We start from the raw sequence: 72,089 nt of genomic DNA, 5'->3' as shown, positions 1-72,089 counted from the left end.
TAGGTAGAATTGTTGTACGTTGTTCCCTCTGTGCTCTCTTTACTCCTTGTAATACAATGTGAGCACTTACATGTGAATGTAGTTACTGTAACACAACATTCTTAAAGCTACATGATTCAATCCAGAATGTGATGGATAAGCAGTCTATTTCTGGGTTCACACTGCAGCAAATGAACCATCACCATTAACACAAACTACATGTTTTAGCAAGGTGGGTGGAAAGCCCGTGCACACTTGAGGAGAATGTGCTCTGTATTCAAGGCAGCAGCGCTAACACCCATGGAGTCACTGTCACTCCTATTTAGCTAGTCCCCAAACCCAAGTTCAGTCCAATTATTTATAGGTTTCAGCAATTAGTCACTTTTGCTGTAAAAGCAATGACAACACTTGCCTACACTAATACAGACTGCTGGCTGTGAATAAAATTTCTAAATTATGCAACACAGCCTTGTATTAGTTTTGTTATAAACTGTACTTGACCAGTGAAGCTACTTTTCACAGTACTTGTTTGACTTTTTATGCATATAGTGGATTCATAAAGTATACAGACGCCATCACCTTCTACACACTTTATTGTATTGTAGATTATAAGTTTGCCATTTTTGTCCATCACACTCAAAAACCCATAATGACAAAATGAAAACAGGTTCCCAGAAAGGTTTTCATATTTATTAAAAATCAAAGACTGACATCTCTCATTCATATACGTTTTCTGATCCTTAATTCAGTACTTTGTAGAAGCCCCTTTGTCAGCAGTTACTGCTTCAAGTCTTCTTGGGTAAGTCTCTACAAGCTTTGTACACCTGGACTTGGCAGTTTATCACATTCTTTCTGGCAGATTCTCTCAAACTCTGTTAGATTAAATGATGTGTCTGTAAACATCCATCATCTTTACCTCAATTCTGACCAGTCTTCCTTTCCCTACTGCTGAGTAGCACTCTCACAGTATGATGCTGCCACCACAACGCTTCATCATATTCATCATTTATTTACATATTTATAAACTGCTGTGTCAAGGTACATTGGTTAATACGTTTATATTAAATTAACAGTGACTGATTAATGGAACGGGTGTACCCCGTGTTATGTTGCATATTACTAAAACGTTATGCCTCCTGCAACAGGTTCTGATTCGCCACTGAGACACCTGCACTGGTCCCGTGCATTACAAGGCAGAGACACTCACAGGACCTACCTACCTAGTTTAAAGCGGCACCACAAAGTATTGTGCGTACAATTCCAGTTTCATACAAAATATCCAAAAAAAGAAACAAGAGTATGACTTCCTTTACCTGCTCGAGGAGCGCCGGCTACAAAAACCTGCGAGATGCTCACAAGAAGCCTCATTTAGAAGTCCGCGCCACGCTCTGGCCCAGTTACGAGGCTTCATTGCACGCGCATTTTCACTCATGTCACGTGTCAGGAGACGATAGAAACCTGTGGAAAAAAGGTGGGGTTTGTCACTCTGGAGTCAGACGGCGCGTCTTCCAGGATGAGATGTGTTTGTGGTATTTTTTTTAAATAAAGCCTTTATTTGAGATATAAAAAAATGTGAAAAATGAAGAAAAAATTAAAATAATAATATTCATCATAACTCATTGCAATATATAGTGTCTTAGGTTTTCACAGTGTTTTACAAATATCAGTTGTCACTTTTACGTTTCCATTTTTTCTTCTTATTTCTGGAATTGTAAAACTGGGGTTCAGTTTCAAAAACTCTGAAACCTGAGTGAATGTTGGAGTATTATGAATATTCTGTATCCGTAATAAGATTAGATGAAGCACTAACAATCTTTTTCATCTGACCAGGAGTGTTGCATAAAATCAAGCAGCAAATAATCGCATTAGAGGTAGCCAGTTAGTCAGTCACTTGCTAACCCGCTTAGTCCTGAACAGGGTCGTGGGGGTCTGCTGGAGCCTATTTGAGGTAGCGCTTTCACAAAATAGACACTTTCTTCATGAATAAATTAGAATCAAATTTACATGGTTACGTTTTGCTTATAATTTTGAACGTAATTTCTTTCACATTCAAAACCTTTTAGGGCCTGGAAATAATTTTCCCATTCACGATGTAGAATTTTACATTTCAAAAACGATCGCAGTGATGGCTGTAGCAGGGCTATTAAAACTATGTGTTATTGGTTTCATAATCTGTCTGGAATTCAATGCATTCCAAAATTAAATCGCCCGAAAGTAACAAAGAAGGGTCAAACGGAACACTTTTAAATTATTGCTGATTATACTGCCGGTTTGTCAGGAAGGGCAAAGATCGATGACGAAAGCTTCACATCATTTAATATTACGGAGGGTATCTTTCGAAATAATTTTAATATTTCATTTATAGAGATATTTCATATGAACGCTTGTGTAAATGTTGTAAACGCTTGTGATAATAATATGTTTTTTTAATTATGGCGGCTGGAATCCATTGTGCTTCCACACGACGGTGTAAAATACGGCGTTAAGTGGGACAAACACGATTTAGTGGAAACACTACCGCAATGGTCCTGCGGGTGGCGCCGACACATCAAGCAATGCAAAGAATTCTTTGACAAATCGAAACTTCAGTTCAAAGTTTAGAAAATTATTTTAGTAATTATTTTGGACGTCGTCTTTCAGTGACAAAAATAAAAGAAATTATCCTCCCAAAGCATCTGCCTTTTCTTCCATCAGTCTGAAATCCGTTTCGGTTAATAGTTTCATTCGTTGTTTGTGGGTATGTAACAGATCAGGTCATTCTTATGAGAGACATACTGACCAAACTTAGGGCTGAAGTCGGCGTAAGCAAACTCACAGTCTCCTAAAATCAAAATGATCAACAACGTTTAAAACGAACAGTGCGAGTACAGGGCAATGGCAACATGAGAGCTAAGAATGAATCACTTGAGAAGCGTTTCGAAATCCTGCCACTGAAGAGCCAGTGGTCCACCATTGAATTGCAGTACCTCTAACTCTAGTTGATACTGTGATTTCCAGATGATCGCTGTTGGCTGAATGGATGAAGCCGCCAGGGAGATCCACCTCCTTCGATCAGTTTCTGCAGCCCTAAAATCCAAAGCCGCCTTTAGTACCAAAGTAAAGACTTCGTCTGACAGTTACTGTAGAATTTCATTTATGTTCGAGATACAAATAAAAAATCCAGTGCACGATCCCTTTCGGTAGTCGTTTGCTCATTTCTGCTTTTCCAAAAGTGTTTGTCTCAATGTGGAGCGCAAATGCCAAATAAATGCAGCTGACGCCCAGGAGAGATTTCTGCGCCCTGGCCTTCGTCCCCAGCTTTGAGGTGTTGGTGGTCAGGGCCGCAGCTCTGGATATACACGCACCACCCACTAATCCTGTGTGTGCGTCTAACCTCCAGGCTTCCGTAATGCCAAACACAAGTGAACTGGCCTCAGAGAAACCCGCGATTACACCCAGTCCAAATTTAACAACGAGTAAACTGCTGCACATACAGGGCGGACATGGAAGCACTTGTGGACTGGAGCAGCATGTGGTGTTACACTGGTAGAGGTCCTGGGCACTGATCTCTGCATGCCAATCTAAATATGTGGTGTGTGTTTGTCTGCCCCTCATTGTGAAATGTGTATGTGATATCGTCACAGTTCATATTTGAATACGTGTAGGCTTACATTTTAAAGTCAGGGTTGGTTTCACGTGCACATTTTCGTATGAGAATGTATACAGACAAGTGAATCGGTGTGGGCAGGGTTCTTGAATATTCCATTAGGTTGGGAGGGATTGTCTCCTGTGATTTTATTTGGCCATACTGGTGTCATTTTTCATTGTAAAATAGTAGTGTGGATATGCCCAGGTGTATTGCTATCTTGGTCTGAAATTTCTAACACTTTGTGCTTTCTGTGTAGATTTTGCGTGCTCTTCTGTGGTCCTGTAGGTTTAATCCTTCATTCCAACAAGTATAGCTTAATTCACTAACAGCTTTCAGAATGGTTTATGAAACTTGCAGTGAAGTAGCTTCCCATCTAGGGCTGGTTCCTGCCAGCTACTTGTAGGTGCTACCTCCACTGCTACCAGGACTTTATCTGGAAGAAACAGAAATTTCTGGAAGTTGGTTTGTGCATGTTGTACTTTTTTATGTATCATTGTTCCAGCCTGGGCAATACTTGCAGGGGAGACCATCGAGAGTAATGGGGCACTGTCCTGTAAAAACTGGCACCATCTTTCGGATGAGACATAAAATTGACGTCCCGACTCTCTGTGGTCATTAAAGATCCCTGGGCATCCTTCGTAAAAAGAACAGGGTGCATCCTGATGTCCCACCCTGGCCTAGTCATTCTGGCCCCTTAATCATCCCCTGTTTCTAATTGGCTAACCACCTCACCACTTCACCACCTAACAGCTAATGTGTGGTTAGCTCAGTGGCACAAAAATGGCTGGCATCGCATCATTGAGGTGGATTCCACACACTAGTGATGCTTGAAGTGGCACCCGACTCACTATGTGAAGTGCTTTGAGTAGTGAGGAAAGCGTAAAGATTATTCATTACTGTTATAATCGCTTTGTTCTAAGTAGTATTGTTCTAAAATTGTTTTGTTCCTAGTAGTTTATCAGTATACAGGACATCTGATATTACTGTTGTCTCTATTATTATTATTCAATTATTTATTACTATCTAATTCAATGTATTACTGCCTTTTCTTTTACCTATTATTTATTAGTATAGTGTAATGTGGGTTAGTTTAGCACAGATTTGTTTTAACTTGTCTTGCACTGGCCCAGTGCTAGATTGTATAGGTACTATTTATGTGTTGATTGCACTAAAGTCCATTACAGAAACATTATTTTATGGCACTCTGTATGAGTGGTAAGACAGTGAAGCCACTTGACTTGGCCTGACTTGTGTTTTAATTCCACTGTCAAGCTGGCCTGTGTGTCCTTTTGTGGAGAATGGCATGGTTGTGTTTTTGTGTGCCCAGCAGAAGGGTCATTCCATGTCAAAGCAACCCATTTTCCAGAAATCCCACGCACTTCGTTCTCAGAAAATTCTGAAAAATACACCAGGAGACACCCTGTAAAGTTATTTTGATGTAAGACCAATGCTTTCCAAGATACAGCCAATTTTGTGAGAGGAAAAGGTTGTCAACATTTGACACATCTTTATTTTCTCATAACTAAACCACCTTTCTAGGTATAGAACATAACAAAAATCAAAATGTTTGGTCCAGATGACACCACTTGGTAAGAGCAGACATTTAAAAGTGGAAAAAACTTGGTGTCTTTGGCTTTGCCAGGTTTAGGCTTTTGGAAAGAATACTTGTAACTGATACAGTCTGTAAAATATTTTCCCATGTTTAGATACCTACACAGGGCTTTTCAAAAGGTTATAAACAAACAAGCAACTGCATCAGGGTTTGACACACAGACCTCTGAAATGTGAAAAACTCATTTGACCAGCTTAATGCGTTGTGGGAATGTCCAGACAGTTTAAAAATGATTTTTCCTACATCCTACATGGTCCCTTCTTTCTCAAAGAAGAGAATGTAAATCTTTCATTTTTATTTTTCATTCTAAATGTGTTAAATTCATCATTTGTCAGTAATGATAGTCATCACGGCAAAGGCACATTAAGCAGAACACGTGAACAACAGCTGCTTGATTTATCATGAAATACAACACTAGTTATAATGAAATGTTAACATCTTGATATTACATCATCAGGAATTTGACCCATTTTGTTTCTGTTTCAATCGAAGTGCAGAGTGTAGGGCATCTTTGTCTTGGAGATCAATATGGTACTGCCTCCCACTGACAGTTGTAGGTGCATTAAGCAATGTAATGACACACTATAATGGCACCCAACAAATATCATCTCTAGGTGGCCAATGGAAAGATTGCGCAGGATAGTTTGGATGCATGAAACACATCAGGATGTCTGATTCTACTTCACTCTTGTCATGAATCACACTAATGTAACATTTTTCCTCATTCATGCACCCAACATAGTTACCAATGGGACACTGATCTAATGTGAGGGATGCATGTGATCCATCAGGAGTGTGTGGTCATGAGAGGACAGCATGTCAGCTGCTGCTTCAGTAGTGAATATTTGAATAGTCAATTAACCATCTTCAGCAGACAGCCGGCTGACTTTGAGTTTGCCATCTTCTGTAGGGATGCAACAGTAGTATTCGAGTAGGAAGTAAAAATGTTAGGTTTGAATACACAATGGGCAGTCGGAAAATCGAGAGTACCTCTTATGAGAAGGATTTAGGAATCATAGTGGACTCTAAGCTATCGACTTCCAGACAGTGTTCAGAAGCCATTAAGAAGGCTAACAGAATGTCAGGTTATATAGCACGGTGTGTGGATTACAAGTCCAAGGAGGTTATGGTGAAGCTTTATAACACACTAGTGAGGCCTCATCTGGAGTACTGTGTGCAGTTTTGGTCTCCAGGCTACAAAAAGGACATAGCAGCACTAGAAAAGGTCCAGAGAAGAGCGACTAGGCTGATTCCAGGGCTACAGGGGTTGAATTATGAGGAAAGATTAAAAGAGCTGAGCCTATACAGTTTAAACAAAAGATTAAGAGGTGACACGATTGAAGTCTTTAAAATTATGAAGGGAATTAGTAGAGTGGATCGAGACTGTTATTTTAAAATGAGTTCATCAAGAACACGGGGACACAGTTGGAAACTTGTTAAGAATAAATGTCGCACAAACATTAGGAACTTTTTCTTTACACAAAGAACGCTAGACACTTGGAATAAGCTACCAAGTAGCGTGGTAGACAGTAAGACGTTGGGGACTTTCAAAACTCGACTTGATGTTTTTTTGGAAGAATTAATTGGCTAGGACTGGCGAGCTTTGCTGGGCTGAATGGCCTTTTCTCGTCTAGAGTGTTCTAATGTTCTAATCAGGCACTCTTTTGGCCATGGAGAATTGCATTCTCTGTTCAGCAACATGAGGCAGGACATCGTCATTCGATATGAAAAAATGTTTTGATATTTTTAATTACTTTTTTATTGAAAAAATTCAATGATTAGCATTACTGACATATGGCACATTCAGCCTACGCTTAGGTTGGAAAATAAACATGAGAGATTTGCATAAGAAAAGTAAGGTTTGTGTTTTGAGAAAGAAGGGACAATGTAGAATAAATGAAAAAATAGTTTTAAAAATGATTTGCACATTCCCACATGTGGTTAGGGTGCTCTGAAAATGAAATCCAAAATAATTTTTGGATTTGAGGGGTCTGCTGTTCAAACCCGGAATACAGTTACGTTTCTGTTTATTGCTTTTTCAGAAAGCCTACATAGTTATCTGAAGAAAAAAAAGTCTGTGTTGGTTACAAATAAGTGTTTCTGAGGCCTAAACATAGCTAAGCCAAAAACTCCAATTCAATTTTGGTCAGTTTCAAGGGGCTGCTTTGACCATACAGGGTTATCTGGACCAAATGTTTTAATTTCGTCACATACTACAGTACACCAATTAATTTACCAGCGTGCAAAGTCTGAGCCTACTCGGTGGTTTAGTTCTTGAAATATGGACTTGTGCAATTTGATGAAAAAACAAGCCCGGATAAAATTGACACCCACCTCCCCTCGGTAAACTGGCTGTATCTTGGAAAGTATTGATCTTACATCAAAAAAAATTTATAGGGTGTCTCCTGACTATAGGGGCTGAGCGGTGGCTCTGAGGCTAGGGGTCTGCACTGGTAATCGGAAGGTTCAAAGTGATTTGACTTCGTTGGGCCCTTGAGCAAGGCCCTTAACCTGCCATTGCTCCGTCCTGGGTATGACATTAATCTGCAAGTAGGCCCTCCAACCTGCAGGGAAAACTTTGGGGTTGGGTGCCAGAATTGGCACTCCGGCCACCATAAAAAACCTCACACTGTTCCACTCCATCTGAACTAGTGTGGTGCTGAGGTGTCACCCGTCGAGTGGCTGCACTCGGGTCCTAATCTGGGGTCCTGAGTTGGTTTGTCGTGTGGTGGCGATGCGCTGTCTCAGCGTCTGCTCCTAACCTCTCCTCTCCTGACTAAGCGAGGGGCCATTCGCTGATTTGACATGGAGTAACATTTTGTTTTGTGTCTGCATATTTCTGTGTGTTTCTTTATTTCACCTTTTGTAACGCTTCTTGTGAGTTGTGTCAGAGAATCACTGCACTTTTCTTGATTGTTGTAGTTTGTGTAGCTAAGTGCACCCGCTAAGGCCTGTGTCTGAGTTTGTATATTACGACTTTTTTACACATACTGTATGTGAGAGGGTGCAGTTAGGTTAGGGTGTCTTTCTGTGAATACCTCATTTATATGCTGTCGTGTCCTTTATGAGTTTTAATAATAATAATAATAATAATTCTTTGCATTTATATAGCGCTTTTCTCACTACCCAAAGCGCTCAGCAATTGTAGGTTAAGGGCCTTGCTCAAGGGCCCAACAGAGCAGAGTCTCTTTTGGCATTTACGGGATTCAAACCGGCAACCTTCTGATTGCCAGTGCAGATCCCTAGCCTCAGAGCCACCACTCCGTTTTTTGTCTAAGAGTTTTGTCTAATGTCTGTTTTACATCGACTTGTTTCTCTTTGTTTCTCTTTGCTTTTGTTATTTTTACTTTCCTTGTACACTCTTATAAATGATAGATAGTTCTTTGATGGCCCTTTATTGTTCTTTATTGGGTTGTGTGGTTCCTCGTAGCTCCATTGCTTGACCAAGCACCATTTCATTCTGGGAAAGGTTCTCTGCATATGAAGTTGGTTCTTTGTGCCTTGAAAAACTGCCTGAAATTTTTAAGAAACCTGAAATCTTAAATGTATGGTAGGCTACCTAGCAGGACACTAATAGACTTAAGAAAATCTGGGCTTAGCCTGTGTTATTGTGTGCAGCAAGAGTCCTTTTAATATCAGGAACCCACCGATCTGGGACCATCAAGTCATGGCTATTTACTGTATGAAGCCTGTGACAGATCGAAATAACTAAAGGTTCTTTCTGGAGCCATCATGTGGATGGGTCTTTATGAAACCAACAATGGTTCCCCAGTGCCACCATTCTGAAGATCCACTCTGGCACCTTCATTTGTAAGAGTGTATGTTGTGTCTAATTATAACGGTGTGATTACATGCATGTTTCTTTCTTCCTTGTGTGTTGGGAGTTTGGTATATCTATAGGCACACGAATCCACATATAATCAATTGTGCACATGCCAGTTTGTGTGTGTGTGTGTGCTTGAGTAGAGAGATGAGTTTTCATTTTGTTCCTGTGTGAGTTTCAAGAGGCTACATTCAGGACAATTCTGCCACTCTTTTGGTTTACATCAAGATAGATAGATGTGAAAGACAGTTTAAAATAGATAGATAGATAGATAGATAGATAGATAGATAGATAGATAGATAGATAGATAGATAGATAGATAGATAGATACATACTTTATTAATCCCAAGGGGAAATGCACATACTCCAGCAGCATACTGATAAAGAACAATATTAAATTAAATAAACAATATTAAATTAAAGAGTGATCCACATAAAAGAAAGTGGTAGGAGTGATCAGTTAAATAGATAAAACAGATTAAAAGGTAGAAAGGTAAAGTCGTACACGGAGCTGCTGGGATGTCTGATACTGTGAGTTTAAGCTCCTGTGTGTGAGAGAGACTGAGCAAACCTGAATGGATTTAAAAGTGTGGATCTGTGTGTGTTTGCAATGGCAAGTGGCATCCAGCTGAAAGAGAAGCTTACGTGTCAAAGCACCTTAACGTTTTTTGGTTATTTTTCCAGTGGTTTCAGCTTGAAACTATCTGTGCATGACAAAGTGTTTGCATTTTTCTTGATGGTTTTCCATTCCATAAAAGTGCTACTCATTTATCCATTTTCATGCCCATGTGATAATGCATGGCATGTTGCTAGGCAACTGTCTTCCACAGAAAATCAGTCGGAATCCAAGTGAATTCCCTGCACACCTCGGCCCTGCTTAAACGTCACATGTGACAGGACCTAAAGAGCGCAGTGCCACCTAGAACTGATGCCAAGCAAGCAGAGAAGTGAAATGCCCACCTGAGTCCATCTCTGTGTGTGTGTGAAAACGAGTGTATGGCTATCTGTTGGTCCACCTAATGGAGCGAAGCTTTAGACCCCACGGGTATGGCGGGAAGCCATTTTAGCGCAGGCTTGCTTAATGGCTCCTTTTATAGCTCCTTTCATGCTGAACACCAGCTTAAAAGTCTTCTCTGGTTATTTCACCCGTTATGTTTCAGAGACACAGATTTTCTTACTGTCCAGGCACTTGACTGGGGTCTTGGCTGAGGGGGCTGCCAGCTCTGGAGATAAATCCAGTCGCCTGCAGGTGAGCCCATTAGACCCACAATGGGTCGGGGGTGGGGGTGGGGGAGAACGACGACTCACTAGTGCATTGTGTGGCTGTGCTGCCCTTCCAGGATCTTCCATTGTGTGCAGAGGAAAGGGAAATGGTGCTGCTGTTGCTGCTGCCTCTGGCAAACACAGGAAGGAAAGCCCAGAAGGTGGGGGCCTTCCTGTCCGCATGGCCCCAGGCTCGCTTTCGATTCATGTGCACTCCACTTATCACACTTGGTGCAGGGAGGGGGTTGCTTGAGCAATGAGCGCCTCCCCCTGCTCCCCATGGTAAAAGTGTATGCACCCATACTGTATATGTGTGTGTCTCTAACTAACCAAGTGCACTCATCTCATGGAGCGCGTACACCTCAGTCTGGGTTTGTCTTTATTTACGCGTCTCAGTGCGCGCCTTTGTACGTGAGGAAGACGCTGTCTGGAAATAGGTGCATGTAAAGCCGCTGTCTTTGACGAGTTCCATCATGCACTGTGGCTGGAGGTAAGAGAAGACTCTGCAAAGCTGCATGTAGAAAAAAAAAATCCATTTATTGATTGACAATCTGAAGAAGGGCCTGCAGAACCCAAGTACAGGACAGAGAGAGACAGAGAGAATGGGGTTGTGGGCGGCCGTCTCTCTCTCTCTATATAGTGACTGTTTGGTAGGTTTAGTTAGGAAGCTCATACACATTCCACATGTGTCCATTTGGTCCAATATCTGCTATTCATATAATTGTTATTTACACATTTACAAAATGTCATCTCATTGTTCTCAGTGTTTATCTTGGCCATACTGATCTGCAGCTAACTGATCGTTGTATCATTTGGATAAACAAGGCCATTTCTATCTTACTTAAGTCTTTGGTCATCATTTACTGTATATCTCCAACAGTGTGCAAGGATACATTAAGCTTCCACAGTCAAGACCCCAAGGCCCGGGATCAGCCTCTGCACAGGCATCCATTTCACATTCGGTTCTGGCCCCATGACAGAGCAGCAGTAAAAATCCTTTAGAGCAGATCAAAATTAGGCTCCAACCCTGAAGAGCAGCCAACTGGCACACAGAGGCTCTCACCCCTTGCTACTGTCTGACTGCTGTTTGTCTGATGCTCCTTGCCCACAGTGTCCACATTTGACATTGCCATTTATCACCTCTTGGGATATTTAGAGGCCCTGCTCAGATACAATGGTTGCAGTTCCAATACTGTCACATTATGATTTTTAAGGGGCCCACACTGTTAGGCTGTCACTTACCAGTACGTGGAGGGTCCACCCCCCATACTTCATCCCGAGTGAGCACCCCCTCGATATTTAGTGAGCCAGCCCTACTGATACTCAATAGAAGCAGCCCCCAATACTGTCCCACTGCAATACTTGGTGGCCCCACTCATGATAAAGTCACTTACCAGTAGGCAGAGGCTCTGCGTCCATTACATACTGAATGGCCACGGCCAAACTGTGCTGGTCACGACTTTGACACTGTCACACTAAGATATTTAGCAGAACTACCTAGGAGGCTGTCACTTACCGGCATTCAGGCGCCCTGCCCTCAGTTATTCAGCCAACTGACATCCTGCCATTAAACCATTGCACTAACACTGAAGCCTTTTTTTGTCTTTGAGGATCCCTCACAATAAACTGCCTGTCGGGAAGCTCCTAATTCACTGGATAAACTTCTGCTTCTCCGCCATTCTAAGTGACCTGCTTCAGAATCTTATCAGCACTAGTTTACTCTGTTTGATGCACTTCTGCCTCGAGCTCCCGTCCAAGCTATCCAGTTGTGAGTGAACAGAAGAGCTCAAAGCGCGTGAGCCACAATGAAGGATTAGTAAGATTAGAAACAGTTGAGTTTGGACTCCAGGATGTTCCGTTCTACTTCAAGGTTAGTAAGCATCCACCAGCTCAGACACTAGAGCAGCCTTGCAGCCATCGTCCTAACATGGATTCAGTCTACAATGTTTCTGTGGAGCTTCCACAGCTGCATGTGTGCTTATTGTGGCTTTGGAATTATATTCTCTGGATATTTTTTTGGACTGCCATCTGATGGATGCAGTTACCCAGGAGCTTGCTCAAGAGCAGTGGGCGCCACCTTTCATGCTATTATTTAGCCACAAAGTTAGGGCAGAGTGCCTGCTGTGGTATCAAAACTGGAGGTTCTAGTGCTGCAATGAATATCTTGCTCCACCAAGGTGGTTTAGAATTGAGGATGGGAGCCATCTTGTTAGGTGCTAGAGTAGCTTTGGGGCTCTTTTATTTGGGCAGGAGATACAGTGCATGCGCCTCATGGAGTAACTTTTCTTTAGTTGCCCATCCCTACCAATCTATCTTAAAGTGGCACTGCCCAGCTCCACCCAGGAATGGCCTGCTAAAGAGGCTGCGACTCAGGCGCATCGCTGCAGTGTGACTGAAGAGCCAAGATGTACATGCAGTTATGGGAAAGCATGTGAGTGCGTCCCGTGTTAATAGGTGCCCCCTAGCAGCACGTGTTATTGATGGAGTACAAACAGGTGCAAGGGGGTGTGGGGCGAGGGGTGGGTGGGTGGAGGGAGAGGGTGTGTTATGGACAAGATATCAACTGAAATCAAACAATGAGCTCCATCGAGATATGAGTGGCGGCGGCTCCGATTGCTGTGCGACTGCGGGGGGGGGGGCGGGGAGGGGGGAGCGGGCTGCGGCCAGGTCTCCCCCACCAACCCGCCCCTCCCCGAGCCCAAGCAGATGGCGGCAGCGGAATGAGGCCGAGTGTTGTGATTGGTGGAGAAAAAGACAACAGAAGACAGGTGATGCTGTAATGAACATTTATAATGACTTTAAAAAAAAATGAGTTAATATATATATTTATATATTAGCACTAAAATGCCGACTTCACTGGGAATTCACAGGTCAAAAACACAAGTTACTTTACAAACACAGGCTACAGAAACATTGAAATATTCAAGTTAATGAAGTGGGTCCAAAAACAAGAATTCACCTTTCCAGTCATTCCCTTTTTTTCTTTATTAATATTATATAATGTTAAAATAAATAGGTCACGGAGTGGGGCCAGGCGCATAAAAAGAAGTGGCTCTTCAGGCACCTGCCATCCCACCCAGTGGCTCTCCTTTTGGCACGGCAGCTCTGAGCTGCAGGTGAAGAGGCGCAATTCAGGCTTATGCACCTTAAACCCCATACCCCCCTCCCCACCACCACCAACCCTCCTCCTCCTCCCACCTCCCTACTGCCAGCGCTCACCAGTCTGGGTGCCACAGCTCAGGAGGTACCAGCAACTGCAGACCTGAGCCCGGGGTGGAGGGGATATCTTAGGAGTTAGGTGGGTCAAGGAATGCAGGGCCTTCCCTTTTATGCTGCTGGCCCCTTTCTTTTTAACACCGTCTTCTTACAGTTCAACAAAAACAGAAAATATTTACAGTGGAGATAATGAAAGGGTGGCAGGAGCTGTCGGCCGTTTGGTGGGCTCTTTATCTCTTTTTTTTTAAATAGATATCTGTCTCTCTCTCTCTGTCTGAATTGTCCCAATGTAAAATAAAAGTAAATTAAAATTGCACAGTCTCAAAGAAGCTTTGATATGGAATGGAGGTTAAAATCCAAACAGGGTTTGATGGACACAGAAGTGGAAAGGCTGAGAAAAGTTCATGAGGGGGTGAAAAGTTCAAAAGTTCAGAAGACAAGCTGGCTGGACTGGCTGCCTGGCGGGCGCCCGATCTCCTCCCAGCCTGCTTTTGGCTAAACGACACATTCCATGGAAAGAAAATGGAGAAGATTGGGGTGCAGCCTGAGATGCACCTGACATTTTACAGCTCACAATCAATGGAGGTCCTGAAGGTTGAAGAAATGAAAAGACACCGAAAAGAAAAAGCGGTGGTGGGAGAGGACGGCACCCCCCCCCTGCCCCCCAGCTGGGAGTCTCAGTCAGAGTGATGGAGAACATGCTGACTTCATGGGTGCTTCCAATGGATGTCCGACACACACTAGAACTCAAAAAGTCTGAAATGGTACTGCTTAGTTTGGCACTTGGGAGGAAGAGGAGAAAGGAAGGTTGTGCGGGGAGGGGGTGGGGGGGTGGTGGTGAGGCAGGGTGGCGTCACAAGGAGAGTAAACAAGATACACATGAATGGCGGCTTGTTATATCACTCAGGGTTAGGAAGAGCAGCCAAAAGAAACGTGACATGACAGATGCAGCCTGACTTTGCTGGTGCTGGATGGGAACCTGCGCAGTGCTGAGCCGCCTGGCCTCCTACGGAGATGCATCTGAACTCCTTTGCGCACTTGCCGATACACTCTCAGACTTTCTCGGCAGCACCTGACTCACAGGCTACACACACCGGGATCAAGCAGATGCCTCAAAGAGCCACATGAAACCCTGCTCAAGCGTCCCTGAGTGGATGGGAAGGGAGGAATGGGGGAGTGGTGGTGCGTGTGGTGGTGGTGGTGGGGAGAGGGGATTAATGTGTACCTCAGCCAAAGCTCTACCACCCCTTCCCCCATCACCCAAATTCTAAGAGAGACACTAGCGCAGGTGCGGCGGGCGACACCTTGGACTTCGAAAGCTCGTTTTGGCCTTGAAGGAAATGATGCAGGGTGGGGGGGAAGAGGGCACAAAAAGTCATTAAAAGTGCTCTGCCTTCGTTGTCATGCAAAGATAACGAGACACTTGCAGGTTGTCACCCACTCGACATGCAATACAGACGTGCAAAAAGAGAACAGCGAGCTGCACAAGACACACGTTCCAAAGTCTAAAAGTGCGTCGCCCTACGCATGCCAGGCTACATCAGAGGGACGGAGCCGAGCAGCCCAGGCTCTCGCTTTTTCCGTCTCTCCAGCTTCCTGCATTCTTCTGTAGTTTACAAAGTCTTTTTTGTCCAATAGCTGCAGAGTTTAATTATAAATATTGTTCATTTGGCACTTTCACATTATTTTACAACGCAGGTATGTCTTTAGAAGCTGCAGAAATCTGTTTTGGCACAACTTTATTATTATTATTGTTATTATTAAATATATTTTCTTTTCCAACTTGCTGGTTTGCAAGACCGATATGTCTCATAAGAGTAGCAGCATTTCGGTAAACCTTCTCTGAGGCATCAGAGACACACAGTGCAACGTGCCGCCATATTGCTTCCAGTGTTTCACATTTCTTTTTGTATTATTATTTATTTATTTTTTGTCTCTAATAAGCAACACAAAGCAGCGTGGCGGCCATCACAGCGCCCAGCTTCTTCTGCCTGCAGGACCTCCTTTATATGCCTCCCCCCAATCCTTGTTCTGCTCATTTCTCTGTTATCCACCTGGGAGCAGGGGCTCATCGATCGTGAATGTGAACATGGACTGCGTCCAGGCTCACAAGCGAGGGGAACTGGCATGGGTGCCTTCTTACTTTAAATAAGAGTGGTGGCGTCCGAGATGCTAGCCAGAGATAAAACAGCTAGCTAAACCTGACTTTGAAGATTACAGCTTTCCCTGGGCACTCGAACTAAGCTCATCTTGACTTGGACCAGATATTCCAGGGATGCCATTGCTAATTGCTATGTCCCTCTCAAATACTTGTGACTTTGGCCGGGAGACCTTTACATAGCCAGACCAATATTTGCTACACTGTTCTACTACACACATCCTTTGCCCTGATGCGTTTGTTTAAGTCAGGGTACCCTGCTAAATCTAGCCTTTTAAATTTCATGTCCAAATTTAGCTTAGTTAGAACACTTCCTCCAAGCGACTCCTTGGCCAAATGTGGTTGTCACAGGTCTTTCAGCAAATGCCACTAAGGGTCTGAAGCTGAATTTACAAATTAGTGAGATATGCACTTAAAATTTAGAAACAATTCTCTTTGATAAAATTAAATAAAGTATCTTTTGTTCATAAGATCTCCTAATATGTTTTTGGGTAACTGGGCTAAAGCTGAAGACCCAGATTGCTTAGTCAAGATGAGGACTAATTTTAGGCAACGCCAGGTTGACTGTCGATTCAGCATTGCTACAAAGTGCCTGTAAACCCATCATATTTAGGGTTACGCCAGTGTGTTCCAATTTATGAAGGACCTCAAGACAGGACATGGCCAGTTAAACCCGTATTGCACAGGTTATATAAACCCGTATCTAGATTTACTACAGAACGGCCAGTCAGACTTTCAGGTTATAAGTTCCTTAGAGTTAGTTTAGTCCTTAGAACGTTTAGTCACATACAGGCCTGTAAAATACCAGCTAAACCAGACTTGGCTAGCTTGACCCAGTTAACCTTTAAAGGTGCTATTTGGACATTATGTAGTCAGGATGAGACCAGTTACACCCAGTTTGGCCAAAGCAAGGTCCATCACATCCTCCTTAGGTAGAATAAGTCCTGATGGACTCATCTTAGCAAGGATGACCATGGATAGTCCTCCTTTAACCAGAATGAGGTTGTATGTATAAGACTTGTTTCATCGATGTAGTTTAACTTGCACAATACTGACTTTTGCTTGTTTGTTTTTTTCCCCCAGTGAGCTATTACAGTGTTGTATAAATGGCACTATAGACTGGGATACTGTACATTTCTGTTTTGTTTAATTCTAAATATGACTGTCCTGTCTTTATTGGGATTTTAGTATTCCTGGTTCTGCTCAAGATCAAATTAGGACCTAACCTCTGCCACGCAGATTCGGCCTACAACTGGATATACCAGATGTGACCAGTTCAGACAGGCAGAAGTGTATGAATTCAGCCCACAACTGCCTCCCCATCTCTTGCTACATTTCAAAGCTGATTACACTGCTGCTGCTGCACTTGGCTCCTGGATCACTGCCACAGGAGAAGCATGAAGCCATTTGAGACGCTGAAATGGGGTCAGAACAAAGCAGCTAATCGGAATACATAATATGGACGGATGAGTGAGATACCCTGTGACCCCAGCATTTTCAAGGGGGCTATACATGCCTAGTAAGCACAGCACTCACCATGGCTCAGGTGACCCACTATACAAAGAGTCTAGGCTCTCCTACTCTTGTCAATACAAAGACAGCACTTCGTCCAAAATACCATGGCCCACTGTCATGAGCTAGGACAGCCAAACAGGGACATAGGAACTGGGACTTTTTTTGGAAAGAACGCTCTGAGCTTACGTATGTGCAACGTGAAGAAGTAGGCAGAACATGATGCCTCTTCAAGCACAGAGGGAGGGACAGGTGGTTCACAACATTGTGCCCTAACAATGGTTATGTGTTAGAATTGACTCTGTTATAGAACCTCATGCTGGGGTCAACACAGGGTTCTTTTTTGGACGTGTGGCTCAGTGCAAGCAGCTTTGAACATGTATGGTGCAAGCAGTGGAGAGAAGGACCAACCTTTGGTGGTAGCGCATGACGGCCACCACACCCCTCTCCTGGGGCTGAATGTCACCTGTAATAGCAGAAAGTGAAAGTGACTTACAGAAAACTATTTCCATAAACCAGTAGGGAGTCGCACAAAAGAGCAGGCACAAGTGCTGAATCCAGGGCCCCTTGGCACCCAGCAGTGGGAGGGGGCACCACATCCTGCAAGCTACAGAAGAGAGGAGGGGTGGGGCAACGTCCAAAAGAAGAGGGCCCAGTCAGTCCTTGGGACATGAGGGCGAGCTTGGAGGCGGAGCTCGGGGTGGGGGCCTGTGGAGTAAAAATCCTATGTACATATAGACATTTGCTGCCTGCCTTGGTTGTTGAGGGGATCGTCCGCTCATTAAAATACTAAAGTGTGAGGCTAACCGCCCGCTGGTCAGCCTCCATTTCTTATTTATTCCCCACCCCAGCACTGCTGGCTTTAGCCTACTTTTTGCGGGTTTGTGGCCCGCACACCCTGCTCATATGTGATCCTCTGGCTGATGAGATACTGGGCAGCTTGGGTGGCAGCAGGTGAACCGGTGATGGTTACTTTACGGTTCCGGGTGCCAGGAATAAACTCGCCCTTTTTGGAGATCTGAATGCGGGCTCCTGTTAACTCCTGATATTCCACCAATGTCTTCCCACCTTTGCCCAGAATGGCACCCACCAGGTTTTCTGGAACAGCAATTTCTACCACATCTTTTGCCCCTTCTGCCAACTTCTCTGTAGCGAGGAGGGAGCTGGTCATCAAGGGGGAGGTGGCGCTGAGGTAGCCATTGGTCGCTCCAGTGGCAGCTGCCAAAGAGCCCAGGGTGAATCCGCCCAAAGCACCTGCATGTGGTCCAGCACTGGCAGAGGCATCGCTGGCGTAAGATGCCAAAAGATTGGCAGCAGCAGCCGCTGCAGGGTTGGCACTTGCTGCCACCGCAGCCAGAACTCCAGAGGCAGCAGCCGGGTTGAGGCCTAGGCCCAGAGAGTTGGTATTGTATCCGTAGCTTGCCAAAGTGTTGAGAGCTGAGGTGATAGCCAGAAGATCATTCCCTGAAAAGCTGGACATGGCTGTAGGGAAGGCACCCACACCAGCGAGACTAGCCTGCCCTAGGAGGCTAGAAGCAGTAGCGGCAGCGGCAGCAGCAGCAGGCAGCACTTCAGCAGAGTTGGCATAGGGGGAACCGGTGGGATTGGAATTGGCCACGGGGCCGGAAATGTTGGAGTAGCTGATATTCAGACAACTGCTGCTCTGAGGGTCCTCCTGGATCTTCTGTACAATGATCTCTACAGCTTTTCGGTTCTGTTCAGGCTCTCCACTGATGGTGACTACTCTCTCCTGCAGATTGATGCCCTCAGGCTTCTGGGATAGCTGCACCCATGCACCAGACTGCTCCATGATGGCCTTGACTGTGGCACCGCCCTTGCCGATAATCAGACCTGCAGTGCTGTTAGGAACGATGAGTTTAGCCTGCAGGAAGAAGAAAACATGGGTCAGATCTGGTAGCTGGATGCCCAAGTTTATCACTGTGAGGATAACGAGAAGGAGAACATGAGAAAGGAGCAAGAAAGGAAAATTAATTCATTTTTTCTTTCACATCCAAACTGCTCACTAGCAGATATAACTCTCAAAATTGGTTACAGATGTCAACTGCTACACCCAGGAAGAAACTCAGAAAGCTGGACAAGCTAGATGGCACTTCTTTGAAAAGCCGTTTTGTAAAAACAGCGCCCACCATGGTTCTGGTGACTAACCAGAGGACATTAGGTTTGGCTAAAATATGTCCCATGCTGCTGAGCAATTGGAATTTTGGAAGAAATATGTAATATGAAGGCAACTCTTTGATATTATTAGCAAGTCCACTTGGAGAAGGTTGTGCATTCGACTGCCTGAGACTCTAGTACTGAATACAAGAGTTAATATGTCCCAGTCACGAGTGATCTGTCTGGTGAGAAGGGTGGATGTTTTATTTTAGGCACTGTCTACTGCTTGAAGCCCTCATCCAAGTGAGGCCTTGTCTTCATGTCTCAACTGCCATTCCTCAAAAAAAAGGCAGCTGCACATCTAGTGATCTTCTCCGAAGGAAGCGGACCGTCCCCACTGTTCAAGCCACACTTCCTCCAGAGACCCCAAGCAGACGGCTGCATCTGGTGCCATCTGAAAGGAGGGCAGGAGCGGAGCGCCTCATGGCAGGTGCGATACAGGGTTTAAGCGCCAGAAAAGAAGCAGCGGCAGCCGCGTCTGTGCACTCTGAATCACTGGATACAAAAGAGTCGTCCATAAAAGCACCCGCTCCCGGGGGTCCGCGTTACCATGGAAATGCAGCCTCAGCATTCAAAAGAGACTCAAAGCGACAACACATCCCCCACTAAAGAAAGAAGGGGGAAGGGAAAGAAATGAGTGCACAAGAGACTGGGAAGTGAGAGAAATGAGGAGAAGGAAGATAGATGGGATGAAATGAAAGAGAGGGGAAGAGGGAGAAAATGCAGGAGATGAGCAAATATAAAGAACGAGCCCAGCAGTCAACTGCTAAGGTAAGAAAAATATTGAGACAGTTTTTAGTGAGCAGCACAGAGCACATTTACAGTAATAAAGCTCATCACACATGCTGTTCAATTCAATTCAGTTTCATTCAATCTCTTTCTGCTTGATGCAGTACAAAGTAATGGAGCCTATCAACTATGGACGAGATGTACTTCTATTACGAACCCCAGTGCTGGACAGATTTAGACAGATTTAAGACTGCTGGACACATATTTACAAAGGTCACACTTGCATCATTCTTCTTCACATCAGCTATGCAACCCGCTTATTATTTACTTATTATTATTTGGCTGACGCTTTTATCCAAGGCGACTTACAATATTTGAGACACCATTTCTTTTGTTTTTCCAGGTGAAGTGACTTCAGGGTCACACAGCGTCAGTAGCAGGATTTTAACCTACAACCTCTGGGTCTGAAGTCCAAACCCTTAATCACTACATTGCACTACCTGGCTACAGAAGGGACTTGTTTTAAAGTACTGCCACTCATTCCACTCCAGCTTATACTGAACATCTCTGCCATGTTTGCACGTAACAGTCGTGATCACTTAAGATTTAAGAGTTCATTAAGAGTTCATTCAGACCAACGCAGCCCATCAATTCTTATTCATCTAGTGAGTCCGTGTTAATGTTATGCCAGGATTTCAAGGTCCCCAAGATGTTAATTTGAAACACATTGCTATGCACCTTGTTCCACTTGATAACAATTCTCTGCGGGAGGAAACATTTTTTTAATATTTGTGTGAATTCTACTGCTAAGCAACGGATGTCCTTGTGGAAGAATTTATTTTAAAAAAACTGCTGATATCAATTTATTTTATTCTTATCATAGTTATGAACACTTTAGGCTGAAATGATTCAACCCTTTTACTCTTTTGTTGTCAGTCACACCTCAATAAGTCAGGGAGATGTTCTTTGGATCTTCTCTAGAAATATGTATGATGCCAATCCTGCAATATGTAGATCAAGATGGCGCCCTAGAGGAAATCAGCATAGCCCTTCTAGGGTTCTTCTACATACACCAGAATCTATAGTATAACTTGACTTCTTATACCATACCATGCCATTTTCTAAACCTGGTTAATCCTGAGCAGGGTTGTGGAGTGAATTCCAGCAAGCATAGGGCGCAAAGCAGGAACAATCCCTGGAGAGGGCACCAGTCCATGGCAGGGCCCAGCTTCTTGTTTGCTTTCATTTTTAGTCATAAACAATGACAGATCAGAACAGTGTCATAATTATAAGTTAGATCTGATTTAAAAGAGGGTTGGAGTATATAAATACACACAGCTCTCTTGTTAGTTTCAGAAAAGTAAAAAGAAGAACAATCGTATCTCCATGGGCCTGTACTTCTCCACCTACAATTTTGATCGATAAAAGTTATCCATCCATTCTTTTTCTATATTTATTTTGTGTGAAACAAAAGTAGGTGTGCTAGAGCCTTTCAACTGAGCAATCATCACCAGGCTAACTCACACCGTGGATGGGATACCAGGCCATTTTGCACATATCCATACCAGGTCTAGCAGCAAATAAAGGTGGCGCTCAAGAAGACCCTCCAGTTGGAGGCAGTCAACAGCATACTCCTCATGAAAGTCGGTCAAGTAATGTGACATACCCAGTGACTTTCTCAAACTAGTCCATGACTTGACCAGATAAAATTAAATTCAGTCTTTATTTATAGGACTGGGTCCTGTGTCCATGACAGCTGACAACCAAGGCATAGAATGCACCAATGAGGAATAATGTATGCAGGTGTTTTGGACCACAGAAACAGAAATCTGTCTGTCTGATATCTCATAGTTTATATACCATGACAAAATGGAAAAAAAGGTCAAAGATTGTGACTGGAAGTGCCATAGCTGTTAACCCTTTGTACAGCTTTGGCTCCCATCAGGCAACACATTATTGACATTCAGAAAAAGAGACGAGCACGACTATACTGGAAGGTTAGCATGTAGTTGTTAAATTTGACAAGCTCAGTGATTTCCACTAATTTAAACTGACAAGGTTGAGCAATGAGATCAGCAACTGCAGTTGGCAAGCCTGACATACCCCACAAATAGAAGTCCCCTAATGTGATATCGGCTTTAGTTGTCAGCAAAACAAACGGGCTTGAGGGACTAAATGGTCTTCTTTTGTTTGTTAAATTTCTTGTAGCAATTATATTGGAATGAAGATGTACTGCCTTGCGTCCTATGCTTGCTGGGATAGGCTCCAGCCCCCCATGACCCTGCTCAGGATTAAGCGTGCCTAGAAAATGGTATAACATGGATAAAAACATCCTTAACTGGTAATACTCAAAAGAAATAAATGTACACACAGTGGTGTTAAACAAGAATGCATGGCCATTAAGATTTATTGACCTTCACTTGGTCATCATTACATCCTAATAGTACATATCATCAGATAATTGTATCATAATGACTTCATTAAACAAATATACCCAATTCTCAAAGACTGTGTGAAAAAGTAAGTGCACCCTCATTTCGATCACTTCACTTAAAAGAAGAGTTAGAATCAGGTAAACCATAACCTGTGCAAATGATCTGCCGGTTTTCAGGGACAGATGCCAAAAGTTTGGTCTTGGAAGTGATAAACCATCACATCCAGATCAAAAAAATCTAAAATGTTGCTGAAGAGTCTGGAAAGGATTACAAAGTCCTCACTAACGTACAGAAATACGCATTTTTCCATATGAAGGATTGTAATCTAGAAATGGAGAAACAAAGAAAAGTTGGCTGATTTCCTTTTTAATCATAAGAGAAAGAACAATGACTGTTGTTATAAAGTTGATCAACAGAGGTTACATTTGTCAACTGTAAGGACTTGGTGAGCTAAAATAATATGTAGAAATATATCGACCCATAAAATCTCGAAGCAGTGACCTGCTTTTTATCTGAATGCCTTAAACAAACGCATAGCTTTAGGCTGTCTCTCATTTCTTGTTATGCTGATAAGTACTCTTGCCACTACCCTTCTGGTCACCTTTTTTATTCTGTTTCTCTTTCATTCTCATTCTCACCTACTTCTTATCCTACAGACCAGCTGACTTCTATGGCCTTGTCATTCCCCACCCACACACTACGGACTGAGGCAGACAGCGTGACATAGAAGTTAAGGAGCTGGACTGTATGTATGTCTACTAGGACTAGGTGTTTTAATCCCTTTGTAATCAGGACAGCATTGATTTCTTAGGTAGGACTGGAGGTGTCCTCATGGGTTTTCATCTGGCAGTGTTACTGCCTCTAGTACAACACATCATCAGTTGTATACCCCGGGGTCATTGGGTGTTTCGGCCTTTATCACAATACACCCCTCGCCCGAGGACAGCCCACCACAGGCTGATCAGACCTGGGTGTGTGCCGCACTGGAGGCTCCATGAGCAGCCCATATTGTCTCATTCCGCTTCAGCCACAACCAATGGCTGCTTCTTATGGCGGGGTATCTGCCAGCTCCTTTATGATCTTCTGCTGAGCTTGCCCACTGATTCCTACTTCTTCAGTAGCCTCGTGGTGGAACTAGCTACGAAACCCCTGAAGCCCACCTCCACTGGATGCACAGACACTTTCCAGCCACGGTCCTCCGCTTCATCTGCCAAGTTTGTATATCGCAGCTTTTTTCTTTCAAATGCCTTATCGATGGATTCCTCCCATGGGACTGTCAGCAGGTCTGGTCGCAGGTTTGTTATTGCGATTTCAGGTGGGAATGTGAGTCTTTGATTTAGATCCACTTGCATTTCCCAGTCTCGGGCTGCATTCAGTGGACATGAGACTAGAGACGCTCTTTTGGCCGGCTGCTTCTCCCCCTCACGGACAAAAGATGTTTGTTGCGGAGAGCCAGTCTCAGCCTCCAAGGGTATGGCGTTATTGGTTACCCCTCTTAATCTCCAGTGCAGCTGCCAAGCTTCTCAACACTTGGTTGTGGCACCAGGTGTATCTACCTTGGGTAACGCTCATCTTGCAACCCACCAAAATGTGTTTAAGAGTTGCTGGGCAGCACACTGGAGACAGGCCGGATCCTCTCCAAACCAAAGATGCAAGTTTGTTGGAGAGGGCAGGACATCATATGTGGCTCTGATGGTAAAACTCAGCATATTGGACTCCATGTTCCACAGCTCACTCCATGTGATCTTTCTCTTCTCCACACCATCCCACTTCATCCAGCGGCCTTGCTTGGCTTGGGACACAGCCCTAGCACACCTGCCCACTTCCTCCTGGTGGCGCACCTCCTCTATCACCAGGCGTTGCCGTTCTAACGGGTTAGCCTTCTGCCATTTGGGTGTTGTACGCATGCCTAGGCCCCCCTCTGCTGGTTTGGACTTGTCCCACTATGTCCCGATGTCTCAGGGCAGCCTTTGCCTGTGCCACTGCTGCTCCTGGCCTCCACCTCCTCCCTGTTACCAAGGTGGGAGCAGCACCTCTGACCAAGGGATCCCTGGATTCCGTGAGGGTTATTTCAAGCCTTGCTTTGTAGCATTTGTACTCTTCTACCAGGCTTGATATTGGAAGAGAGAGCGCTCCATTGCCATATAGGCCTATGCTACTGAGGCATCTGGGTAATCCAAGCCACTTCCACACCTGCACATTCACCAGTCTCTCCAGCTGCTTGGCATGAGATAGGGTGACCTCATAAGGTCACACGTTTACTTACCGACTCTCACTTTTCAAAACTTCCAATGTTTGAAATGTAAGAGCACGTTAACAACTGACGTGTCAGAGTACATGCAAAAATGTTAGTGACTGTTTATCAGGAAATGCATTACACGATATGCAAAATTGTGATATGTTCTATTTGGCGTATTACTGTATATTCCTGGGCCTAGACACCATGAAGAATACTATTAAATATAATATGTTGCTTGTGGTGGTTCCACGTGCATCACAGCATAATAAAAGAACAAGGCACATTTCTCCATGTTTGTCAGATAGCCTCCACCAAGAGCAATAATCTTTTAGTCCCAGATGCACTCATACTGACTTCTAAGGAGCACACACAAAACTTAATGGTGGAAGATGGTTTGCCTGCCACTAAGCCTCCAACACTTTGAAAACCCTCTCTAAAATCATCTCCTGACCACTGCTGAGTTCTACTGCATGCCTGAACTGGTGTTCTCAACATTTCCCTGGTTGGAGCAAAATTTAAAACCTGTATGTCATTCTTTCAGCCAACATGTATAATGGTGAGCCAAGCGGCTACCTGAGGATAACAGCCACAGTCCTTCCTATTATCACACATGCAAGTCTCTGGCGTCTCTTTAAATATGGGGAAGGATTTTGATGTTACAGCAGTTTGCTTTACAGAGATGGACAACTGTCTGGAAGGCTGCTGACATCACTTCCTCATCAAACAACTTAAGTCCCATCACTTCCACTTTCTCTGTTAGTTAAACACCATGACATCTCCAGTCTTTGTCATTCAAGAATTAGCTTCTGACCAGAACAGAAGTCCTCAGAAGAGCTTTACTGTCTAAGGAAGAGCCTTACCACATTATCGCTGACATATTTTCATTTGAAAACCATTTATTTTTCCAACTTGTTTGTGACTTTAAACAGGGTCACCCCTGGTGCCCCAATCCTTCTTTCCGTGTTGTTCTATTTCACATCATCCAAGTCTCTACCTGCACTGTGGCTTTTAGAACAGAAATTAGTTTGATATTTATAATTTATTTTCAATATTATCTAAATCCCATTCTGGATTAACAGCCCAAGAGGAAGAGGCACAAGGCAGAGGTGCACTTGAAATGGGATGCTACTATTTTTAAGGTGTGTATACACTGATTACTATAAATATCCTAAAAGGGTGAGGCAACTTTACTAATGAAACGTCATCCTGAAGGACTGTTTACACAGGAGGGTCCAGCTTCCCCACTGATGATTTCCATTACAGGAAATAAGAGACAGAGGTTTTCCAACAGTGACCTGCTTTTGCACAACTGAAATAATCCATAAAAAAGCCCCCACGCGGCCAACCCCACCCTCTCACTAGGCCCTAACAGAGCTTACCATACCCCTCGATGGAAGACTGATTTATCTTTTGTGTTTTCCTCTTTCTCACAGGAAATAAATCCTCCCAGATAAACAGCTACAGGCCTGACTTCCTTCCAGCTGCAGACAGACCTCCACTTGACAACAGCTCTTTGTGATCGGCTACATTCTTTTCCTGCACACCTCAGGATATCACTGTGCTCTGCACACAGCTCGATCCTTGCACAGATGGATGCTATGATACCCATTTCTTCTAGTTAATACCACATTTATACTTCAATTCTCAGAACCATTCTAGTCCAAGCCATGCTAAAGTGAAAGAAAACCAAGCCTTCCAAGGAAGATCCAAATAGACAAGACAAGGAACCATTGAAAAGAAAAAGATACCAAACGATGCCAAGGATGATGAAAAATGTTTCAAATGACAACACTATCAGCGGATGCAAAATTCCCAAGTCTTAGGAACAACAAAAATGTCCAGATATAGCAGGAAGTAGAGGTCACTGGAAAATGTAAAGATAAGCAACACTGCAGAGTCTGATGAAGACATCTGGGGTCAATAGTAGTAGCTGACATCATAAAATACAGTGAGTGTCCCAGAGCTACCAGACTCTAAAAGCTGTAAGGCCAACATCAGTTGCAGTAGACTGCAAGGATCTTACAAAAGATTTTTGAATCCAAATTTCAGAGTTAGGGTGGCACAGTGAGTAGTGCTGCTGCCACCTAGATCTGGCATACTGGCTGCTTGCAAATTTCTATCAAATCTGCATAGATTTTTCACCCAGGTATTCGATTTTCTACCCCCGTCCCACAGACATGGTCCTTAGGTTAAATGGAAACTCTAAATTGACCTTAACACTACCCTAAACTCTATTGATAACTCTATTATTTTTTCAATGTTTCAATGGATACTTGAATGGGACCACCTAGTTATTGCCAATATTTCCATCAGGCTGGGTAGAAGAGCATTTCTTTTCTTCCTACCTAGACTTTGCAGCAGACCAGTAAAAAAGATATATTGATGATTGTGTTAGTGGCTTGCCTCTGTTTTCCATGAGCCAGCTACAGGATTTTTATTAATGATTTTACTAGTTTCCATGCATCTCTCAGGTCAATGTTTCATACCATAAATTCTATGATTTTTAGATATTAGTCTTCTATCAGTTTTCCACCGTCTCTACAGCTCGTCCATCCTAGCATACTAAAAGACTATCTACCTCTTTCATAGTTCCTTAGACTCCACTGCCTCTGCTTCTTCGATAATGAAGCCTCCAGAGTGAGAGGAGTTTTCCTCATTGATAGAGGGAAACACTTCTCATAAAGTTGGACAAGGCCCTCAATCAAGCCAGGGTAGACCTCGTAACATCAACTCTAGGGGAATGGTCTGCCCATTACACCCCTACCAAACCTTATCTCTTCCCACGGTCATTAAACAGCATTTCTAAATTTTGCAGAATGATCTTTCTACAGAAGCCTTTTTTTCCTAACCCTCCTTTGATCTTCTTCTTCCATCTACCACCTAGACCCATTCATTGACAGAGCTTCATGTTATATCTCACCCCTTTACCAAACAGTCATTCTAGCGACTCAAAGTTCACTCTGCCAACCCCATCCTTGCCCTCACATTTGGTTGCAGCTATCCACAATTCTCCCTCTAATGAGCACAGCATCCATGCTACTACCAGTCTGCAGGCATGCCCTTTGTCACTGAACTCAGACTGTTGCACTCACCTTCTGCCACCTCTTGTTGGTACCCGCAGAACGATTCGAAGTCCGTAGTGCCTCCCCCACCCCTAGCTGCAGCGGGATGTGATCGACTCTGTTCTCTATGAGGACTCTCTTCTTCACATTCACAGCACAGCTACTTTCCTTTCTGTGTCTCCCTTCCCTATATTTCATTTCTCCATTCAGCTAGCTTTAGTAGTTCTTAATCACGATAACCTTCACTAGTTCTTCCAGTCTCTTCTCCTGGTCTAACCACCTCAGGCTCCTTCTAAACTATTGCAGGTGCAAATTTCTTAATTATGCCCCAAGTAGTGTCAATGGGGAAACTGGCCAAACCGATCACATCTTCATGTGAATGTGAATATGCCAATTTAAATACCCAAGTGACACACAGCTAAGCTGCTGCACGTACCCACACCCACCTGAGCCTGAGCACACTGTTTATTTAAAAATGGACCCTTATGAGCCTCATCACACTGGGTTTACATATTTCTCAAGGTCTTAATGACTGACTGATTTTTTAATCTCTCCCTTCATCTTCTTTAATGGCAGCTTTTTCATACCTGCTCTCACCTTTTCTCCTTTTCTCTTTTAATCTGCCTTTACTTTATTCCTTTCCTTCCCCTCCTATACATTTTACCTCTTTTTTAACGGCTTTACAGCTAAAAAGTTGTGGTCATTTATCTACTTTTCTTTTAGAGCATAACTAACAACCTTTAACCATTTTTTTAATTATAAATTGGTTCATGCCTTGTACAGTACAGTGCTTGGTTAGGGCTCTGATACTACATCTCTCTAAAACAGATTAACAGGATAGTAAGGAATGTATATGTTATGTGTATCATTCGGGTCTGTGCATTAGGGTCCACTGAGGTTCTGGATTCTGAGGTTGTCTGGATTTCTCTGTCTCTGAGTTAGTGAACCCAAAATCAAAGAAAAGGTATTCTCACTGAAATGCTGACATCATCTGAGCCAGACAAAGGTTTCCAAAAACTGTACAACATTGATATTATTTTTCACCTTAATTACTGAAATATACTATTGTACATACTCTTTAAGCTGCATTACTTCCCTTCAGGTTTTTCAGACTGGATCAATACGCTGCCTGTGCAGCAAGGTGACCTTTACTTGTAAATTGATGGATGACTACAGTAAAAGATATACAATATTACTGCTGGCTGCTGAGTCCCAGGGGAAAAAGAAGAAGGGAGGAGGGAACCCACCCATGCCTCTGTTCTCTGCTGATACATTGGTTCACTTAGGATGGAGGTGTGTTTTGGGCCTTCCCCTATTTGCTGCCACACCTCCTTCCCTGTTCAGCAAGGAGAAGCCTGGTGGCTTCCAGCTTCAGAGCTGTTTCCAACACGAGCAGGAACAACATGATGCTGAGCCAGGGTTTTTGGTGGGAACAAAGGTTACAGGGAACCAAATTATGTCACGTCTATTTATTCAAAGAGATTACAGATCAATTTGATGCTGTAAAAAAAAGTGGACCTTGGCCGATGTGTTAAAAGGTGCTAAATTAAAGTGAAGACATTAATAGGAATTTCAGATTAGTCATAGAATCCTGCAAAATAATGTCTCCCCCTGAGGAGAGTTGGGAATTGGAGAAGGTTTTGCCTTCGACCAGGTTGGGACAGTGAATGAGAGACTACTTGTTTTTCTACGAGGACACATAGGTGGGAGGGGGGGTGGTGGCTGCCACAATCTGGTTTCTAGAGAGGGGGGGGGGGGGGGGGTTGGTGGTAAGCTTGCCTTGGTGGGGGAAAAATGAACTATGGCGAGTAGTCTCAGGGGGGGGGCAAAGCTTGCCTGAATGCAAGGCTAGAAACAGCTGTCCTAATGAGGATTACTGGGGCAGGGGCACTGAGCTCCATTTTTATCTTTACTTTAAAGTGTAAAAATGAATAGATTTCAGATTTTCAGATACAAATCTGAAAGAAGAAATGATGTGTTGACTCCTTATGACGTTTCCATTAAGTACTAAAACAAATAAATGCCAATGCCAGTGAGAAATGAGCCGTGGCAGTGCAGACATTAAGTCCTGATCAATGAAGTGTAATCAGCTGCTGGCCAGTGGTGATGATCTCCGACAGGGCAGGAAGCGAAATCATTTAATTGTCTAATTGAGCCTCACCATTGCCCCCTGGGGATCGCAAACGGGGTAGCGCTGGCCCACATAAGAGGGGGAGCACACCACTGAAGATACATGAAGACATTCTGACTGTGACCTCTCACCTGTCACTGGCTGTACTCCGCCAAGCAACACACAGTTGGCGGCCCTCCATAGACTGCAGTTGTGCATCCTCGGGGCTCGTTTGTCATGGGACATAACAACAGAAGCCAGATATAAACAAATCAAAATGATCTTTTGAAAGGTGGAGATGTCTATATTTTGCTCCGCAAAAAGCCACTCACTCCTCTGTTTTCATTAAAAAATACACCTCGTAGGTTACCCCTACTATTCTTCTCTTCCTGCATCAGTGTCTGTAAAACTGAACTTACTTGTTTGATGCGGTCAGGGTTGACTGTGGTTTGTGGCTGCAGGATGCTGACTGGCTCAGTTTTCTGTGCACTCTGAGGCATCTCGCGCACTTTCTCTGCAATGAAGTTATGGACATTGTTGAGAGCTTCCACAGTTCCCTGGATAAGACATACCCGCGTCCGTTGTTTCCTGCAGAGAGAAAGGCAGAGACTTTTACCATCGACAATGGGTAGCACTCATCAAAGCAGTAGACTTTTGGTGTGATGTTTAGCATAGCCTGAACACCAAAAATAAGGTAATTTCAGAAATGGCAAGAAAATAAAAGTCCCTGTTTTGGATACATAGACAACTTACTTGTTATGCCTTGACCACAAATGAGCTCTGCCTTGCTAGAGAGAAACTGGGATAACAGATAAGGACAACAGATATCAGAGCTGGTGCTCAAGCAGAGTGATCAAGCTGCTAGAAAGGCACAATTGTGCCACATACTGCTCATAGACTGATACTCTGCCTTCAGGTTTAGATAAAGTCAGGTATTTGTGATGAAAAATTATGGTGTCTAGTTATGGTCATCAAGGTAATCCAACAGATAGTTGTCTCCTTATAAAGGGTTTTCATATAACAGTCCATACTTTTAGGTCATGTGCTGCCCTTGTTGCTAGGTGCCACACAAACATTAATGAAGAAAGCTTAAAAACATCTCAAAGACAAGCCCTTACCACATACAAAACCTTCCTAAACTCCCAAGCAACATGACAGATAATTTTCACATATGATATGAGGAAATGAAAAGGTACATTAGGGACTAAGTAGGGGGTCAGGGCCTCAATCACAAACTGGCATTGCAGAGGTTGGACGAGAAGAAATTCTTGCTCCCAGTCAGTGTTTTATAAGAAGCAGGTGGCAAATCATGCCATTTTTTTTGTTTGTCTACACGTATACAACCTGCTGCAGGGTCGTGATGACCTAGTTTCTGTATGGGAGTGCACAAGAGCTGTTAGAACATATTGTTAGGGGCCAAAGCCCTGGTTATATGTTTATCAGGCATTCTCTCTCATAAACATATAATCTGAAATGTTATAAGGTCTGGAATGATAAAATAATCTAAAAAGGATTCTTTACCATTTTATTAATTGATATTACCCAAAATTAGTGAAAATGTAGAAGCTTAAAATAACTTATCTACTTCTAGGAAGATTTTACTAATATGAAGTCAACTCCTTGGTGTGTGGAAATTATAAAATATGAAGAATTAGGAAAGGGATTGTTATGAACATGTGAAAGAAAGAAAAAGAAGTCAACAAAAACATGTAATTTAACACTGACCCTTCTAGCAGGTTAATAAATCTGCTGTATATACAGTGAAACGTGCTAACTTTGCATTCTCCCCAAGTTCAGTAAAGACTGAGATGACTCTAGAAATGATGGCTGCACACAAATACATGACCAAAGCTTAACCTTGAGGCTGTGGACTACAGGGTGAGTTTCTACTATCTTATGGTTAATGCCTTTGATATAAATTCTATTTCTGGGGATCACAGAGTAAGTCTCTGAGATCCCAAGGGTAGTGCCTAGTGCCTCACCATAATAGATAGGGAAACCGTGCTAAAAGTGTGAGTCCATGACATCTCGAGATCAGTGTTTTGGACCACAGGGTGAGTTTCTATCATCTTAGGGTTAATGCCATTGATGCAAGTTCTGTTTCTCACCGTAGCAGCTAGGGAGCCTGTGCTAAAAATCAACAGGTGACTCTATGACATCTAGGAATCAATGCTTTGAACCACAATGTGACTTTTTGTCATCTTAGGGTTAATGCCATTGATATAAATTCTACTTTTTGGGATCACAGAGTATAAGCCCAAACTGCCAAGGTTAGTGTCCGGCGCTTCACTATAACTGCTAGGGTACTTGTGCAAGCAATCATAGGTTGAGTCTATTACATCTCGGGATCAGTGCTTTGGACCACAGGGTGGGTTTCCTAACATGTTAGAGTTACAATGGATTTAAAACATACTCAGACAACTTCATTTTCTGCATTCTTAATTTGTTATAGATTTTATTTTAAATGTACAAATTTGATATTTTTGCCCTTTACCCAACACTCAATAAGCATAATTGCAAAATAAAAACACGTTTTCAGAATGTATTGCAAATTGCTTAAAACTCAAAAACTGAAATTTCTCCTTTATATAAGGACCACTAACGGCGCACTGCACGTTATACACTTGACTTGAGCATTCCTAGTTCTCATCCTCTTTCTCTGTATGTTTAGCATTCGTTTGCTCAGAGGTTGATGCGCTTGATGCTTGCTGAGCAGCTCTTCTTTTCTCCACCCTAGTGGCCCGCTTCTTCTCTTCTTTCGTCGGCATCTTTTCGCGTTAAAACTGATTAAGTTAGTGTTTGTGTTGCAATTACTTAGTACGTTTTTGTTCATTTTTCACTTAAGTCTTCAATCTGCCTCAAGAATGATTTAAGATATAAAGAGGTAGGGGAAGTGACAGCGAAGGTGGTAGTGAATGATAACAGTGCCAGTAAACATTCGCCGCACAGTCGCCCTGCTGGCCGCTGCCAAGAGTTGATTCTACAATAAAATAAAAATAAAAAGAGGAATAACCTTGGAGGTCACCACAAAAGTGGATAGTAGACGTCACGTAGTATATGTGTACCAAATTTCAGGTCAATAGGTCAAATGGTTTGCGACCGGGTTGGATAATGGATGGATGGATATATGCAATATTTGTAGTTATTTGTTTTTTTTTTACCAAGGTCTAATATTATTGACAGGCAGTGTCTTGTAGTGGTTAAAGCTTTGGAACTAGAACTTCAAACTTTGAGGTTGTGGGTTCTAATCCTTGTATTGACACTGCATGACCATGAGCAACTGACTTCTCCTGCCTGTACTCCAACTGGAAAAACAAAAATAGGGTATCCCATTGTATCTCAAATCTTATAAGTTACCTTGAAAAAAGGCGCCAGTCTAAAAATAAGTAATAATAATATTTTTTAGGTCACTGGAGCTGCTTACTCTTGTACATGCTATACACAATTGTTCATGAGTAAAACATTCGTGCTTTTCTAAGTGACTTGGCTTTTATTGATGGTCATTACAAAACGTAATATTAAAGGAAAATGGATTAGTTTGAATTGAAACAGGTAGTTAGAATAATGTGAAATTCGAGTATATATTATTATCATTACTCAATGTTTCTAATTTTCATTTTGTTTGTTGTTCACTCAAGTATGTCATTTTGTGTTTTTCGTCAGTTAAAGTTCTCAGATGCAAATGTATATGTAAAGAATATTGGAGGCCACAGGAGGGGTGCGGCATCTCCGTTCAAAGTAAGTAAGACTCACATGTAAATGTAAATGATTTCAGAGAACAGGGTGGGGGTCCCCTTTCAAAGTCTGTAGATGCGAATGGACTAATGTAAATTACAATAGAGTAGCTTGTGGGGGACTTTCACCATTCGTCCTGACCGGCCTTGGATCTGAGGACACCACTTCTGTGTCTACTTCTCTCTACTTCTAGAAAGCAATACCTATGCTCACAGCCATAATGCCAGGTACACACACTGTAGCTTTATAGTGCGTTTGATGATCATTAAGCTTTGCATCTTCACTGAGCTTCATCAAACCTTCTCCTTACATTTCATACCCCACCGTACACATCAAGTGTGATCACGTCTCATTCATCTTGTTAAGGACACAGCTCCTTTAGTCAACCATCCAAACTACTGATTAACGGTGCTGTCACGTGGCCTGTGAATCATTTCTTCTGCTCCATCCTTTGTTAACATAAAGAGCCTACTGTTAGCACAGGCAAAAGAGCATGTTTCGTTAGTATAATATCAGTAAATATCAACAAATAACAAATATATCGACAAATAAAAAAAACATTGGTCAGCTAAATGTCTTTTTTTCTATAACAACTCCAAACTTCAATCAAATTACTCAATGCATTTTTGAGTTTTTGGGTTATTATTAGTACTTGGAATTTATTATTAAATATTGATGTATTGACATATCCTTCCTTAGCAGAGGCCTACTGGGAAATAGTACTTTTATGATCAGTGAGTGACAGAGAGAGTTAGTCTGTCAAACTTTGGCATTATGTATATATATATCATCAGGGCAAGGTGATAAAAACCATTTCTAAAGCTTGAGTGTTCCAAAAATCACAGTGGCCTCAAAAATTGTTAAATGGGAAGATGTTTGGAACCACCATAGTTCTTCTTAGAGTTGGAGGTGACCAAGAACCCAATGCTCACTCTAACAGTGGTTCAAGAAGTACTCTTTTCTGAGATCAGGCCACTCTTGAGTAAAAAGACATATGACAGCTCGCTTGGGAGTTTTCAAAACAGCATTTAAAGGATTCTGAGAGCATTAGGAATGATTCACCAGTTTGATAAGACAAAAATTGAAGTCTTTGGGCAGAATTACAAGGACTATATCTGGTGAAGACCAGGCACTGCTTATCACCTGCCTAATACCACCCCTGCATGGTGGTGGCAGTATCATGCTATGGGGTGCTTCTCAGCCACAGGGGCAGGGAGACTGGTCAGAATTGTGGGAATGTATCCAAATACAGAGAGTTACTTGAAGAAAACCTGGTCCAGCTTGCACACAACCTCAGACTCGGGCAATGCTTCACCTATCAGCACTACATTGACCCCAAGCATAAAGCTAGGAAAGCACTTGGAATGGCTTTAGGAACAAGTCTCTGACAGTCCTTGAGTGGCCCAGCCAATGTCTAGACTTAAACCCCATAGAACAGGTGTGGAGAGTTTATAGACATTTCCAATCTCATCGAAGGGAGCTTAAGAGGATCGGTCAGCAAGAACTGGATAAACTGACCAAATCCAACCATGCAAAACTTGCAGAGACTTACCCAAGAAGACTTGATGCTGTAATTGTTGACAAATGGCTTCTACAAAGCACAGAATTAACAGACTGGAACATGTATATAAATTAGAGATTTCATTTCTGATTTTTTAATACATTTGCAAAGCTTTCTGAAAACCTGCTTCATTTTATCATTATGGGTTATGTGAATGTAGACTGATGGGTAAAAATGGCACATGTATCCTGTGCTTTAAATTAAAATGTGCAGAAAGTGAAGGGATCTGAATACTTTCTGAATCTACTGTAGTGCCACATAATTCTATTTGTGGGATCACAGAGAGCCTCCCAAGATCCCAATGGCCAAATCTTTCATTTTAATAGCTAGGGATCGAGTGCTAAGATTCAAAGGGGCAAGTCTATGACATCTAGGGAACAGTACTTTGGACCAGGAGGGTGTGGCTTTTACAGATCAGGCATTGGGTCTGGGGAAATATGCTGGTCAAGGGATTTCACCTTTAAGGTTGGTTTTCTGCAGTCACAATGTCCAGTGCTGGGGAATGTCCAAGCTGCTCTTTCTCTTTTAAATATTTTATACATAATTAAAAATACAACCATAAAGGCAACAAAATGTATATGTTAATTTCACTCCAAACTAGGCAGAGAGAGAGAGGTTGGGAGCATGTGCTGATTACAGCACGTTGTCACACCCACCGCACAGACGAACCACCCAGATTGGGACCCGAGAGCAGCTGTGCAATGAGTGACACCACAGCACCACACTGGAACAGTGTGAGGTTTTTTACAGTGGATGGAGTGCCAATCCTGCCACCAACTTCCAAGTTTTCACTGCAAGTTGGGAGGACCTGCTTGCAAGGTTGAAAGCAGGTTAACAGTCATACCCAGGACAAAGGAATTGCAGGGCTAAGGGCGTTGCTCAAGGGCCCAACGGAGCAGAGTCACTCTGGTGTTTATGGGAATCAAACCAGTAACCAGTATTGTGGGGGGGTGCAGATCCTAGCCTCAGAGCCCACCACTACGCCTGCAGATTAGATGTAGGGCAGACTAGAAGAAAACACGTAAATGAACAAACTGCTGTAGAATGATCTGGGCACAATTTACAAATGGGTTGATACATGGTAGGTAAATTTTAAGGTAATACAAGTAAATGCTGTTACATGATGAAAAGTAAAATATTAGGGTAACATTTATAAATGTGTGATTTATAGATGTAAACTACAGTATACAGACAAACAGGGATCCTCAGGGTCCACAACCAACCAGGACAGGAGTGTTTGAGATTCAACTATAGCTTTTTCCACATTTTCCTAAACCTTGAGGCTGGAAGTCTCTAACTTGCCTCATCTGTACATTCTCTGGGTCTACGGGAGCTGGGGTGGTGCTCATCAATTCATTAGTTCAAGCACATTTAATATCGTTAGCTGTAGTGGAGAAAGTCAATAGACTTTTACTTTTGGTGAGCGATGCTATGGAGCGCCGAGGCTATTAATATTACGAAACTGATGAGGTCTCTGGCCTCCCTCTCATTTGTAAGCTGCGGCAGCTGCTCTCTCAGGGGTCATCTTGGAAGAGAGAATACAGGATGCGGATTAATAAAGCGTGAGGTCGCTATGATTTGGCAGGAGGACACAAAGAGCTGCAAGAACAAACAGCCCAGCCAAATTTTTTCTACTGTTTACTTTGGACACCAATGTGATGAAGCAAACGGATTTGCTTGATGTCTAGCCTGCAGCCAGCGCTCAGGAGCTTACTTTCCCCCAGCCACTGTCCGCTCATTTCTGAGTATGATTATTTCTGTAAAGGGCACTAGAAAACAACACCAGTCAGGGCCACTCACTTCCCAGCATTCCCAGGTAGGTTCATACTGAACATGGCCTGACAGCTCCTGTTGCCAAGGAAACTGTGAACAGGGCTTGTCTGATCATCACCTAAGCTGTGATTCGCCAGCAGTTTGCAGCCGAGTCTTTAAGGGTGGGCAAACTCGACAGTCTCTTTCAGCATTCTCCATCTTCTCCACACTACGCTTAATCAAGCTTTTCCTGACCACACTTACCTTTTACTCGAGCTCCATCTGTTTGCAACCTCCAAAGACCTTTATCACATTTTCTGTTCATTTGAATTCAAAAGGGCTTAGTTGATATGCTATTGAGATAATGCTGCCAACATCTGCACATAACTGATTAAAATCTGTCAATTTCTCTTCTATGTTCATCTCATTTTCTGAAGCTGACAAGTTCCAGTAAAAGATAGTGGGGAAAATGGAGCTCATCCTAGTATTAAAGCTCTGGCAGATCTCCAAACTGGCTGCATTCCCCTCACCAATCAAAATAAAATTAAATGCAGCTAGTATGCGAGAGAAATGTATGTGAGTTTCAAAAGCAGACGTGGGGAGAATATGCAATCTCCACACAATACGGGACTTGTAATTTTAACCCAGGTCACTTAAGCTGTTAGGGAATAGCACTAACCACAGCTCAACAGCAACATTTAAAATAAAAACCGTACACTTAGAAAACAATATATTTAGTATGTGGGAAAGATTTAATAAATACTTATATTTACTTATAAACTAATATTATACATTTTCTCTGCCCCTCAGTTTGCCATGGGCTTGGAAACAGTGATTAGCCAGGCATGCTCCATTTCTCACAGTAGTGTGGGAAATTTCCTGGTGAGAGATGTGATTTGCCTGTTCTTTTATTTGAATGTTAGGCAGCTTCGTTCCAACGCTGGAAGGAATACTGATAAGTGCATATCTTGAATCTGACTGTTAAAACAGTTTGAATTCCCATGTTGCAGTTAAATCAAAATGTTGTCAAAAGGATCTTTTTAGGAGAAGTAGGAAGCATGATCGGAATAACTTTTGTCAGCAAAATCTCTGCAATGCCTTCTAGTACATTTTGGGGCGGATCATAAAAAAAACTCTTTTGATTTACACCTAGAATGCTGTTGACTTAACCAGGGGGACATTGGAATGAACAAACTTCAATTAGCATGTTGGATTTGTGGACACAACAAGTTGGACTTGCTCTATTTAAATGTCAGTACATTTAAATGTAAACCTACAGTACAACTGGGCGGATCTGGCCACATATTACTCTCACCTACAGGCCTGTGACTGACAGTAGCAGCTCTCTTACTGGAACAGAACAACTGGAAACAAAGAGAGACAAGTATTTATTGCATTGTATTGTCTACAAGTAGATTATGTCTAAAGGTACTTGAGCAATAAATCATTTATTTGAACCCGGGACTTGTGTCTATGAGTGTGAGTCTGGAGTGCTGCTACTCCCATTAATTACAGGTCACAATATATTATATATAATATCACAACATATTATATAAATATATATATATATAGGGGGCGGCACGGTGGCGCAGTGGGTAGCGCTGCTGCCTCGCAGTTAGGAGACCTGGGTTCGCTTCCCGGGTCCACCCTGCGTGGAGTTTGCATGTTCTCCCCGTGTCTGCGTGGGTTTCCTCCGGGCGCTCCGGTTTCCTCCCACAGTCCAAAGACATGCAGGTTAGGTGATTGGTGATTCTAAATTGGCCCTAGTGTGTGCTTGGTGTGTGGGTGTGTTTGTGTGTGTCCTGCGGTGGGTCGGCACCCTACCCGGGATTGGTTCCCTGCCTTGTGCCCTGTGTTGGCTGGGGATTGGCTCCAGCAGACCCCCGTGACCCTGTGTTCGGATTCAGCGGGTTGGAAAATGGATGGATACATATACTTATATACGCACACATATATTTTTTTCTTGAATATCTATCTATCTATCTATAATTTATTTGACAAAATTTATTAATGCATGCATTCCAGTGAGTGCACTGTGATCACAAGATGCAGGTCTTATAAAAATTAAAAAAAGAAAAGAAAACTAGTGTAGAAAGTAGAACCTTTAATTATAGGGACCCCAAACTGAATGATCCACTTGCTAGTGAAACAGAAACCCGATCTATCTAAGGATTTACATGGTAGGTTGAAGATGAAGTGATTTTATTCTAGTGTTCCCGAATCAGAATTGCTGATAAGGCTGTTCATCTTATAATCAAGTTCATTATTTGTTATTGCAATTCTGACAGATTCTGCTTCAATTTATATTTTCTTCTTGTTATACTAACATGCCACTTTGTGCCCACTTCTACCAATCCTGACTAGGGAATAAAAATTCAGAGGGGACTGGGAACTTTGTGCATGAAATGTCACAGACACAGACGCCACACATTCTACCTATACTGCAAGTATGGTCCATGATATTGTAGAATGACTAAGTAGCCAGTGGACCCTTGTCAGCAGAAATGTGTCTCTGCTTGATATGAAGAGACAGTGGACCCACCAGAGGGTTTATTTTCTTGTGCTTTTGTTTTCCACTCTTCCATTACATTCTCTGGTGTCATGACCTGATTCCATTTTAACTAAAGGTATACCAGTTGTATTCTTATTTATTTTACAAGATGTGTATGTTTATAAATGTAAATGTTGTATTGTTACATATTGTATTTTGTAACTGTAAATCTGTGTAAGTCTATACTTAGTGAAGAGTGTTACGCAAGAATACACTGAAGCTGAATAGACAGTAAGTGGACAATCTGTATGAAAATATTTACATTTGAAAAGTTATTTTTAAAAATTAAAAACTGTGTTCCTAGTATGGCATATGCATAATGTGTCTCTTCATCCTGTTGAATTATGGATAAAACTAACTCAGTTACTAACTAACTAATACTAACTAGCCTATACTACAAAACACTTAACATTTGAAGGAAGAACTTTTAGTTATGTGAACACACACTTGCCGGCAGCCTCACAAAGGCAGGAGTACAGGTGCTTCTCTTCGGGTTGTAATGGCACCAGCCCATTTCCACACTCTGGCACCTGCACTACTTTAGTTATTTATTTGTGAGCAGTAACAAAACCTCCCTTGTGAGGTCTCCACCAACTCTCCCCTTTCTCTCAAAATGAAACAATAATACTTTGATATCATGAGTGTCACAAATGTGATTTAAAAAAAAAAACTTTTACAACTAGACAAGATAACCAATAAATCTGTCTGAAATAAAAAGAAGCGAGAGAAACCCCAAGACTAAAACACTGACATCCTGTAGTCAGACTCCTGTTTCCTGCTTACTGTGACATGTCGCTCATGTAGTGGACTGTGTGAATGTGCAGGACAGCCAGCTGTGATGTAGCTGGCTCATCTCCCAGCACTGTCCCTAGTCTGAAATGCCTTTTCAAGAGGTTACAGCTAAGAATTAAGGCTGCTGAACAGACCTGGCATGAGTGTCTTTCCCACACTACAGAGCAGCTTAATCTTTGTTTTCCCTGTTTTCATTTGCCCCTCAAGCAAGCAGTTTGTAGTTGCATGGTCCACAACTGGAATCCCCTCTAACCATTTACACAGTGATAAGTCAGAACTGGATGTTTTATTTATTTACTTAACACAAGTATGGAAACAGAGAGTAGTCATTGTCCAGGATCTAGTTAGTCCTCTTGCTGATACATGGTCTATGATGCTCTGTCACTCTGTCTGTCCATCTACAGCAGTCCATTTCTACAATTCATCACTACTCACAAAGTATGGCAAGCATCAGCTTCAAGACTCACTTCTCCTTCACGGAAACCATCCACCCATGTTTCCATTTTATTTTCTGACCCCATTTAGTTCTTTGAGATTCACAAGGAGCCCAAGTATGTCCCAGCAGCATCAGTGACATCATAGGTATTATCCTGTCCGCTACTGAGCACACTCGATCACACTCATACTCATGCGATGCCAAAGTTAAACAGCGAATTAATTGACATGCACATTTTGGAAAAATTGAAGTATTTGGAGAAAAAGAAACTGATGCATACTATTGAGTGGATTCAAACCCAGTAACTTGGTGCTGTGAAGCATTCTGCCACTGTCCCTCTCCCATTCAAATTGCTCTTAATTTTATTTAGCACTTTTCATTGAGAATACTACCTGTAAACTAAGCATTGAGTAATCAGCAATGTTACAAAAACACACAGGCTAAACCCAGGACACTGGTAAAGAAAGAATAACAAGCAAGACCAGACTTTATGGAAGATGTGTATCATCAGAAAATCAATCTCTCCATTTTCTAACTATTTATCCAGGTCAGGATTGTGGAAAGCTGGGTGCCAGTCCCTGAAACACTGGGGGTTCAGTGCCACTCATTGTATAGCACAGTGTCACACACAATTTAGAGACAATTAACTAATTTAGGAACAATTTAGAGTCAGCAATTAACCTAAAACTGAGATGTTTGTCACGTGGGTGGAGCCTGACAAACAGTGAAAAGACGATCCTGACCTTAGAGACAGAGTTTCAAAGAAAATGCCATATGTGAAACTGGCAAATAAAAAGTTAAGGTTAAAATGGGGAAAAGATTACAGACATTGGGCAGTTGTGTAAGTGTATTATGATCAGCATCCTAGAGTTGTCTTTCCTCTGTTGCGGCTGACAGTGGGTATTTGGTGTGAATTTAGTGAAGAAGACAACTGAGGACATGTAAGGTGTTTGCTTCTCAAACTACACACTTGGATGTAATTATCCCCTTATGCACTTGCCCATCTGGGCCTTCCTGCTCTTTTTCTATCCTGATTAGATCCAGTTTGCCCTTTGCTCTCAATACATTATAAGCACCTCTGTATGAAACCTTCAGTTTCTTGTCAATCTACCACATGAAATAACCTTCGATTCCGCACAAAAAAAAAAACGATACACTGACATGTTTCTTCAGAAAGCTGCCTCATTTTGGCCGCTAGTAAAAGGTGTCATTTTGTTTAACTTCTCATTGCATCCATAATGGTTAACACGGTACAACACCCTACTACTATAAACCTAGAACTGAACTTTAAGAATGCCAGTACCTTGCAATTTGAGCAAAAACCCCAAATGGAACCCCCCACCAGTCTTCAGAGGGTACGCCCTTTGAGTCACCACCAAAACAGCATCCCTAGATATCCATAGCAGGAGAAGGGGTAGAAAGGTCCAGAGTGCTGGAGTTATGTAAACTGCACCTCTTAGTGTCCATAGCGGCCCACTCAGTACTATTAGGACTTTGAGATATGGTGGTGGTCCCCCTCGGTATGCAATGCATGCATTCCTTAACTTTCATAAATGGTGCCCCTCAGGCATCGGGAGACTGTGCCTCTTAACTTTCATGGGCGGCTGCCTATCTCATCTAACGGACTAACCTTCTCTATACTTCACAAAGACAGGAATTGGAACATTGGGGTATGGGAGTCAGCACCCCTATCCATGCTTCCACAAATGCCACCTAAAATTTAAAAAATGAAATAAAAAACTCTGTGCTGATTTGCAATTATAAGTCACCTCAGAGTTCTGAGCAGGGCACTATATAAATATACTTGAGTGTATACTATATAAATATACTTTTATCTGTCAGTCTGTCCAAGACACCTTGTTCCCATGCTCCTTCTGTCTCTTGCTCTTGCAGTAATGACCAACAACTGCTCATCTGCAGAGCTTTTCTATTTTTTGAAGAGAATGTATTCCATGCCAAAATTATCTTTTGACATTTTCTTGCCATTATTTTGACTGTGAATTCTGCTGCTGTGCTCATATAATGCTGGTACTGTATGAGAATCATCTTTTTTACCCTTCTGTCCTGTTCACAGTAAAAGATGCTAGACATCAACTGATCTCATCAGCAGTGCTGATGCAGCGAGAGCTCATTTGTTTACTGCCATGTATGTTGCACAGCATTCCTTGAGCTCTTCTGCTCTCAAGAGATTCAGGTCATTAGAAAAGCTACTTTGTACCCCAATTCTGCACATTAGATATCCAAGGCAACTTGCACCACAGAGTTAACAAAGCTTCCTTCGCTAAAAGAATTCACTCTTCTTCTAGTGCATTTTTAATTTATTCAGCCCTGATCATGTTGTTTCCCAAAAACAGAACATACGGTCCTCCCTAATGAGGAGTCTGGCTACAGTGTTATAAAACACTTGGAAGTCTATGAACCAGGCCTGGGGTTGCCAGGAGCATATCAGAGCATAACATAACATCCCCTGACCTGGCTAAATTTAATTCATATTTGTTAGTGGCTGAACAGGACCAAGGCAGAAAACAGCCTTAAACATGGCATCTGTCTACTTGTTGAGTCTACTTATGCACAAACACACACTTACAAATGGACCAGTTTGGAATAACCAGTCAACCTGACAAGCATGTTCTTGAAGATGTGAGAGAAAAGTGGAGTACCTAGAAATAAAATACTCAGACACAGAAGAACATGCGCATAGGCAATGACCAGGCTCAGGATTCAAACTCAGAGCACTTGAGCATCCTTGTGTGACAATCACTGCTCCAGTGCAACCACCACCTGTAGAGGAGTCCAGAAAATAAAATAACACACCCCCTGTCCAGTCAAAAGGGCTACTACACATTCCTGAGCCATAGACACAAGACAAAGCAGGGTACAAGTATGTCGGGCTCATTGAATAATGTGCTAAAAATTTAAGATTCAAAGAAATAATACAGAGAAACTACAGGAATAAAATGATAAGACAATAACCTGGAACACCGCACATGAAAAAAGAGACAAATTGAATCTTCAAGATGAAATACACCTACCTGAGAAACTGCAAGCAGTTAAACTGTTTCTTAATGCTCCCTGTTCTCAATTCAAGTTCCCTTTTCCCATTTTACTGGTACAATTTTTGTCATTTGCAAAGCAGAAATGTGTTCATAGGCACAAGAGTACAATCCATCACATGTAAATGACATTTTGGAGAAAAGAATCAAGATAGATAGATAGATAGATAGATAGATAGATAGATAGATAGATAGATAGATAGATAGATAGATAGATAGATAGATAGATAGATAGATAGATAGATAGATAGATAGATAGATAGATAGATAGATAGATAGATAGATAGATAGATAGATAGATAGATAGATAGATAGATAGATAGATAGATAGATAGATAGATACTTTATTAATCCCAAGGGGATTTCCCAAGCAAAAGTGTCAGGCAAGCCGATAGGAGAATAAAGACCAATAAAAATCTGAAACCTAACATGCTATACACACATACATGTGGGTAAAGAAAAGCTTAACAAAGACTGCCATTTCTGCATACTGTTCTGTATATCCAGCAGAATTTGCTGGAAACCAAATGGCTTGGAAATGAGTGATAAGCAAGCATTTCAAACATTTTTGTCACTCTGTGAACAGGACATCACTCTTTTCCCCTCTTACTGTGCAAAAGTATAAGAAAAAATGTGGTAAGAAAATAACATTCATATTCCTCTTTATCTAGGATTTTTGAATTAATGTCAAGTTACAGCTTATGGATCTAGACACATTGCCCCATCTGATATGTTCGAAAGATGTTTGATTGACTGAGAAATCTCTAATAAGTGTAGTCAATCATGCAGTCAAGATGTGTACATATAAGAAATTACAAGAATCTGAGATTTTTATGCAGATTTTCTACTATGGAACTAGATTAATATTTTTAAAATTTGAATCAAACTGGGCTATTCAAGTACAATAGCAAATGGCTGCTGTGGTCTGAAGGTATAGCGTCACCCATCTCTTAGCCAGTGGCTGCTTACCAACTATAAATAAGAACATGAGAAATCTGACAAACGAGAAAAAAACATTCAGTCAAGCCTATTTGTTTAGCTAATAGTTGAGCTGTTACAATATCTCATCCAGATGCTTCAGAAAGGCCATCAAGCTTTCTGCTTCAACATGTCTCCGTAGTTTGTTTCAGATTACCACAACTCTTTCCATAAAGAATTGCTTCTTGCCTTCAGTCCCAAATACGCTTTCCCTTAAATTTCACTGGTGCCCTCAGGTATGTGATTAACCATTAAGATGAAAGAATTCTGCTGGATCTGCTTTATCAATGAAGATTTTGAAGACCTGGATTAGGTCCACATGCAGTCTCCTCTGCTTAAGACTAAACCGGCTTAATTCTCTGAGTCTGTCACAGTAGGACATATCCATAAGACCTGGGATGTACCTGTTTTTTCTCCTCTGCACAGCTTCAAGTGCTGCTATGTCTTTCTTGTAGTGTGGTGAAGAGAAATGAACACAATACCCCAGATGCAATCTTACTAGTTTGAGCATAACATCCCTTGACTTTTATTCAAGTTTTATATGACTTTTATATGGTCTCCTCTCATTTTTCTTACGTTGTTATGCAAGGAAATATTAAAAAACTGCACATGAGCAAAATAAGATCCCTGTTGTTGGGCTCATAATACTAAAGACACCCATCTGTATATTTAAAGTAACAATAGATTCCTTTGTGATGAAACACGTTTTTCAAAACCAGATACTGAAAAAAAAGCTCAGTAAAGTCTTTTTTTCTTAAGATGTAATCTCTTTTTCCATACCAAATTTGTAATTTTGTATAGTGCACTGGGCCACATAAATTGAAGAGTGCTTCATAAGATTAAGTGGGTTGAATCCCGAGTTTAGACATGAAAAACACAGAAGGACATGACTTTTGGAGAATGTATAAGAAAAGGTAAAGCGTTTATACTTTCAGCTACACAAGGTTTGGTTTCAGAATATTGTGTTAGAACTCCATGAAAGCTTTACTTTTTGAGCTTTTAGAATACATTATAAATTGCACAATATAAAATATTAAATTCTCAAACCCACTTAATTCAATTAAGAGTTTGGAAAAGATGGCTGGAGTCTATCTGCACAGCGTTGGGCCCCTCCACAAGAAACCCAACCTTGGACTGGATGCATAGTCATGCACAACCTCACACTCAGCAACCAGGAATGATCAATTAACATAAAACACCAAATATTTAATATGTACAGTATAAGGAAGAACTGTAGTGCATGGAGAAAAAAACAATGGAAGACACATGAAGTATGTACAAACACCACACACACAGTGTCTGGGGGTGGAAGATGCATGGAGCCCAGAGACAGTGTCATTTAATGCTATTGTGGCAGAGTCCGGCCCCTTCACTGTTCACTGGTTTAAAGAAGTTTGATAAGGGTGGATGGATGAATGGATGATATTTTCAGCTTCTTTTTTTTTCATAATCTTGATTTTTTTTTTAACAAAATAATCAACATTTTGTTACCTATTATGTCTCCTTTTAAAGACTAAAAAATAAGTGAGAGTCAATAGTTACAGTTATATGAGCTCATTAAAAGGATATACCAACTGGACTGTCAATGTGTAAGGTTAGGGTTAGAGATCTTCAGTTGCATATGGTATTGTGTTTTCCTGGCAACAATAAATACTACAACAGTCATTTCAATAATTTCTGATCTACCTGTAAAGAGTAACATTTATACTTTTTTTTGGGTCATTGACTCAGTAAAAATCAATTGGCTGTTAAATAATTTTCTACATATGTAAGACCGTATCCTTGCACCTTTTGCATCAATTCTAATGCTTCTTGACCCCTTAGTGAAAGGTGAGCTCAAAACAATGAAAGGATGAAGGCATGTTGCAAATTTCCATGTTAGCAGGTGCATCTCACTATTGTCAAAAAAGGATAACAGAACTTCCTCTCTCCTGCAGATTCCTGGAGCCACAAAGGTTTGTTATACATTTAAAGTCATTTCTAGTTCATAATAATCATTCCACTAGTCATATAGAATTAACCCCACAAACCTGATAATGAAAAAGCAGGTCCAGAAATTGAAAGATGTTACACTATGGAGACTTGATCAATAACACATTTTTTATCTACTAATCTCTCCTTGAAGCCCACAGATAGATTACTGGATTGAAGAAATGGATAGATGGATATGATGGATAGATCTTTTTCATGGTAATTTGTTGGACAGGCTTAGGAAGAAGTAAATTTCACACAGAAACACACATATAAAATGGATTCAGAAAGTATATAAGGACTCCATAACTTTCTGCACACTTTATTCTTGTTGAGATTAAGTTTAAATTGACAAATATGCCATTATTGTCAAGCCTGGATTTGTATTCTTTCCTGGCGCATCTTTTTCAAGTTTCATTAGATGGGAAGGGAAGTGTCTGGTAAACTGCCCATCTTCAGGTCTCTCTCCACACATGGGTTTAAGTCTGGTCTTTGGCTGTGTTCCACTCAAGGACTGTCAGAGATTCATTCTGAAGCCACATTGTCCTAACTGTATCTCTTACTGTAAGGTGAACTTGCCATCCCAGTCTGATGTTGTATGTACTCTAGAGCAGGTTTCCTTCAATAATCTCTCTATATTTGGCTGCATTCATCCTTCCCTCAATTCTGACCAGTCTCCCTGTACCTGTCACTGACCAACATGTCCATGATGCTGCCAACACCATACTTCACCCTATGGATGACATTAGGCAGGTGATGAGCATTGCCTGGTCTTTTCTAGACATAGTACCGGGAGTTCTGAACAAAGAGTTCAATTTTTTGGTGTCATCAGACAAAGAATCTTTCTCCTCATGTTCTCATAGTCCTTTAAACTGTCTTATGTGTTCTGAAGCTCTGTTAGAGTAACCATTGGATTCTTGATCACCTCCCTGACCATGGGCCAATTACTCAGTTACTCCCTTGCCTAGTTACTCAGTTTGGCCAGAGTGGTCAGCTCTAGGAAGAGTCCTGGTGATTCCAAACTTCTACCATTTCATAATTATTTACGCCCACTATGCTCCTGGGAACACTAAAAGCTTAAGAAATGGTTGAATACCCTTCTCCTGATCTATGTGTCACCCACAGTTTGATTATAGATGTCTGCAGAGAGTTCCTTGGACTTCATGACTTTGTTTTTATCCCAACAAGCAGTGTGAATTGTGGGACCTTTTATACACAAGTGTGTGCCTTTCTAAATGATGTTCAATCAATTCAGTTTGACACAGATGGACTCCAATTAACTTCTGGACACATCTCAAGAACAATTCAGGCAAACAGGATGCAGCTGACCATCATTTGGAATGTTACAGGAAAGGCTCTGAATCCTTATAGAAATGAGAGAATTCAGTTTGTGATTTTTAATACATTAACAAACTTTCTAAGAACATATTTTGCTTTGGGTTATTGAGTGTAGACTGATGGGCAAAAATGGCAAATGTATCCAAATGAAAATTAATCTACAATACAGTAAAGTGTGCAGAAAGTAAAGAGGTGTGACTATTTTCTAAATCCATTGTATATTCACCATTGGACAAATTATTAGGAACACTTGTATGCCTGCATATACAAGCAAATATCTAACCAGCCAATCATGGGGCAGCAGCACACTGCATAAAATCATACAGATGCAGGTCTGGAGCTTCAGTTAAAGTTCACAACAGACACCACAATTGGGAAGAAATGTGTTCTCAGTGATTTCAACAGTGGCTGGTTTGAGTATTTCTGTATTCTGTATTTCAGTTTACTCAGAATGATACAATAAAACAAAAAGTATCCAGTAAGTGGCAGTTCTGCAGACAAAAATGCCTTATTGATGAGCGGTCATACAGAAGAATGGTCAGACAGGTTTCTGCTGACAGAAGGGTTAAGGCATCTCAGAACGATCAACATATCGAACCTTGAGGCAGATGGGCTACAACAGCAAAAGACCATGTTGAGTTCCACTCCCATCAGCCAAGAACAGGAAGCTAAGCCTGCAGTGTGCACAGGATCACCAAAACTGGGAAGCTGTAGCCTGGTCTGATGAATCTCGACTTCTGCTGAGGCACACAGATGATAGGGTCAGAATTTGATAAGACTCCATGCACCCAACCTTTCTTGTGTCAACAGTATAGGCTGACGGTGGTGTAATGGTGTGGGGAATGTTTTCTTGGCAAACTTTGGGTCCGTTAATACTTGGCTGAATGTTATAGCCTATTTGAGTATTGTTGCTGACCATGTGCATCCCCTCATGGCCACGATTTATCCATCTTGTAATGGCTAATTCCAGCTGGATAAAGCACAATTCTACAAAGCAAAATTATCTTAATCTTGTTTCATGAACATGACAATGAGTTCAGTGTTCTTCAGTGGCCTTCTCAGTCTTCAGATTTGAATCCAGTGAAACATCATTGAGATGTATTAGAACGGGAGAGTCAAAGCACAAATGTGCAGCTGACAAATCTTCAGAAACCATGAGATACAATCATGTCAATATGGACCAGAATCTCAAAGGAATACTTCCAGCATCTTGTGGAAGCCATGCCACAAAGAACTGAGGTTGTTTTGAGAGTAAAAGGAAGGACCCTACCCAGTATAAGTATAGTGTTCCTAATAATTTGCTCACTGAGAGTGTATATATGTGTGCACATGACAATGCTGACATTATCGCTTTTTACACCACAATGGAATTGATACAAGATAAGCAATGGAATTCAGTCATACTGCATACTTTGCGACGCACAGTGCATATTAACTTAAAGTTGTGCATTAGATAGAATCTTCTAAGATTCAATTATCCAAAATCCATCAGAGACTGAACCCTGTTAATGATGCCTTCAATAACCAGTCTTGCCAGGTCATATGTTTTATAACAATCCTAATTCAAGACCATTTTGGAGGAAAAATAATTTCTTATTTGTCAGATAATGTCTGACACACTATTATGTCTAATCCATAAATTATGTTCTCAGAAGTAACCTGGATATGATAAAACTATGCAACATAAATTCACCTGACTTCCTATACTACACTGATTATGCGTTATTATTTCAGTCTTATCCCTCTCTACATAAAGCAATGGGAACGCAATGTTTCATGTTATATAAGCTATAATAAAATTCTTTATGAAAAAAAGGTGGAAAGCATTTTGCAGAATTTGACAAGAATTTATTAATGTTGTTCTATAATAAGCCTACTGGCTTATATATATTCCTGGCTAAGTGGGTTAGAAATTAGAAGGACGCATGGCTAATAATACATCAAACAGGTGACACACTTTTTTGCTCACAGCTCATTGGTAAGTTAAATTTTCACAGATGTATGAATGGATGCTAATTAATGAAGTACTTCTGCTATTGCTCAAATTCTGATTACTAAACTGTATATTCAGTTTATTTTATTGGAAGAGTCCACAAGAACAAAAAAATCTTATTTCGTGAATGCTACAATGACCTCATGAGTGGCAGGAGTTGAAGGCAACTGGCATAAGTGCCCATTAACTGTCATGAAGGGAAACTTAAACACGATGAAGACGTGATTTTCCTGATTGAGCCCTCATCTTTCTTATTGCTTTCTGATTTGTCTCCAGTGATAATAAGAACACAGCACAATTGAAGGCAAACATACTTGGCCACTTCTGATTTGCCCATAGGCCTGACTAGAGATTGGCTATATGAAGGACGGCAGTGCCTTCAAGGACAGATTAACAAAGACCTGGAGAAAATCAGGAATTCTTTGTAGGTGATGTAAGTCAGTCCCACAGAGACTTGTTGCCCTTCCCCCTCTGTACAAACTCTGCAGGAGTCATGATCTTCATTCAGTTTCCCCAATTGCAAACTCTGAGATAATGTCGTCACCATAGCAACTACTCTTTCTGCATGTAAACAGAATAAAGATGGCGCCCATGAGTACAGAGAGGAAAAACAGAAGAAGGGCTGGATTGAAGTAACTCTGGTAAAAGCTAGCCGCACAACCTCCATTCTTATATCACTACACATACTCCAAATGTTTGTGAAGGCGGACCTGCTCATGTTGATTCTTACTGAATAGATGCATCTTAGCTTGACTGGTATAACCTAAAAACATTAAACGGGACCCGACACCCTGAAACATTGCTATTCTGACCATGAGTGTAGAGTTATACTGGAATAGTGAACCTGGTTTATGACACTACCTTTGTTGAGTTGGGTACAATAAGCCTGGCTGAGGTAATCAGGGTTTATAGATATGACATAAATGGGCACTCTGATTTTGATGTCCTGTCCAGATCCATAACTGCATCCATCTTATGTGTGACCAAACTCATCAGCCTCCAACCAGTCCCCCTCCATGGGCTGCTAGAACAGCGTAAAGTGCCTTGGTGGAAGCTTGCTTGGTCAGTCATTAGCATGCAGCTCACTCTCCCTGTCTGAGTCGGCGCTTAGCTTGGCAGCTGGCTAATCCTTCCTTTCTTCAGCAGCTGCGTACCCCTCCCCCTACCTGCCACACACTGGGGCACAAAGGGGATCTGCAGTGTGACTCTGGCCCACAAACTAAGGTTGTGGGAGAGGGAGGGCTCCATGGTATCCCAAGCCCCATTACCCTTTGGTACTTAAGAAGCTATCACAGGGCAGCATCTGGTCCAGTGAAACAAAAGTTCAGAATTCCCTTCATCCATCCACTGTGTGGATGCGCTTCCTAACTGACAGAGCTGAAGACATCAATGGTTTAGATTTGGGCCACCAGGAGATAAGGATGCTTTCTGGTTCCACCTCCCAACGTGTTCTCTGACACACACAAGCCTAGCAGAGGCCCATGTACTTAATGAATCTGGTTCTCATTTGGAGCATCTCATTCTGTGGTTTACCAAAACATTTCAGGATGCTCATACTTATTGGAGTGTGAACACATGGCAGTGTTGCAAACTTGGAATCTGAAATAAAAACCACTGGGTAGCTAAGAATTTTCCCTGATTTTAGAAATGCTGCCATGCTTTTTTTTCATCAAAGAAGATACTGAATTTAATTAATGAACTGTATATATGCAAGCACACCTAAGAAATCGAGGTAATGCTTACACTCCCATCATTTCCATTTACAATTTGTCTTTATTTCTGATACCGGAATCCACACAACAAAAAAACTGTAATGCAGCTGAAAACAAACTGTTTTTCTTCAATATGAACATATATTACATTTTTAAAACGTAATCAAAGGTTTATTCGTCATAAACTGAAATATTTTACTGTACCTGTGAGGATATATATACCCCCAATATACATATTAAAAGTAGTAAGCCTTCACACAAAAAATACACAGTGATTTACAAAGTATACATGCCACAAAAATGATTATAAACAGAAGCATACATGAGCACAGACTAGTGCACACTTAATATTCTTACTGACGCATGCACACATGTATGCTAACAGACATACGCAGGCACACATTTACAGCGATGCATACACTTCCAATGATTTTGAAGACATTCGCACACACTCTTATTAATGGACACACACAAACACGATTACAGACAAATAAACACAGACACATACACACTTTCAGACAAACGCTGATGCACACATATATTTATAGAAATACAGTACTTATGCTATTTATACACACATTAATGCTCACTGATACAACCAAGTATAACACGGGCTTATAGAGATGCACACATTCTACTTTTCCTTACCCTTCTTTCCTATCTTAGCTGTCATCAGTACTTCCTGGCATGCCAGAGTACTGTTCATGCTAGAGGAAGGGCACCTTGCTCAGGCCCACTGCACAAGATTGAAGGTCAGCTCCACAGTCCCTCGTTTGCACTGCTGACCAGTGCCTCTGTGAGATGGACAGTTGTAATTAACAGGAATGATGGCACTCTAATTAAAGTGAAACCCAGATTGTGTGTGATCATGTTGGGATGGGGGGGTTATGTGCAGCATGAACAGCTGATGGCTTTGTCAGCCTTTGGGGAAATTAATCAGCAAGACAAAATAGGAAGGAGCTTCATCTGGGATTAGAAGCAAATGGGAGAGCAGCTGCTCACTGGGACTGGGAAAGCAAGAAGCACAGGGGGACGGAAAGGCGCCAAGCGGTAGAGACGCACAGGCTGCAAAGAAAAGGGAGACAAGACATGAGAGGATGCTGTGCAGGCCCCTCCCCTTTGCAGCACACTGGCACAGCTCCAATGACAATTTGGATGTTTTAATAATAAAAAGAAACTCTCCTCATCCTGACTTCGGAGGATGAATTCATGAGGCTCTTTGGGTAAAATTGATTTTATTAAAATGTCGGACAGTATCTAATGATGTCTATTGTTTTTGGTCTTTCCTGTTGATCTACAACGCTTGTCAGTTTACATGGCCTTGTCTCCAGATCTGTGTACCAACCTGACTGATTCTGACTGTGGGGTTGAGTGCCAGTGTAATTGTGGACCTGTGTCTGTATATCTAACACTGGCTCTGCATGTTGGCCTATGTATTTCTAATTCTAGGTCTGTATGCTAGCTCTAGGTTGTGGGTCTGCATGCCAGCCCATGCAATTCTCTCTTGGGTCTGTAAATCAGCCTAAATAATTAATAATTAAGGGGTGTGTTGGCCAATCTGCGTTTTTTACATTGCAGTTTTGTAGACCAGCTAATGTAATGGAGCTCAGTATGACGGTCTGAATATGGATCTCTATGCCATACGGTGCAATTTTAGATTGAGTACTGATTACCCGAATATTCTAGATTGTACTGCATAGGTTATATAGTGCTGAAGTCCACAGGGATGTGCCGCACACCTGCTTGCTGGACTATCACTTTAATGAAAATCCCAGGAGCAACCAATGACATACAGGCTGACAATGACGGCTTTGTGAGAGCTCAGCAGGACTCCACCGGTGCGTGTACAGCATCTTGAGCAAAAAAGAACAGACAAGGAGGAGGAGGAGGAGGAGCAGCAGCAGGCTAGGGCTTTTTTTTCTGTGTCTAATTTCAGTTTCTCCTTGTTTGAACTGAATGAGGTCTCCACTGCTGAGAAATGTACACTTTCTTCTGCCCCAATTCTTGAGCACGTACTCCATCAGCATCCACTTAATAAAAAGACAATGTGGGCCATCTGCTGCCCTTCTGATATAAAAAACAGAATTTTTACAGAGGGTAGGTAATCAAATCAGCACCTTTGCAATCAACATGATAGCAGCACAACTGGCAAATGCTGTGGGCACCCACACGGACTCACACTCACACCAACGAAGATAAAGATGAACAGCCATCTGTAGAGAAAAGCATGTTGAACCAATAAGCAGGTATACATTCCCCCAAATGGTCACATAAGCGTACACGCTAACACGTGGCTCACTGGACTCCAATCAGCTAGCAGCTCCGAGGCTGAAGCACGGAGGCACTTACATCATGAAAACAAGTTGGAAAGCCAGCCCACAGCTTGCAGCTGCACAGAGTTTCGATGCAAAGGCAGCAGTCTCCAGCTGGGGAGGCTTTAGAGTTGAGAGAAAATGATTAAAGATCTGTTCTCTTAAGTAGAGGACAAAGTTGTCTATTGAACAGTAATCTATAACAACTCCTGCCTACCTGCCCTTTGCACAAGCCTCAGCAAACACATAGTTCTGCTATTATATGACAATCATAGATCGGCACAATGAATTAGGATGATTTTGCTCTTCCACCTACCTCAACAGAAGCATGCCTTCTCTTAAAATCTGCTTTAACCTGTTTGTCAGAAGCACAACATGGGGTTATAGGGACCAAGAAGCCAACTATCCTGTACTTCTCCAAACCTAAAGAAGTTTACAGCTTCTCGGTTTACAGTCTAAGTGGTTGATACACTGTGCGCCCACAACACACGCTAGCAAAAAAACAGAAGTGCACACTCTCACACATGTTCACAAATACATATTTTGCCAGTCCACATATAATCAAAAATATACATTTACATATGTCCACACCAACATCCAAAGCTTTTGGAGATATTACTCACATTCAAAGGGACTACAGAAGAGAAAATTTGGGTTGCTGTGTAGTTTTTCCAGTCATTCATTCACTGACATGCACATCCTAATTGACAATCCCACAGACGCACACATTTAGGTACTCATGCGTAGTCACACTTGAACAGTAACACACTGAATTAAACTCATTAATGCTCATTTGCATTCATTCACTTCTGTAGCCTGCCTCTTTCCCTGTTGACATTTTTGTAGGTTTGAACCTGGCCATCTTCCATTGTTATAAATTATATTTTTGTGTGCTTTACAAGCATGTTGTTCTGAATTTCACTGTGGAAACAGTCACACTAAAAATTATGCTGTTCACTTACATGAATTCACTCATAGATGCAAACATGTAAATGTTCATATATACCATGATCCCTGTAAGAAATATTGTCATTTCTATACTCTGGTAGACACACACATATGCACACCACTTAACTGGAAGCTAGTAACTCCTCGAGTAGACAGCCATAGTATATTTTCCTGTTTGGATGGCTTGAATTAAAGGCTGCATAGAACACAGCCAGCATTATCTTACAACCAGGAAGTCACTATATAACCAAAAAAAAAAAACAAAATAAAAAAAACAATGGTGAGGCACCAGCCCCACTGTGTATTTGTCCCATTGGCAGTCTAAAGGATGCACTCAGACGCCCACCATTTTCCTGCCAATATAATATTGCAGATTTTAATCTTTCACTCTGAAAGGCTTAGCTGTTAAGCAGCTTATGGAAGAGGAGTCACTAATGTCTGTAATATCCGCGGGCCTGGCTGGGTATTAAACACAAAAAACATAATCAGGGTCCAGGATTACAGTATTCCACAGCAGGCAGAAGGGCCAAAGACAGAAGCAGTTGAAGGAACACACACACAAATGTGTTTCCAGAATGGGTGACACGGCTCTGTCTAGTGCCCTTATTCCTTTAGGATTAAGAGTAGAGTGCCTCTTCCTCAATGGTGAGGCTCTGAGCCCTCTAGAATGAACAATCAAACCAACACATTTCCATGATAAGGCCCTATACCAGTACAACTTAAAAACACAGCTGAGAAGAAAGAAGCACCTACTACAACTTTACTGGAAGATGAGATTGCTGAATCAGTTCTGAAACCACCACCAAGTAGATTACAAACCAAATATCTGAAGCCCCTGTTAAACCACATTTACTTTTACATTTGAAATCTCATCATATGTATGCCCACTAATAGGCAGACAAGAAGCTTAGTGTAAAAACTATGAGTATACAAGTATCTTGAATGACGTCATATAGATTCCATATTAATACAGTATATGCGAAGGTTCGTCTTGACAGTGATAGATGACAGAAAGCAAAGATCACCCAAAAAAAAAACCCATAAAAACTCACCTGGATAAAAGTCTTTTGATTTTGAAAGTTTGATCGTTGCCCCTGTCTCTTTCTGCAGTTGGACAATGGTTTGGCCCCCTTTTCCAATGATGGATCCAGCTGCGTAACTGGGGATGAGGACCTTCAAAAAGTATTCACCTTCCTCTGTGGATGGAAGAACATAAGAACATACCGTAAGTAAAAGTTGCATCTAGAATACGCTGTGTCATTTCTCAATCACCTAATGTTTAAAAAGCAACATTGAGACTTGTTGATCCACAAAGTACTCATATTATTTGCCTACAATTCTTTATATTACTTTTTCCCTAATATTTCTGTGCAATTTACTCATAGACATCCAGTTGAGTTGTCCCACCCTTGCTGAAAAAACAAATTTAAAACAACAGGCATTTCTTTGAGGATGTAGGAGAAAAAAAACACACTCAAAGGGTAAACATGCAAAATACACACAGTGAACCAAGCAGGACGCTGAATCCATGAAGTGTTGCACCACTCACTGTGCCACCATGTCATCCTGTCCTCTACGTCAGTTAAGATACTCATGTGGTAGAGAAGATAACACTGCACAGTTTCCAAATATGGCCTCGTAAGCAGAACCTTTCCAGACTCTTACTGTACACACTAGTAAAGAGAAGGCTTTATTTGGAACTGTTTTATAAGTTGCCTTGTGGACCTCTCAGATTCTGGTTTGGTTTGTAGCAATTGATAGCAGAAATTCTGACATTGCAGCTTTAGGGCATCAGCAAAAATAAATAAACAAATAAAATATCAAATATACTTAGTATGAGACACTAGGAGTAAAATGTCAAAAGAAATGTTTTCTTTAAACTACAGTAGAAAAGAAAATGGTCCATGAACATGTAGGTGGATTTTGCTGAAAAGCTACATGAGAAGAGTGGGCATTTGACCTGAGAAACCTTGTGACTCATTACCTTACTCAAAGGCTGCCAACACACCAATCATGCAACAACTCTTCAGATACTGCAAGGAATTTAAAAAAAAACAGAAATAATCATCTTGAAATGCTTCACCATGCAGGACTGCTGCCAGTGATGTCCTAAAACTCTCATTTTGGACCATTTAAAAGACACAGCAAAGTGGAACATCCTATACACACATTTTTGGATACATGGAAAAGTACCTACCTTATACACAGACTACCTTATTAAATTGTGTGGGAGCCCTTGAATGCTTTGTTCATGAATCAGATGTTAGTAACATGCTATGAGTGATATGGCAACCAAGTATTAAAACCATTAGTACTCATTGAAACGCCTGCACAAAAGGATTCAGCTGATCCTTTTTGTATCAGTACCTCCCCCGATAGGTCAATGTCTACTGGAGTTTAGTCCCTGGCCTCCTACTATCCACCCTAGCACAATCTTCTCCAATACTCTTGTTTATCCTAGATTGGACATTGGCATCACATTGAGTGCCAAAGTTCCTTCTCCCAGAGTAACACGCTGCCTATTTAGACTTTACACTTGGCAGCATTCTATTTATCCCATCGGGTTAGGAGACAGTAGACCTCCTTTACTGTGACAGGATGGCACAAGCATGACCACCCAGCTTCTACCATGTGAGACAGCTCCACACATGGACTCCAAATTCCACTGGTCCGTGTTCCAGTATGGTCTCAGTAGTAAGGAGGAGGGGTTTGGATTATCTGTTCTGGGGATTTTTTAATCTTTCATTAAACCACTCAACTAGTTTTAATCCCATTAAATGCAGAACAGGCCCTGTCGCTATGAGAGGATTTCCCTTGCACTGCGGCTGGTGCTGTCAAAGCTGCGGGAACCCCGCCCTCCTGCTAGTGCTTAAATTTTGATTTCTGAATGCCTCAGACATTGAAGTTCATGGTCTGGGAGTTTCACCGATGGGAAGAAGATGGGTCCAAGTATACATATATCTCTGGTGTGTGGCAACCACACTTCCCAACTAACTTTGCAAGTGCCACTGAGATTTCCTTTTTCGGACATTAGCAGGTGGAGTGAAGCTTTACGCTAGCAACATATACTATACCTTTAGACTTCTCAGGAAGTCACAGTTCCAGTGTAATGTTTAAATGATACTTGAAGGGAGCCTGAGACATGGTTAGGTACAATAATGTCACATCTCCAAACTGCTACCCTTGGCAGGAGGTATGTAAAGTGTGCTGCTTTTAAGGCAACATGAAAGTGGCACGATTGTTTGCCTCCTGCTGTACATGAAGCACTGCATCTCTTTTGCATAATAGCACAAAGCAGCCAAGAAGCTCTTGGCAGCTTTACTGTATTTGGCATCAGCAGCATGTGGAGAAACTTAAAGTTCTGAAACCCAGGCCAGCAGTCAGAATGACTCCTATCTGCATGTTGTAGTGAAATTTCGTCAAGGAAATAATATTTTGAAGCAGTGCTGGGAGGATGTCATGCATCTGGCCTGGTCTTCTGGGCCCCAACCCCCCACACTGGGATGATGCGACATCTCAGAGGGAGGGCTGCTTTGGGATGCGGAGAATCCAGCCTAGTGCGCAGTAATGGGGGATTACTAACGACACCGGCGGGTAAGTCGGCGACCCTCCACATCCAGAGTGGCATCAAATCACTATATACATATGCATCCGGAATAATTACAATAACAAGAAAACGCGCATATTCTGTGGCCTGAGCGCGACTTCCACTTCCTTCACTGCAAGCACTGCCCTTCACTGCTCCGATAGCAAAGTTAGGATATTATGTTGTGCATGCCGCTGAGACCCTCAGTCTCAGACCAGGAAAACAAAACGCCCCCACACACAGTCCCTAAAAAAAGAAAGACTGTTACACACACACCATCTTTTTTTTTCCCTTTGGCACTGATTCATTGCGCTTCTCGTTGCCGCTTTCTACATATAACGGTGCGGAGGTGTGAAATATGTGTGGGGCATGAGCGTTCGCTTTATATAGACACAATGTAATACCGTGATTAGTAAGATAGTAGATGTAAGGTGTTTGAAATGCGTGTGGCGTCCCTAATAAGCCCACCCGCTATCCACCCACCCTCGTATGAACGTATCGAGCTGCGAATGGCTGCCTTTCGGTAATCGGTGGATTCGTCGTCTTTCGTTTCGGATGCTAGCAGCTACCATTGTGATCTCCATCATCACACTGCTCCTTGGAAGTTGTGGATCTGTTTTTGCCTACCAGGCCGTGTCTGCTCCTATACGCAGCCTTGTCTGTGTTGCAGGCAGCTTCGCATTGGCTGATAAACAGATCACTGTGCCTCAGATGCATTTAGGTTGGTGCACTTGCTGGGCACGCACCTCAAGCACATAACCACTCTTCTTCTTCGACTCACGGACAATAGGAAACATACAGCACATGCACACACTCAGATTTCAGACTCCTAAAATCTCACAAAATGCTAAACACACAACAACACGCTTTGGTCACACAATGCACTGTGCCTCAACAACTGCGCTGAGTGATGCTGATCAGCATCCTGGAGGAATGCGCCCTAGACGGCCCAACCTTTCGCAACCATCTTACCTCCAGTATTCGTACGCTTGGTGCTGCTCGCCTCAGTGGGGGTCTCCAGGGGTCTCTTACGGGAGTCCGGGGTGTCCGACTCCATGTGCGACTGCTGCGTGTGATGATGAGAATTGGAGAAAATCCCGTTTTGATGGACTGCGCCTCCTGTCATCATTTTCATGCTCGTGCGGGAGTGACGTGCGCGTTCCGGAGGCGTGCTCCCTCTCGCTGGCTTCCAAAAGCCACGGTCTGTGGAGTGCGTGCGGGAAAAGCTCGTGCAGAACAATTGTGTGACGCGCACAATGGATGGAGCCAGAAGGATCAGATTGTTGCCTTGCGCCGCCCTCCTCCTCCTCTTCTTCCTTTAAGGCAGAGAAGCTCACTCGTTTAAATCGATCTGGGAATTTCAAGGATCGTGAATTTCAAAATGACAAAACGAGACGCAAACAGACAGACAAACGGGTTCCTTTGTCTGGACCAGCAGTCTGCAGGGTACAGGGATAGGATGCTGCAGCGGGCGACACGACTGAATGATTAGTCTTTCCAAGATGAGATGCTGCGTCTCTGCCGATAGCATCCCAGAACTGACTGGTGGTTCGCACAGAGCCGCGCGGTGACGTCAGTCACCCCAATCACGTGGACAGACTTTGCCCCTCCTCGACCCTCACCGCGTGACGAGGTCTACGCAGCTTGAGCAGCTGCCGGTGCTTGCCTTTTGATGCTGATTTCTATTGTGCGCCGGTCTTTATTGAGGAGGGGGATGGCCATGTTCTACACCTTCCAAAGGGTCCCGTTCTGATGATTTCTGTGAGGTGATGACCTAGGAAAAAGAGTTCCCACATCTAGTACTTAGGGGGTTGATCTGAAAGAACCCACTACAGTTTGCTCCCTGGTTTATTAAATTTTCTCTTTAAAAATACACTTAAGTGCATAATTTCATATCCCATGCGTTTAATCAAAGGGTCTGGACACTAAGTGACAAACAGCCTCATTCCATAATACTGTTCTTCAAACCTAGTCTTTCCTAATTAAAAATTTCATGCAGAAAATCATTCCACTGCTGTCTCAGCTGTAGGCTATCTATAATGGTAAGCTTTGCTATATCTTAAAGAATTCCTGGCAAATGTATGTTCTCAACTTTCACAGCAAATTAATTTGCCTAGCCTCTAGAGTGTAACACCGCCATCAACTAATCTGTTAGTGTCAGTTGCCCATAATGCCTCTACTTCCAAGCACAACAAAAATAAGTGTCATTTTGAGTGCCCATCTAAAGTTGTTGGAACAAATTCCTATATGCAATTTAACACACAGTTTCCAAATGCATCAAGAAAAAAAATCTACATGTCATATATCATTTACTGTGCTGTTCATCCCATTTGGGGTGTTTGGAATACCTAAGATTATACAGCATAAATCACTTGAACTCTGAGCCACAATGGCTTTTTGTCAATGGAACAAAATCACAGTAATGGTCAGCCAAATACATTGCACTCTCAAGATTCAGTTAGTAGCACCATTTTTATTAAAACTAAAACTGGAATGCTGATTACGTAGAAGTTCTACCATTTCACATATTGTATGTAGAGCAGGTGTGTCTTGACAGCACAACAGAAACTACTCTTGTCCTTCAGAGTGACAGCTTATTCACGGTTCAATTTACCGATCCAGAGCAAGCAGTGAGTCCGCCCTGATTCATTCAATAATTGGATTTTTCTCATTTGCTAAATGTACAGCATTTTACTTTAGTAATAACTTTAGTAAAATTAACATTGAGGCCATTCTAATGATGCAGTGTACAGCCTGCAGCTTATACCAAATGGTATAATGAGACAGTCACTATAAGGAAATGGATTACCACTGCCCTGTTGCATTGTAGTGCAAGGCATGGAGTAGCTATCCACTTCTTAACGTTTCTCAGCTTGTTTTGTACTTGCATGTCCTGGCAGATGCAATGTAAAAAAAAAAAAACATTTTCGTTAAGAACAATCAGCATTAAAGAAACACAGATATTCCTAGGGGAAGGATAGGATGCCCACAATAAGAAAAAAAAATTCACCTGATATAATTGCACTACAAGCTACCAGATCAGCAATACTTTGGGCCATGGGATTAGAAAAGCTCTCCTTAATTTGCAAATTCTTTCTGTATACTGGCATCCTTATTTTGTACAAGCTGGCTGCATCTCACTCATTATACAATTCCTGAGGCTGATTGTTGCACAGAATACAGGCATTTGATTTGATTGGAGAAACATGATCAAATGCCTTCTCAGTGTAGCAGCCTTTGCAATATACAGCAGTTGCCACAGAGTGCTTTTTACTACAATGCAGTTTTCTTGTGTTATTTCAAGGTTTTTAACGGTTAATGTTGGGAATGGGAAAACTAAATTTTAACAAGCTGACCCCTTGCTCCAAATAATAATCTACCAACTACACTAGCTTACCCTTAAGAAAATCTCAGGCGGAGTTGTGGCTAAGCTTTTTGCATCCGGCTATCTATGTATGAATACATGCTTTCTGTGAGTAAATTATGTGTGTGTGTGTGTGTGTGGGGGGGCGAGTGTGTGCGAGTAGGCTGCTCAGGTGCTTAGGAACTGCAAGGCTCTCCACGATACAGATGGCTCTATGCAATAACCTCCCCCCTCCCACTGCATTCAGTCAGGCCAGGGGTGTATGCCTCTGCAGAAGGCCTGTCTGGTAAATAGTGGCCGGATGAATGGGCCTGAATAGCTGTGAATTTCAATGACCCTCTCTATTGTGGAATGGCTGCTGCTGGTCATTGGTGAATTAGCAATGCCGAGAGTGGGGGAGGGAACTAAGCAACATCTGTGCAGCTCTACCTTCCCTTCTCTATGTTGCATAAAGCTCTGGTGAAAAGGGTGAATGCACCTTAGTAACAACCCTTGTGAAAAAAACAAAAAAAAAACAAAAAAATAAAAACAGCCATCCCCCATCCATCACCACATGCTGGCACTGAAGAGGCTCGACGACTGTCCAGTCTGACCTGGGAATTGAAATAGGTTCATGATTCCAGAAATAATGCAACATTTCATTTATGTCCTCTCAGGCCATTTGACTTCCAGATCACACACTGTGAAAAGGTCAAACTGGCACACTTCACTTTATGTGCGTGGTGGTGTATGGACAAAGAAGTTGCAGAGTGGCCAGCTGCTAGGGTAATTTTCAGATGCGGTCACTTAAATTGCACCTGTGATGTAAAAGAGTAACTCAGAGGCTGTGTGTATTCTTTGCGTTTTGAAATTAAAAATCACAGCAGCACTCTGAGACAATTCATGAGAAAGAAGAGTGCTATGTAAAATAAAAAACAAAAATCTGTGCAATTAAATTAAATCAAAACAACTTTTCCGCAAATACAAACAGATGTTAGCATGAACATACACATTCAATTCCATTTTCATAAAATACACTGTCCATTGACAAGCTGAGGACAATGTACACATTTACTTAAATGATAAAACACAAAATAATTTAATTAAAACAAAAAGTAAACATTTCAAGAAGATACTAACAATTAACTTGATATATATGGAATTAACATACTGTGCAGCGAATACAGTATATCTACTGTATTGTGATGGGAAAAAAAAGTGTGGAGGAATCCTCAGAAAATCTCGAAGGGACCAACAGGGCCACCCCATTTAATGTTAAAGTCCAAAAAAAGAGAACTGAAAATAGCATAACAACAAAAAAGAAAGGCGTAAACACTGCTTCAGTAGTCTATTTGGTTTCGCTAAATAGGTTGCTCTGGTGAGCATATCAGGTTCATCGACATCCGACATGCGGGGACACATCTCCCACTATGACACCATTTCTTTCGGGGACGTCAATATTTATAATGCGCAGCCAGAAGGGACGGGGCTCATTTGCCTTAACTGGGCAGTTTCTCAGCACTGAAGAGGAAGAAAGAGATAATACACTTAATGTGGGCACCCCCTTTCATCTGGGAGTGGCAACACAAGCTTCAAAAGAGTCCGGTTGGGGATCTTCATGCGCTTATGTGTGATACTGTGTAAGGCTAATGGATGACACTTTAGACTTCACAATTTTAAATCTTACCTCTATATTCCCAAACAGCATATAGCATAAAGCTATACAACAACCACAGCAGAACGCAGTGAATATGTAGATAGTAATAAAAGCACATCAAAAACTCCAATTTTTGGTAGTTATTCAATGTCACCAGTTTTTACATTTGGCCAAGAATGTTACTTGGTCTACAGCAACATCATTAAAGTAACACAGAAAAGTGAGTAAAACATTTAAGCATACAAATTACATGTATACATAGAAGCATGCAAGTTACTTATCCATTTTCTTATCCTTCTTTTGCACACACCCAATATTACAGCCCTCTTTCCACAGACGGCAACAATTAGTATAAATAGATGTATAAGGGTAAATCAAAAAGTAAAGACAATTATGTGGTTATCATAACAGATACAAGGTGATGCAATAATAAGACATTGGCAGTGACTTATGGGTAGTTCAAACATACATAGCCCAATGCTCTTTTTCAGTCTAGTTGAAGCCCAGGGCTGTGGCATAGCACTATTGTTGAACAATGCACCGTAGTGAGATTTCTTTGAGCAGAGGGAGTGAAACCTGCTGAAATTCATGAAAGGATTTTTTCTCCATACAGAAGTGAATGAAGGTGTAGAAAGGTTTAAAATAGAAAGAACAAGCATAGACGACAAAGCTCAAACTGGTCAACCATCAATATTGTGCACACAAGTCAACATCGACATGGTGGATGCTTTCATCAGAGAAGACCAATGGATGATGTTGTCCGTTGTTGCTGCACATCTGAATTTCAGTTATGGATCTGTACATGCCATAGTCCACAATGACTTGGGGTACCATAAAGTTTGTGCAAGATGGGTACCTAAACAATAAGCTCCTTTTATGGTGATTGCCATCACATGAAAACATGAAAAGTCAACAAGAATGTAAATGTGCATATTCATCGCCAATAGACACTATAAGAAAAAATAAGTTGACAAACATTCATTAGCTGACTGGAAAAAGTCTTAGGAATTCATGCTGCCATACACAGGAGGAATACACAAAACTGCATGGATGTATGTTTATATACTCAGATAATCGTGAATGTAACCACACATACATAAGCTTCTAATGCAAAAACACAAAAACCACACACATGCTCGCAAGATGCTGCCAAAATTACCCTAGGCCAGATCTACGGTCCATCTGTTAGACATGCCTGCCCTAGACAGGTTTTCTGCTGCTCATTCTGTGATGGATTCGATGTCCTCTGCCTTTTCTTGCAGCTGAGGTCTCAGCCTGACTCTAATTACGTGACAGTGACAGGTGGACAAAAGCAAGATTTCTGAAGATGTTAAAATAGATTTTTTTTAGCCATTTACTTTAGCAAATGGCTGTAGAAATTGTTAAATCAATCCATGTAAATACATTCTTCAAATAAATAAACTTCATAGTTGAAAGCTTCATTTAAAAGTGAAAGCAGAGGAGAAAAACACTCTGATTTTGAAATCTTATTTCAGGAACTCTGTTAAGTAAATGAGCAATTTCTTAAGTGAGTAGAAAATGCAGTGTGTGTGGACATGCATAGATGTCCCCAGAAAGAACACAACTGTGAACAAATGAAATTCTGAAATGCTTGACAATTTCATGGTTTACGATCTTTCTGGCACTTTAAGTAGTTCAGTTTTTACATTTGTGTTTTAAAACATGCACAAATGTAAAAAAAAAAAGCTGTAAAAAGGACATCTTTCTGGAAAATGTGTTACTATATTGATATTTAGAGTGGGTACATAATTCTGGATGTATGCACATATATGTTTATGTCTACATGTCCATAAATGCAAATGTATGTGCTTATGCACATGTAGGCATAAGTATCTGAAACATCTGAAAATGGTGTATGCATATTTCTGTAAATGTTCTTTTGTGCATGGATATATTTATCTGCCTATAACAAATTTATTATTATAATACTTTTTTGGTCTGAATTATCTCACATCCAAGTAAAATACAATATTATCAACCAACAGTCCTCAAATACACCGATTAGCCACAACGTTAAAACCACCTGTCTAATATTGTATAGGCCACCAAAACAGCTCTGACCCACCAAGGCATGGACTCCACAAGACCAAGGTGTCCTGTGATATCGGCACCAAGACGTTAACAGCAGATCCTTTAAGTCCTGTAAGTTGTGAAGTAGGGCCTCCATGGATTGGACTTCTTATTCTAGTACATTCCACGGAAACTCTATTGAGATCAGGGGAATTTAGAGTCAAGTCAATGCCTTAAACTATTTGTTATGTTGCTCAAACTGTTCATGAACAATTTTACAGTGTGGCAGGATGCATTACCTTGCTGATAAGAGGCTACTGCCATCAGGGAATACTGTGGCCATGAAGGGATGTACATGGTCTGTAAAAGTCTTCAAGTCGGTGGTACTTGTCAAAGTAGCATCCAGCTGAATGCCAGGACCTAAAGTTTCCCAGCAGAACACTGATCAAAGCATCACACTGCCTCTGCCACTTTGCCATCTTCTCATAGTGCATCCTGTTCCCATCTCATCTCCAGGTAAATGACCCAGCCTGCCACTTGATAAAAGAAAATGTGATTCATCAGACCAACTGATATTCTTCCAATGCCCATTGGTCCAGTTCTGATGCACACATGCCCATTGTTGGTACTTTTGCCAGGGAAAAGGGGTCAACAAGGGCACTCTGACCCGCCTATTGCTACGCAAGCTGCAATGCACTGTGTGTTCTAACACCTTTCTCTTATGGCCAGCATTAGATTTTTCTACAATTTGTGCTACAGTAGCTCTTTTGTGCGATTGGACCAGAACACCTATCCTTCGCTCCTCAAGTTCATCAATGAGCCTTGGACACCCACGACCTTGCTGCTGGTTCATTGGTCTTCCTTGGACCACTTTTGGTTGATAATAACTACTGCATACTAGTAACATCCCACAAGACCTTCTGTTTTGGAGAAGCTCTAACACCTTGGCCCTTGTCAATGTTACTCATATCCTTACGCTTGCACATTTTTCCTGCTTCCAACACATCAACTTCAAGAACTGACTGTTCATATGCTGCCTAATATATCCTACCTCTTGACAGGTACCATTGTAATAAGATAATCAATATTATTTATACCATCTGCCAGTCGTTTTAATGCTGTGGCTGATTGGTGTAATACATTGACTAGCTCATGTTATCTGTATGATTATTTAGAAGAAAATGTAAGCACACGTTAGTCAAAAATATTTTAATCAGCAAGTACCAGATAAGATCGATTGCTTTTCATTATCATTTTCTGACAACTGGCTTCTTGACAATGGCTGCAAGTCCATAAGAGTCTCTCCCTTAGTCTATTAAAAAAATCCATCCATCCATTTTAAAATCCTCTTATCCTGAGTAGGGTCACAGGAGCCTACCCCAGAAAGAATTGGGCACAAACCCTGGGCAGGCTCCTGCCCATCACAGTGTGAACACACACACACTAGATCCAATTTAACAATGACAACTTACCTAATCTGCATTTCTTTGGGAGGAAAGCAGACCAAACCCACATGGACATGAGGAGAACATGAAAACTCAATGAAGGCAGCACATAGGACATGAATCTCTGTCTCCTTGTTGCGAGGCAGCAGTGCTACCACTGTGCAATCATGCCACCATCAAAAAATATCCAATAGTCCTGATTGCCTAAATTGAGACTAAAGACTTCCAATTTCTCTGTTACATTCCAAACACTGCTATTACTACTGTTGGACACCATGGTTTCACATGTTACTACTGTGCTACCATATTACTGGTTCAGAGACTTGAGTGTGATTCTCAGACTGATCACTGTCTGTGGTTTAGATATTTTCAATCAATTTGCATAGGTTTCTTATGAGCACTTCTTTTTCCTCCCACGTCTCAAAGACATTCATGGTAGAATGATTATAAGTGGAAGTAGGTGGGTGTGTGGGTGTGTTTTACATTGGAATAGCTTAGCCAGTTACTCATTGCTAGTAGGATAGACTCCGGTACCCCGCAGCTCTAGAAAGAAAATAAGCAGCCTCAAAAATTGTATAGAAGAAAATTATTACATTTATTATTTTGAACTTGTATTCATGTTATCTTGGAGTTAGGGTTTAGAGAGAGTTATTATCATGTCTCATATTTTAATCAGTCCTTGGCTCAATGCAAAGCATCTAACTGTTCTAAGACATTCCCAACTATCTCAAAAAAGACCAATATTTCCTGCCTTTAATAATTACAGACCATTGCATTTACCTCACTTATAATTAAATCATGTAAGCATCAGATTCCCCGGGTATCTCATATCTGCCACTGACCCTGTCCTTCACCTGCCATTAGTTTGTTTAAAGTACCAACCGGTCAGTAAAAGGTGTATTTAATATGGCCCTCCACTATAGCTTGCAACATATAGACTCTCCAGGTACTTAAGCCAGGATACTCCTTTGTGTTTCGATTTTTCGTTTTAACACAATTATACTAGACTTCTATTATAGTAAACTCCTAGGGATTTGGACAATGCTAGACATCTCAGAAATCTCTAATTTAATTATAAAGAGATGTTGTGTTGTACAGGTGGATAGCCACAATTACGTAGTACTTTGTTCTTTTTTGCTTTTATGCAACCTGCAATGGAAAACTGATGGAAGTTACATGAGCTTGAACATTGAAAAAGATGATATGCCATATTGGGTTGGCTGGTCGGTGGGTTTTATCTTTAACAATCAGTAACTGTTCACTTTGAATGCAACTGAGATCATTGTGGATTTCACAAGACAAACACTCCACCATCACCACTACTGTTTATTTCTAGTAATATATGGTGTAGACAGTAAAATGGGATCAGTTAAACCCCTAAGCACCACAGTTTCTTTCAACCTGTGCTGAAATGAAATATCTCAAATATTTTTCCTTAGACAACCTGAATAGAACCTACTACATGTCAGATAGTGGTGGATTAGGTTTATATTGTAATCTTGGGAGGCATCCTTACTTAATCCATAGCTGTTTGGCTTGTCATTACAGTAATCCCTCCTCCATCGCGGGGGTTGCGTTCCAGAGCCACCCGTGAAATAAGAAAATCCGCGAAGTACAACAACAACAACAACATTTATTTATATAGCACATTTTCATACAAAAAGTAGCTCAAAGTGCTTTACATAATGAAGAAAAGAAGAATAAAAGACAAATAAGAAATTAAAATAAGACAACCTTAGTTAACATAAAAAGGAGTAAGGTCCGATGGCCAGGGTGGACAGAAAAAACAAAAAAAAACTCCAGAAGGCTGGAGAAAAAAATAAAATCTGTAGGGGTTCCAGGCCACGAGACCGCCCAGTCCCCTTTGGGCATTCTACCTAACATAAATGAAATAGTCCTCTTTGTAGTTAGGGTTCTCACGGAGTCACTTGATGCTGATGGTTATACAGACTTCTGGCTTTTAATCCATCCATCATTGTTGGAACATCATGGTGCTTTGGGTAGATGGTGGTGGCACAAGCCACCACCAATAGGACACCGGAAAAGGAAACAGAAGAGAGAGTAGGGGTTAGTACAAATTTTGAATGAATAGTTATTATAATGAATTGGATATACAGAGTGTCAGGATTAAATTACAGTGAAGTTATGAGAAGGCCATGTTAAAGTAATGTGTTTTCAGTAGTTTTTTAAAGTGCTCCACTGTATTAGCCTGGCGAATTCCTACTGGCAGGCTATTCCAGATTTTAGGTGCATAACAGCAGAAGGCCGTAGAAACCATATGTTTATATGGTTATTTTTATATTGTCATGCTTGGGTCACAGATTTGCTCAGAAACACAGGAGGTTGTAGAGAGACAGGAACGTTATTCAAACACTGCAAACAAACATTTGTCTCTTTTTCAAAAGTTTAAACTGTGCTCCATGACAAGACAGAGATGACAGTTCTGTCTCACAATTAAAAGAATGCAAACATATCTTCCTCTTCAAAGGAAACAGAGAGGAAAGCAAACAAATCAATAGGGCTGTTTGTTTTTAAGTATGCGAAGCACCGCCGGTACAAAGCTGTTGAAGGCGGCAGCTCACACCCCCTCCGTCAGGAGCAGGGAGAGAGAGAGAGAGAGAAAAACAAAGTCAAAAATCAATACGTGCCCTTTGAGCTTTTAAGTATGTGAAGCACCGTGCAGCATACTTAAAAGCTGTACACAGAAGGTAGCAACGTGAAGATAATCTTTCAGCATTTTTAGACGAGCGTCCGTATCGTCTAGTGTGCGAACAGCCCCCCTGCTCACACCCCCTACGTCAGGATCACAGATAGTCAGCGCAAGAGAGAGAGAAAGAAAAGTAAGTTGGGTAGCTTCTCAGCCATCTGCGAATAGCGTCCCTTGTATGAAATCAACTGGACAAACCAACTGAGGAAGCATGTACCAGAAATTAAAAGACCCATTGTCCTCAGAAATCCGCGAACCAGCAAAAAATCCGCGATACAGTATATATTTAAATATGCTTACATATAAAATCCGCGATAGAGTGAAGCCGCGAAAGGCGAAGCGCGATATAGCGAGGGATCACTGTATACTTGTCCGCTCCAAATACAACCTCAAATCAGGTGTTCAAAAAGCTGAGAGTATGTAGGGCCGAAACAGCACCCAGTTCATTATCTGCACAGATTTTGGGTCATGACAATAAAATCAAAACCCACATTAGTTCAGATAATTACTTATTTAGGATATATTTACTGGAGAAATATTACAGTACACTCAAAATGACATCGCTGCTACTCATTTCAATATTTTAAATATTTTTATTTTTTCTACAGTGGTCATCAATTACTAGCAAACCATTTAAATAAACTCCTAACTCCCCGTACAGACTTAGACAAATTTGTTGGTACCCCTTCACAAAAAAGAAAAACGCACAATCATCTCTGAAATACAGTGAAACTGACAAAAGTAGAGGTGGAGTGGTGGCTCTGAGGCTAGGGGCCTGTGCTGGCAATTGGAAGGTTGCTGGTTTGAATCCCATTAATGCCAGAAGTGACTCTACTCCAGTGGGCCCCTGGGTAAGTCCCTTAACCTGCAATTGCTCCATCCTGGGTATGACATTAAATCAGCATTCAGCCCTGCAAGCAGGTCCTCCAACTTCTATGGAAAACTTAGGGATTGGTAGCAGGATTGGCACTCCAGCCACTGTAAGAAACCTCACACTGTTCAGTGTGGTGCTGAGGTGTTACTCATTGCACGCTGCACTCAGATCTCAATCCGGGTGGTTCATAGTGTGGTGGGTGTGGCAATGTGCTGTAATCAGTGCATGCTCCCAATTTCTCTCTCTCTCTCTCTCTGACAAAAGTAATTGGCACCCATCATTGTTTATTTCTTATTTAGAAAAAATAAGACTTTTCATCAGAGTTTTGATTCAAGACAATATTTCAAATAATGATACAAATGAAAATGACATGAACAAAAACGATGGGAATGTTAACCTAATATTTTGTTGCACAACCTTTTTGTTGCAATTACTGCAAACAAGCGATTCCAGGAGCTCTCAATGAGACTTCTGCACCTGTCAACAGGTAGTTTGGCCCACTCATCCTGAGCAAACTGCTCCAGCTATGTCAAGCTTGAAGGGGACCTTCCCCAGACTGCATGTTTCTGTTCTTTCCATAGATGTTTGATAGCATTCAAATCATTGCTCATTGAAGGACACTTCAGAATTGTCACATGTTTTGTTCTTAGCTATGCTTGGGTGTTTTTAGTTGTGGGTTTTGGAGGATCTATGACCTGTGACTGAGGTAGAGCTTTCTGACACTGGGAAGTACGTTTTTCTCCAGAATGTCTTGATAGTCTTCAGATTTCATTCTTCCTTACTCAAGGCAATGAAAGCCAGATGTAGCAAAGCAGCCCCAAAACTTAACCAAGCCTCCTCCACATTTTGCAGTACTTATAGTGTTCTTTTTTTAAAAGCTCAGTTGTTTTGTCTGTGGAGATACAGCTGATGTAGCTGATGTGACTTGCCAAAGAGCTCCTGTTTTGTCTCATCTGTCCAAAGGGCATTCTCCCTGAAGTACTGTCCCTTAATAATAATAATTCTTTACATTTATATACCATTTTTCTTACCACCCAAAGCGCCTTAGTGAGTGGGGAGCCATTTCAAGCACCACCGATATGTAGCATCCACCTGGATGATGTGACAGCAGCCATTTTTTGTGAAAGAAGAAATATGAATTATAGCAGATTTCAGTATGGCTTTTTTATGCTTTTCCTTCAATGGTGGAGTCCTCCTGGGTCGTCTTCCATTGAGCCCACTGTCACTCAAAAAGCAATGGATGGTGCCATTGGACACTGATGGACCATTATTGTAGAGTTCATTTATACTTCTTTGGAAGTTGTCTTTGGCTTTTTGTCAACCATTCTCACTATCTTTCTGCCAATTCTGGGGTCAGCTTTCCTCTTGTAGCT

At 41.7% G+C, this 72,089-nt stretch overlaps 1 protein-coding gene across 1 annotated transcript; it reads right to left on the bottom strand.

Moving 5' to 3' along the window:
• Positions 1-13,077: 13,077 nt before the first annotated feature.
• On the bottom strand, positions 13,078-60,208 carry nova2 (NOVA alternative splicing regulator 2). Its single transcript, XM_051921545.1, has 4 exons — positions 59,632-60,208; positions 56,122-56,269; positions 30,361-30,529; positions 13,078-19,073 (listed from the first exon to the last, which is right to left on the bottom strand). Exons 1-4 carry the CDS (start codon positions 59,792-59,794, stop codon positions 18,054-18,056), a joined length of 1,500 nt encoding a protein of 499 aa, XP_051777505.1. The 5' UTR covers positions 59,795-60,208; the 3' UTR covers positions 13,078-18,053.
• Between the last annotated feature and the right edge of the window lie 11,881 nt (positions 60,209-72,089).

The sequence above is a fragment of the Erpetoichthys calabaricus genome, chromosome 18 (assembly GCF_900747795.2).
Source record: "Erpetoichthys calabaricus chromosome 18, fErpCal1.3, whole genome shotgun sequence".
In the NCBI taxonomy this organism is placed as follows: domain Eukaryota; kingdom Metazoa; phylum Chordata; class Cladistia; order Polypteriformes; family Polypteridae; genus Erpetoichthys; species Erpetoichthys calabaricus.
The sequence above is the reverse complement of the archived record's forward strand: the minus strand, read 5'-3'. Positions and strand labels throughout refer to the sequence as shown.

Excerpts from the sequence above, each read along its gene's own strand:
- nova2 (XM_051921545.1), bottom strand. The coding sequence starts at position 59,794 with ATGAAAATGATGACAGGAGGCGCAGTCCATCAAAACGGGATTTTCTCC. Across the intron at positions 30,530-56,121 it reads AAAGACTTTTATCCAGGTGA|GAAACAACGGACGCGGGTAT; the intron begins GTTTTTATGGGT and ends TTCTCTCTGCAG. Across the intron at positions 19,074-30,360 it reads ACCCTGACCGCATCAAACAA|GCTAAACTCATCGTTCCTAA; the intron begins GTAAGTTCAGTT and ends TTCTTCCTGCAG.